Source organism: Nelumbo nucifera, chromosome 6, assembly GCF_055504915.1.
Source record: "Nelumbo nucifera cultivar China Antique chromosome 6, China Antique-T2T, whole genome shotgun sequence".
Lineage (NCBI taxonomy): Eukaryota > Viridiplantae > Streptophyta > Magnoliopsida > Proteales > Nelumbonaceae > Nelumbo > Nelumbo nucifera.
Window position 1 is genome coordinate 58,466,811 of NC_142654.1, and position 70,882 is coordinate 58,537,692.

Sequence of the window (70,882 nt, forward strand, 5' to 3'; positions counted from 1 at the left end):
AGGAATCTTCCCAAAGTGCCATTCTGAGCTCAACTTAGGTTGCAACGAGATCAACCAACTGAAGAACGATGTGCGAGCCAAGAAGGAACTATTGACTATGCTGATAGCGGAGAAGAAGGAGCTAGAGGAGCGCGAGGTGACTCTGAAGAGGGAGAATGAGAACCTCGAGGCGCTGGTGAAGGAGTGGACTGAAATCCTACTCCAGGTGATGGAGGATGCCAAGGTCAAGGCCGTCGAGTACAAGTCTTCGACGGAATATCGCGAGAAGTTGGTCGAGGCTAGGATAGCGGGCTACCCGACGTGAATTTCCCCACCTCGACCTCAGTGCCATCACAACATCCAAAATCAACAAGGAGATGGCCGTCGAAGCCGCTAAGGACCCAAACTCCGAGGAGGAGAGCGATGAGACAGCGGGAGAGGGAAAGGGAGCTAATGCCGCCGAAGACCATATGGAGACAGATCTGCCCGCTGACGCCTTTGCTGATGAGGAGCCTTGAACTGACCGATGTGCTTTATCAATGGAATACAACTATTTTGCAAAACTCCTTGTGTGCAAAAAATTTTTCTAGGTATAGATTACTCCCGAACTGGCAAGCTAAACCAAATAGGAGCAAAATTTTTCTAAGTGTAGATTACTCCCGAGCTGGCGAGCTCGTCTCGAATAGGAATAATCTAATTGACATTGTACGTAGGGGTGAACAGACACTGTAGGGTACATGCCCGACCTGTCTGTGCCCGGGCTACTTTGCCTTGCCCATGCCAAAGCGGTTGGGTTTTAATGAGCCCGTGCCGAAGAGGCAACCGAGTCTTAGACTGCTTATGCCGAAGAGGCGACTAGGACTTCTCTGCCCATGTCGGAGAGGCGACTGGGTCTTATATCATGCCGAGGTCTCTTGTCAGCTCGGCACCATAGCCCTTAGGCTTCGAGGAGTGACTTAAGGTCCTCTCTCTAGTTCATGTCTTTAGGATCAGCTCGGTGATCCTATGGACTTAGTCATTTCTGTTTGCGTTGAGGTTTATAGATAGTATCTCCTTAGGTTGTCAACATTCCAAGCTTGAGGTACTTGTTTCCCTTCCATGGTCTTGAGATCATCGGTTCCTTCTCCGAACACCTGTCTCACTCGGTAAAGACCTTACGAATTCAGATTGAGCTTACCCCCACTGGGCCCAGGTACCATTACCTTACGGAGGACCAGGTCGCTGACTCGAAATACTCGCTTCCTGACCTGGGTGTTATAATACCGAGCTATTCGCTACTGGTAAGCTGCAGTTCGAATGTGGTCCAGATTGCGTACCTCCTCAACGAGGTACAAGTTAGTTCGGAGCTCGTCTTCGTTTGCCTCTTCGTTGTAAGCTTCGAGCCGTAACGTTGTACTTCAATCTCTGTCGGGATCACGGATTCTATCCTGTATGTGAGGTTGAAGGGTGTCTCACCGGTCGCGGTCTTGATGGTAGTCCGGTAGGCCCAAAGTACACTAGGTAGCTCGTCCACCCACAACCCTTTAGCTCGCACGAGGCAAGCTTTTAGTCCACGGAGGATAGCCCTGTTTGTCACTTCGGCCTGTCCGTTTGCTTGTGGATGCGCTACCGAAGTGAAATTTTGTTGAATCCCCATCTCGGTGCACCAGTTCTGGAATTTGATGTCCTCGAATTGCTTACCGATTATCTGAAATCAAGACTTTGGGCAGTTTGAAACGGCACACGATGCTTTTCCAGAAGAAATTTTGCACATTCCGGGCTGTAATGCTTACCAATGATTCGGCTTCCACCCACTTCGTGAAGTAGTCCACTGCCACGACCAAGAACTTCCTCTGCTTGGTTGCTGGCGGAAATGGACCAAGGTTGTCAATTCCCCACTATGCAAAGGGCCACGGGATAGTGAGATAATTCAAATCGGCAGCAGGTTAATGGAGGATGTTGGCATGACTCTGACATCTATCGCATTTCTTGACAAGCTCGAGTGCGTCTACCTTCATAGTGGGCCAATAGTAGCTTTGCCTTAATGCTTTTTGGGCAAGGGCTCTGCCCCCCAAGTGTCCTCTGCATAATCCTTCATGGATATCGTGAAGTACGAACTCAGCTTCTGAGGGTCGCAGGCAACGTAGGTAGGGGAGCGTGAAGGATCTCCTATACAACCGTCTGTCTACGAGGACATACCGGGCTGATTGACGCTCTACCCTCCGAGTTGCATTGGGTTCTGCAGGTAGGGTCCCGTGGAGCAGATAATCAATGAGTGGGTCAATCCAGCTCGGTTCCGTTTGCAACATGGGAGCGACCTCTTTTGGCCCCCGAGAATGCTGGGCCGAGGCAGGTCCTCTATGTACACAGTTCACATGGTGTTGTCGTTGGTACTTGCTAGTCATGACAAGGTGTCGGCCTTACCATTCTTGGACCTCAGAATCTGCCTGATGAAACCAAGAGTTGAAACTCGGTAGGATTTTCAAGACTTTGACTAAGTAGGCTGCCATAGTTAAGTCACATGCTCCGTAGTCACCATTGACTTGGGTTAACTACTAGCCGTGTGTCGTTGCACACGATGAGATGTTTTGTACCCATTTCCTTCGCTAAGTTTAGCTTGGCAATTAGTGCTTCATACTCTACCTCATTGTTCGATGCCTCGAATCCGAACTAGAGAGCGTACTCCAACTTCACCTCGCTCGGGTTGTACAATATCAGTCCAACACCGCTTCCTCGCTGGTTGGGAGCCGGTGGAGGATTTAGGGCTCCTTGTCCCAAGTCGGTACTGCTTTGACCGAGACTGGTGCCGCGCTGATTGATGCCTCCGACGTGTTAGCAGGCTCAGTCTGTTCAGGGGCCGTTGTGTTGAACGTGCATTCCCCTACAAAGTCCACCAAGAATTTGGCTTTGATTGCTGGTCGTGGCTTGAACCGGATGTTGTACTCACTATGTTCGATGGACCACTTTGCCAATCTCCCCGAAACCTCGGGCTTAAGTAGGATGTGCCTCAGAGGTCTATCGGTAAGGAGATGATGGTATGGGCTTGGAAGTATGGACGCAATTTCCGAGCTGCTACTACTAGCGCGTACACCAACTTCTCGATGTTGGGCTATCTGGTTTCCGCGTCCTACAATACTTTACTTATGTAGTAGACTGGTTGTTGGACCCGACCTACTTCTCTAGTCAGTACCGACTACGAGCTGCTCCTCGAAGACCACGACCTCGTCATGATCATGATCCTTAGGAAAGTTGCCTAAAGGAATACTGTATACTAAGTTATTAGGGAGTTTGTACCGAACTACTAAAGACAAGAGCCTATCCGCTGTCATTGTAGACAGACCGAAGCTGTCCGGCAAGCAACCTAGATGTGAGTTGGAGGCCGACTTGCCAGAGGCCTCTCGCTCTCGCCGAGGTGAGTCCATCTCGGATGGGCTGGAGTCCACATCCTGTGCCAAAGTGCCCACCTCGGCAGGACGAGGCTCCGCGGTTTGTGCCGAGGTACCCACCTCGGCCCCAATGGATTCACCGCTCTCATCTAAAAGGCTATCTAAGCTAAGATTAGACATGCTAAAGGAATGGACAACGGAATCGAAAACATAGGAAGACGAACTCACCAAAGAAGACCGAAGAAAGAAAGATGACCTTAGACTCGGGAATAGCTAACACCAAGTTGGGAAACTTGAACGCGACCTCAAGGACTTCGGATTCGCAGTTTGTGGCAAAGAAAATAGGCCCTTCAGCCCCTACTTATAGCCATTATGTCCAAGGATCAATGGCCGAGATCTACATGATCCAATGGCTCCTAGGAAAACTGTCTACACACTTCCCAAGGTTGAAATCAGTTGAGTGCACATTTTAACGTCTACGCATACCGGATACGCGATCTGGGTCACTTCCTAGTTGAGCCAAAAGGTCGAACAGGTCCAACCAAAGGTCCACCCTCCGTACCACCTAGACATCGTGCCAAATCCACCTGGGCTCGTCATGAACTCCCCGCACCGGGTCAGGACCCCTGGCACAAGGAGTGGGGGGCAATTGATGAAGGGGAATTTGGCATGACCTAGTAAGTAAAGGTCACATGGACGTGATCTGCCAGCAGGATGACAAATCGACAAGAGGAGCCTAGTCAGCAGTTTTGGGAGCTCGGGTGTTCGGGCACCTCGGCATAAAGCCACCTCAGCATAAAGTCACCTCGGCATCTAAGCCAGTTCGAGGTCCAGGAACAGAAGTGACACGTAATCAACTCTAGAAGCTTCTTAGCGGACTCCGAATCTCCAGGGATCACGCCGCGTAACGGTAGGCCTTATCCTCTCCCCGCCCAGATTGGGCAGTAACGATAAATTTCATTGAGCGATACGTTACTCTCCGTCTAAAGCGGAAATGAATCTCATCTACTCAGGCCGATGGTCCCGGAATCGTTTCCTGAGACCCATGGCAGCTCAACTATATAAGGGCATCAACCCCTCCAGGGCCCAGGTACGCGCAATTATTTACATTCAACATCTCTAGCAGTCAAGCTTTTAGCTCGCAACCACAGTAAGAATACTAACTTAAGCATCGGGGCAACCTCACCGGGTCATCCATCCCGGTCTCTCTGATCTCTATTTTGTAGTTTGATCCAACTCACCACGTGAACAACGTCCAGGCACCCTTCCAACTAGGAGCTTTTAGATCACGCATCATTAGACTCTATTCATTTACACTAATGCAAATAAAATTTAGGGAAAATTTCTGATTAGTACCCGATACTTTGGGCCTAGTGCCACTTTGGTCTCCAAACTTTAAAATGCGACAATTCACTACCCGAACTTTCAAAACGTGAAAATCTAGTATCTACCATAAATTAGGTGTTAACCCTCCGTTAAGTGACATTTGAAAAAGACACATATGACCTTCAAGTGTCATTTAATTTTCTTTATCAATCATCTAAACGTTGACAAAAAAATTAACAGCCACAAATCCTTGCCTCTTCCATTTAAAAAGTTGGGGTCACATTTGGATGGTTGACCCCAACTTTCTTAAATAGAAGAGGTAAGGATTTGAAACTGTTAATTTTTGTCAATATTTGGATGATTGACAAAGAAAATTAGATGACATTTGAAGGGCATTTGTGTCTTTTTCAAGTAACACTTAATGGCTGGTTAACAACTAGTTAACGGTAGGTACTGGATTGTCACGTTTTAAAAGTTTGGATACTAAATTATTACATTTTAAAATTTGAAGACTAAAGCAACACTAAACCCAAATTAGAGGGTACTAATCTAGAATTTTCCCTAAAATTTACTGAGACCAATGTACAAAAGATGGGTAGACGGATTCTTAGCATTTGACCAAAATACAAAGGGAGATATAACCAATTCATTAAAAAATGATTTTGATCATCAATATCCAATTATTCTGGGAAGGGAGTCCAAGCTCGAATCTGGTTAGCGTAATTGCTAAGCACACCAATGAACAAGCACATGTTAAGCCACGAGCAGCTTCGGGCTTCAAGGCCGGTGGTGGGTATTGGTGATTTGGTGCTTACTTAGAGAGAAAGAGTGAGAGAGAGATTTGGTGCTTGCTGGTTTGTTCTAACCTTAGATGCGGAATCAAGTCCCACAATCGACACACCTAATAACAAAAAAAAAAAAAAAAAAAAAAAAATTCAAAAATATATATATTTAAGTCTAACTCTATTAAATTGATGTTATAATGAGGGTGAAAATTGTTAAAATATGTTCACATTCTTCTGTTTTTACTATTCCTCTTATGCTATGTTCAGGTTCATAGAACAACAAAATAAAAGCATCCAAAAACAAGCAATAACATTTGAGTTCTCTAATGAAACCTCCAAACGGTGAGGATGGATGAATACTAAGAAATGCTTACATGTTGGTTTTTGTATCCGTACAAATGCACTGCCCATTATAATGTTTTGCCACCACTGTTTGTGTTGGAGGTTAGAAGAAGTTGAAAAAAGAGAATGTGAATGTGAGCATTTTTGTAGTTTTATTCTTATAGCTTAACGTTAGTTTTAATAGAATTGGACTTAAATGTATATTTCTGAATGTTCACGGTAATAAATTGTTACAATTGAAAATTTAAGCCCTCAAGTGTCACTACCCCTAAAGTATAGGTTACCTGTCCTAATTTATCCTTATAAAATTTTGGGATAAGTAGACTGCACTCCACCTTAGAAATCTGAAATTACAGCCCCCTCTTATTCTACTAGTAACCCCCCCACCCCTATAAACCGCATCCGGTCTGTGGATTTGACATTGATCCACTGTCAGGATTCATCCCATTTGTACGGTGGAGTTAAGATTTTTAGGAGTGGACTGAACAGTAAAAACCCCTATAATTTTCAAGCTGATAACTAGCAATCAATGATGGTGTTGTTAATGAAACCACCACAATATAACCACAAATCCAAGAAATCCATAGATTAGAACATATTTAGTCTTTATAGGTAGAGAAAAAATTACATTTTCAAATTTGTTGTTAATTTATATTTCCTCAAATATTTTCATGAAATTTCCATAAATCTACTGATAACACAAAAAAAAATGTGATTTTGAATATAAGAAATGTAAATCAACATAAATTTAAACATTAAAGAAAAAAAAAGAAATCACAAGATATTATAACAAATTAAAAGAATTTACCTATTTTTGCCATATTTTTTCAAAATTTGAAAAATCTTCAAAAAAATTAATGATTCACACTTGTTTCTTGCAAATTTTTGCAAATTTAGCACTCTAGGAATGAAATTTGGAGTTTGAGTCATTTGAGGGTAAAAGAAGGCTTATTTCAGGGAAAAGAAGCTTGCTTTCCCCCTTTTTTCAGTTTTTTGCCGTATCTATTTCATTAATACGCTACTGATACGCCTTGATACACCTCTGATACGGTCTAACACAGGTCTGATATGTATGACAAAAGACGAGATGCCTGATTTTCATGCTTATCCCATATCTGTTTTTCAAAGATACGATGCGATACACCCGATATGCCCCATATCGGGCGTATCTTATCGAAATTCTAAACCTTGGCTAGGATGTGCTGTGATATTGGTGTGAGGAGCATTTTGTGAGGAACAGATCTGGACTCAGAGCAAGACTGGGAGCATCATCCATGTGACCTGATTAAATTCTAAATTATTGACAAATTAAAGGGTCCATTTCCTTTGTAATTGGAATTGAAATCGGAATCAAAATCCCTCTAAATTACAACCAAAATGGTCTATTCCCCTCACCTGTTTGGTTCAAATCAAAATCAAAATCAGTTGAAATGGGATTCTCATTCCCAAGAGAGGGAGAGGGAATGGCCATTCCACGAGAAATGAGAATCAGATTCCAATCCCGTCCATTGGTTGGTTCTAATTCCAATTCCAAACCCTTATTCTTGGAAAACAAATGGACCCAAAGTTTCAACTAGTTATTAATTTTTTTTTATTTTTGCAGCAATTATGAATGTATGGTATATCTTGTTATGGTACTGTAAAGGTGAAAAGATGCGCTACCTTAGAAATCCACAAGCCATAAAAGGGTATTTTCACTTAAAACTCACTTGAGTAGTTAGTGTTTCCTTTAAGCATGCATGGAGCATGGTACCTTTTTCAGTACCATAGATATTACCCTAATGCCAAAGACTCTTGAAACACTTAGAACATATAGCAATAGTGAATTTGTGCCTATAAATTACACTTCCTTAAAATTAAAGAGGGTTGCAGTAGAAGCAAATTTAACTTTTCTTTCTAGAAATTCCAAACTTGAATATGCATTTTTTAGATGACGAAAAAAAAAAAGTCTTGGTAATAAAGTAAAATATCTCTAGTTTTAGACATGAGTACTGATTACAATGTCAACTCCCTCCCCTTAGATAAACACATAGCTAGTACTCTTCTACAGTCATATACCTATGTAAACCCAATCAAATATTGATCTAAAGTTAGCTCATGACCCAAAAGAAAAGTCTGATCCTTTGAATCAAGGACTTGAACTGAAAAGCACATGAATTTGCAGAGAGATTTGCTGCACTATTGGTAACCCTGGGTACTATGCACATAAATGAGACAAAATTAGGAGGAAGCTTGTTGTTGGCATACAACTATGCAAGTGACCGTATCATTCCAATGAGTCTGATGATCTGATCATAGTAGTCAATTGGATTTAATAATCTTGATACAGTTGCCTCCTGAGTGACAGAATTAAGTTATCCTCTCAAGTGTAGACTGGGCAGAATCCATTTGAGAGCTGATGAGGGGTGATTTGGTCCAATCTGATAAACAAAGGACACATGGATGCATGCGACCTATCAGTCAAATAATGACTTAGCATTTCTTACCACCACGACAAACAGGACATCTCGGGTACTTCAGTCGCTTTGGATAGTACCGAAGCCAGGGGACCTCAGTGACTGCATGCGCCAAGGTGATACGTAATGGATTTTAGAAGATCGCCAACTGTCCCCGAGCCTTTCGGGATCATACCGCATAATCGTAGGCCTTATCCTCATTTTGTTCGAATCAGATGGACACGATAAGTCTTATTAGCTAACATGTTGGCCACCTTCCAAAAAGGAACGGACTCCTACCACTCGGTCCAAAGATCCCGGAGAGGCTCCTTGGGGCTCACGACAGCTCAGCTATATAAGGGCGTTAACCCCCATAGCAAAAGGTACGCGTGATTACTTGCTCACTAGCTATTTGCATTCAAGCTTTTAGCTTGCTACCAGAGTACAATACTAACTTAAGCATTGGAGCGACATTGCCGGGTTCTTTGATCCGTCTTCTTGCAGTTTAAGCCAGCTTGCGAAGCGACCAGCATCCAGGTAATCTTCCAGCTAGGAGCTTCTAGATCGCGCACCATCAATTGGCGCCATCTGTGGGAATTACGATCGAGAAGCCAACCTTCCTACTCTACTGTTTCACTCATTCAATGGCTTCCACAAGCAACACCGTGAAGAGTGTTGAGATGATCGTCTCTGGGGGATAGGAGAAGACTACAGCTAGCCAGGAGTCCCCCACGGTCTGCATTGGCCAGTTCACTATTCTCCTCACTGTCTCGGGGGTCCCCACTATCTCAACACAGTAGACTCAAAACCAAATCTAGTCGTTGAATGTTCCCCTGCCCTAGGTAAGCGCTACTTTCTCCATGTCGGAGCCCTCTGTGGTCCCTCCTGGGGTCGGGCACTAGTAGTTCGACGAGCTGGTGCAGAGTGTCTGAACCATGCAATTATAGATGCAACAAATGCATTAGTTCCAACAGTTCCAGTAGTACTACTTCTATCAACAGTACCAGCAACAGTTTCTACCACTACAGCCGAACCAACAACAAAATCAGCACCAAAACCAGTACCAGAACTAGAACTAGAACCGGGCCCATAATCAGTAGTAGCAGAAGCAGGGTGTACATCGATCTCCTCCTCAGAGTGTGGGAAACTCACAGGTTCCAATCCCTCCCCGGGACCAGGCCCCACCTCGGGGTATAGTTGACGGTCAGTGTACACCCCCACCTTCTCAGAGAGGAAACCCTAAAGACAGGCCCAAAGTCAGTCAGCATATGAGGACCAATCAGCAACAACACTCGTAGCCTAAGAATCGCGAGTCACAAGTCAATGACCGCTAGTTCAGAGCACGAGGCACGAACTCACGACAAGACCCCTCGGCTCCCTGTAATAGTCAGCAGCGAGTTCGTGACTGAGAAGATGTCGGAGGTAAAAACCCGCTCCCACCTCGCAACAGTGTTCGGGAGCGAGAACGAACCAAGGTCGAAGTGCCAGACAACTCTGAGGTTAACAGCACCAATGTGAAGGCAGGTAAGAAGTGACAACGTCGTAAGACGCACCAATCATTAGCCAAGAACAGCCCACCATCGAGGAGTAGTCAGCCACTAGAACCAAGCAGGGTGAGGGAGGAAGTGCGCTCAGTAGTTGCACAGAGACGTACGATGGGAGGTTCAACCCTAATGACCACGTTGATGCATTTCAGTCTCAGATGCACCTTCCTGGAGCAGACGAGGTATGCATGTGTGTGGCCTTTCCCACCACTTTCAGAGGATTAGCCAGGTAGTGGTACATGAACATCGCACTAGGTTTGATCAAAAGTTGGGCTCAGTTCGCCGACATGTTCACTGCCCACTTCGTCACTAGTAAGAAGTGCCCAAAATCACAAGAGAGCCTTTTGAACGTGGTCCAGAGGGAGAACGAGTCAATTTGAAATTACATCAAGAGCTTCAATGAGGAGTGTTTGCAGAAACTAGACCTCGATCCGGCTGTGCACCTCACTACGGCACGAAAGGGAGTTAAGCACAAGGAGTTTGCATGGTACCTTGGAGTACATCGCCCAAGGACGATCATGGAGTTTCTTAACTATGCCGAGAGCTTCATGAGCACAGAAGAAGCTCTTGGATCAAAGGCAGAAGTCCAACAAGGCGAGAAAAGGAAGAGAGAAGATGAAGGAGCAAGTAGCAGAAAATGTCGGCGAAAGAACAATAAGTCACCACGGAGAAGCAAGTCTCCCTGTTAGAGAAGTAAGTCACCGTTTCGGGGTTCTAGGTTAGGTCGGCGATCCAGGACCCCTCTTGTTGAAAGAACATCTTACACCCCCACTCAATGCGAAGCGAGGTGAGATTTTGATGGCGATCAAGGATTCTTCTTTTCTCAAGTGGCCACCCAGGCTGCGGGGAGATCCGACGACTAGGAACCCGAATGTCTATTGTCACTTTCATTGTGACACCAGGCACAACACTGAGAACTGTCGAAACCTCCGCGATGAGATCGATGAGCTCATCCGCTGTGGGTATCTGAGGAAGTACATTTTGCACGAGGGTAGGGAATCAACAGACCGTCAAACCGACCAAAGAAGAGAAGCTCCGGAGTCGAGCAGGCGAAATGATCAGCCACCCCGGTAGCAGCAGCCACCTGAAGACAGATCGATCCGCAGGGTGATCAACATGATCACCGGTGGGTCCATTGTGGTGGGGTGTACCATAGCAGTAGGGAAGACCTCGGTCTGAGAGTTAGAGCAAGAAGCAGAGAACCCACCGAAGTAACCTCGGGTGGAAGAGCCAATCTACTTCATCGAGGATGATGCACATGGGGTCGAATATTTGAATGATGACACCCTCGTCGTCAAGCTTGTAATTAACAACTTCGAGGTAAAGTGGATACTGGTGGATTCAGGGAGTTCGGCTGACATCCTGTTCAAGGAAGCTTTTGACAAGTTGCAGTTGGAGCAGAGTGACATGAAGTCAACAGATTCACCCCCTGGTGGGGTTCAATGGTGAAGTGATTAGACTTCTCGACCAAGTCACAGTACCAGTTGCAGCAGGGACGTGGCCCAATCTAGTGCACTTCGAGCAGACGTTCTTGGTGGTCGCGGCTCCGTCCCCCTACAACGCGATCTTAGGTAGGCCCATCTTGCATGCCTTACGTGCAGTAGTGTCGACCTACTATATGGCCATGAAGTTTCAAATGATTTGCGGAGTAGGGATAGTACGAGGTGATCAACTTGAATCTCATAAGTGCTACATGGCCGCGCTAAGGGGTAAGGCAAAGTTGGCAGACGGTGTCGAACTAGAGCTACCATCAGAGTACATAGAGGAGCGAGCTTCCCTGATGGAGGAGACAGTCCATGTACCAGTTTCTGAAGCCGAGCCGACAAAGACCCTCTAGATCGGCACTCTGCTAAGCGAAGCACTTCGGTTGCAACTATTAAGTTTCTTACTCAATAACTTAGATTTTTTGCTTGGTTCGCACCAGAAATGCCCGACATTGACCCTAGCATAATTACTCACAAACTTAATGTGGACCCTTTAATCAGGCCAGTTAGACAAAGAAAACCAAAGCTCGCCCCAGAGTGGTGGAGGGTAATTGACGAGGGGGTCGGGAAGCTCCTCACAACAGACTTCGTTTGGAAGGTCCATTACTTGAGCTAGGTGGCCAATCCCATGCTAGTGAAGAAGGCCAATGGAAAGTGGCGCATGTGCATCAACTACACCAACCTCAACAAAGCTTGCCCAAAGGACTGCTTCCCCTTTCCTAGAATAAACCGCCTGGTAGACGCGACCTTGGGGCATGAGTTGCTGAGCTTCATGGATGCCTACTCCAGCTACAACTAGATTAGGATGGATGTAGCCGACTGGGACAAGACCGCATTTGTAACCGAGCTAGGGCTATACTATTATAAAGTCATGCCCTTCGGATTAAAAAAACATTGGAGTGACCTTCTAGCGCCCTGTAAATAAAGTTTTTGAACCCCTTATTGGAAATAAAGTAGAGTGTTATGTTGATGAAATGGTCGTGAAGACCCAATTTTGACCCGACCTGAGGAAGGTGACAAACTGAAATTGTACCTCTCCGCTAGTGATGAGGTGGTCACCTCTGTACTGATCAGAGAGGTAGACTGAGTCCAACGGCCCATCTACTATGTGAGTAAGGTCTTGCAGACTACAAAAACCAGATATCCCGATATCAAAAAGCTAGCATACGTGTTGGTAATTGCAGCTCAAAAATTGTGCCTGTACTTCCAAGCCCACACGATCGTCGTCCTCACCGACAAACCACTGAGGCACGTTCTACTAAAGCCAGAGGTGTCAGGGAGATTGACGAAGTGGGCTATTGAGTTGAGTGAGTACGACATCCGGTTTAAGCCACGTCCAACGATTAAAGCTCAAGTCTTGGCGGACTTCGTAGCAGAATGTACATTTAGCACGCCGGCCCCTGAAGTGACTGAGTTGGTTGGCACATCGGAGGTCTTGACCAGCATGGCATTGATCCCGGTCAAAGGAAGTCCGACCTGGGACGAGGAGCCCTGGATCCTACATGTAGTAGACAGCTCATCTAAAAAGTGATGAAGCGGTGCTGGATTGATACTGTATGGGCCGAGCGAGGTGAAGCTGGAGTATGCTCTTTGGTTCGGATTCGAGGCATTGAACAACGAAGCAGAGTATGAGGCATTGATTGTCGGGCTAAGCCTGGCGAAGGAAATCGAGTAAAGCACCTCGTAATGTGCAGCGACTCCCAATTGGTTGTGAACCTGATAAATGGTGACTACGAGGCCTTAGACCCAACCATGGCAGCTTACCTAGCTAAAGTAAGAGAACTCTTGCCATACTTACTCTCCTGGTTTGTTCAGCAAATACCGAGGTCTGAAAACGTTGAGGCTAATTCCATATCACGAGTAGCAAGCACTAGTGACAATACAATGCGAACGATATACATAGAAGACCTGCCTCGGCCCAGTATTCTCGGGGGGAGGGGGCAGAAGAGGTCGCTCCCGTATTGCAAGCGGAGCCGAGCTGGATCAATTAGCTCGTCGATTATTTGCTCCACGGGACCCTACTAACAGATCATAATGCAGCTCAGAGGGCAGAGCATCAGTCAGCTTGGTACGTTATTATCGACGGGCGGCTAATTAGGAGGTCCTTCTTGCTCCCCTACCAACGTTGCTTGCGACCTTCAGAAGCAGATCGGGTGCTCCATGACATCCACGAAGAACTTTGCAGAGGACACTTGGGGGGCAGAGCGCAAGCCCAAAAGGCTCTAAGACAAGGGTACTACCGGCCCACCATGAAGGCAGACGCACTCGAGCTCATCAAGAAATGCGATAACTATCAAAGGCACGCCAACATCCTTCTTCAACCCGCTACTGATCTGAAGTACCTGACCAGCTCATATCCATTTGCGCAATGATGGATAGATATCCTCGGACCATTCCCGCCAGCAACCGGGCAGAGAAGATTCTTGGTCGTGGCGGTTGACTACTTTACAAAATGGGTGGAGGCTGAGCCACTAGTAACAATTACAACCCGAAACGTGCAGAATTTCTTTTAGAAATACATAGTGTGCTGCTTCGGACTACCCAAGGTGTTGATTTCGGACAACAGGAAGCAGTTCGAAGACATCAAGTTCCAAAACTGGTGCGCCAAAATGGGGATCCAATAGAATTTCACTTCGGTTGCACACCCTCAAGCGAAAACGGACAGGCCAAGGTGATGAATAGGGCAATCATCCGCAGACTAAAAGCTTGCTTGGCGCAAGCTAAGGGGCTGTGGGTGGACGAGCTAGCCAATGTCCTCTGTGCCTACCAAACTACCATCAAGACTACAACCAGGGAAACGCCTTTCAAATTGACATACGGAACGGAGGTTGTGATCCCTGCCGAGATTGAAGTATCGACTCTGAGGCTTGAAGCATACGATGAGGGTGCTAATGACGATGAGCTCCAAACTAACATGGACCTGATTGAAGAAGTACGCGACCTGGCCTATATTTGGACTGTGGCCTACCAGCAGTGAGTAACTCGGTAATATAATGCCCATGTCAAGAAATGGCAGTTTCGAGTTGGCGACCTGGTGCTCCGTAAGGTGATGGTACCTATGCTCAGCGTAGGTAAGCTAGGTCTGAACTGGGAGGGTCCATACAAGGTGAGACGAGTGTTCAAAGAAGGCATGTATGAGCTAGAGACGATGGAAGAGAGGTTGGTACCCCGAGCATGGAATGTTGGCAACTTTAAGAAGTACTACCTATGAGCTCGAAAGTTAGATATCCGCCAAAAGTTAACTAAGTTTAAAAGATCACCGAGCTAGCCAAATTACAAATCAAGGAGTGAACTATGAGTCACTCCCACAGCCTAAGGGCCACGATGGCCGAGCTAATGACCTCGGCGTAACCCAAGACCTAGTTGCTTCGGCATGGGCAACCTAAGACCTAGTCGCTTCAACATGGGCAACCTAAGACCTAGTCGCTTCGGCATGGGCAAAATAAGACCCAGTCGCCTCTTTGGCATGTGCAAGCGAGAAGTAGTTCGTGTGGAGGTAGGTCGGGCATATACCCTACCTTGTCTGCTCACTTTGGCGTACATTGATATCGGATTATTCTTACTTACGCCGAGCTCACCAGCTCGGCACTTTGGAATAATCTACACTTAGAAAAAAATTTTGTAACATCAAGAATTTTACACAGGGAGGAAAACAAAAAGATTTGATTCATTCAAGGTGTAGTTTCAGTACATTCAAAAAAGAAAGGGAAGTTACAGCTAGTTAATCGACCTTGGAGGCTTGGGACATCAAGTATTTATGGGAGGTCCAAGAGAAGAGGCAAGTAAAGTCAGTCCTTCTGGGGCTCCTCGCCCCCACCAGCAACATCCCTGGGCAGATCGATCTCCATAGCATCCCCAACAGCGGTATCTCTAGCTATCTCTTCCGTTGTCTCTTCACCGAAGTCGTCGTTGTCACTCCCCTCTTTGGAGTCAGGGTCCTTTGCCGCCTTGTCAGCCATTTCCTTAGTGACCTCGATCGTGGTAATAGCCTTGAGGTCGAGCTCGGGAAACTCACGCCACATCAGCCACTTGCTAAGTTTGAATCCCTTCCGGTAAGCAGTCGTGCCGGTCTTTATCGTTAGCTCACGTAATTCTTGTGAACTCTTGTAGGCCTCAACGGCTTTATTGACGGCCTCCTTGATCGCATCACTGAAGATAGCTTCGCGCTCCTGTAGAAGAGCTTGAAGATCCTCCTTCTCTTTTTCCAAATCCTTCTTTTCCCCCATCAGCTGCTTCATCAGTTCCTTCTGAGCCCGCATGTCTTTCTCCAGCTTATGGATTTGACCAAGGGCCTTGTTCAGTTCGTGTTGAGTGCTCATAGAGGAGTCTTCGGCTTATAGGGCTCTCTTCAGATGTACATCGGATTTCCAAACTAAAGCGTGAATCATGGAGTTCACCTACTAAAAAAGAGAATAAATCTTAAGTATTAAAAAGAATGAGGAAAAGCGCTATTCAAGGTTTAGATACGTACCACCATGCAATGGCTACGACCTTATGCCCGAGTTCACCGATCGAGAGCTCAGAAATCTGAGCGACCTCTGCCGAGTAGATTGCTTCCTTGCTCTTGAAGAGGCTACATTTCGGGTCCATGATGCTTGGAAGCACTTCGAAGCTTTCTCCTGATGAGCTGGCTTCGTGGGCAGCTTGGAGCTCAGACGTTGGGATCTCCTCAGGCAGGCAAGGCGGGGAATTCTTACTGCGATCTTCCTCGACCAAGTCGATCACCAGAGGGTCCTCGGTGACAACAGCATCAGCGGCAGGCGGGGTGGCGGTCTCTTGAGAGCTGGCCTTCTTGGATGCCCTCCTCTTCTTCCCTTTCTTCATGCTCCTGAAGAGTTCACCTGTGGGGATATCCTCCATAGCTCCTGTAGAAAGTAATAGTGAAATTAGCCAAGGCAGTTAAGGGTGAATTCAAAACAAAAGATAAGTGTGTGCACCGAGGTGGTGATCTACCAGGAGGACTCAGCCCGGATTTTATGAGATTTTCTTTGGACAAGAAGTCTTCTAGCTTCATTCCAATCTTCGCCCAAGAGCGGACTTCCGCCCTTGTCTCCTTGTCTAACTTGATGTCGGGGTCCTGAATGGCAGGCCTCCAGTGAGTTGAAAATGGCCACCCCATGGTATTACGAACCACGAAGTAGCGCTTCTTCCAGGCCAGGACTTTATTGGGGAAGTCGTTCAAGATCTTGTAACCAGGTCGGGGAGAGATGTAGTAGCTACGCCTGTGCTCTGGGAGGACACAGGCAAAATTCTTTTTGATGGAGCAAATCGAACTAAAGATGTCGAGGGTCAAAGGCATATTATAGTCATGGAAGAGGGAGATGGTACTTACAATGTTGCGGATCGAGTTGGGGTGGAGCTAATCTATGGTAATGTCAAAAAACTTGACGACCTCAATGATAAAGGGGTGAAGTGGGAAACGTAGGCCGGCCGCGAGCTACTCCTCAAATACCACAATCTTGTTGTGATCATGGTCCCAAGGATACCTTCCTAGGGGAATGCTATACACTAGGTCGTCAGGGAGCTTGTAGCGAGCAATCAAGGCTAGGTGCCTATCAGCCATCATTGTCGAAGGACTGAAGCTATCTGGGCCCCGAGTGCAGCGCGAGGTGGAGGCTCCCTTCCTAGAAGCCTCGCATTCTTGCCGATGTGCGTCCGCCTTGGACGGGTTGGAGTCCGAACCACATACCGAAGCGCTCGCCTTGGCAGGGTTCGACTCTTTAGCCTGTGTCGAGGTCCCCACCTCGACTTCAGCGGACTCCTCACTCAAGTCATAAAGGCTACCCGTGCTAACACTAGACATATCGAACTAATTGGAAAAAGACAAGCAGGGAACGAAAACAAAGACAAGACAAACTCACCAAAAAGCCAAAGAGAATGGATGACCTCGGACACAAGGTTAATTGGCACCGACCTAGAGATAGATGCGCGACCTCAAGGACTTGAATACGCGATATGTGGCGAGAAAAATGGGCCCCCTAGGCCCCTATTTATAACCACCATGCCCAAGGTTAGATGGTCGAGATCTGTACAATCGATGGCTCTCATGGAAACCGGTTGAGCACGCGCTTTGGCATTTGTGGAACCTATAAACTACGTGACGTCTGTACGTCCCCGGTACACGATTTGGGTTATCCTGATTGAGCCAATCGAGTTAATGTGGTCCGACCGAAGGATTTCCCTCCCAACCAAGAGAACTCGGGCCAAATCCTTCTAGGCTTGTCATGAACTCCCCACACTGGGTTGGGACCCCTGGCACGGGGAGTGGGGGGCAATTGATGAGGGGTGATTTGGCCCGACCTAATAAACAGAGGACATGTGGACGCGACCTGCCAGCCAGACAATGACTTAGCACTTCTCGCTACCTCGGCAAACCAGGACACCTTGGGTACTTCAGTCGCTTCGGATAGTACCGAAGCCAGGGGACCTTGGTGACCACATGCGCCAAAGTGACATGTAACGGATTCTAGAAGATCGCCAGCTATCCCCGAGCCTTTCGGGATCATACAGCATAACCGTAGGCCTTATCCTCGTTCCGCCCGAATCGGATGGACACAATAAGCCTTATCAACTAGCACATTGGCCACCTTCTGAAATGGAACAGACTCCTACCACCTGGTCAGAAGATCCCGGAGAGGCTCCTTGGGGCTCACGACAACTCAGCTATATAAGGGTGTTAACCCCCATAGCACAAGGTATGCGCGATTACTTGCTCACTAGCTATTTGCGTTCAAGCTTTCAACTCGCTACCAAAGTACAATACTAACTTAAGCATTGGAGCGACCTCGCCGGGTTAGCCACCCCAGGTTCTCTGATTCGTCTTCTTGTACTTTAACCCACCTCGCGAAGTGACCAGCATCCAAATAATCTTACAGCTTGGAGCTTCCAGATCGCGCACCATCAAGAACCAAGGAAACTAGGATGGCAGCATAGATGATTAAGACTTAAGATCAAAAGAGAATAAAGACAAGAAGCACCCTTGGGCTTTGGCTAGTTAGTCAATCACTGTATTAGACAGTACAGGATCACTATATTAGAACAATACAGCACAGAAACAACCATAAGATTCAAAAGATTACACCAGAACCCAAAGAGAATGGGCCACAGATTGCACGAGAGTGAACTGTTCTCAAGAAAAGATCATGAAGTGCACATCTCCATAATGAACAAGGTGAAATACAAATGATGCAGTAGGGTAATGGACCGGAACTACTGACTTGTTACTAGTGGATTCAAAATACAAATGGCATCAAATAGAAATATAATTCCTATCAATGCATGCATTCATAATCCAAGAGACATGCAAATGAACAAAAAAGATAAAAATAAACAAATTATTATTACTGCTTTTGCTATAAGACATTAGGAGATGGGGTTACATTCTGGATGCTTTCCTTTCTTCTCTGCATTTTTTTTTTCTGGCAGTCATACCCTTGTGACTGAAAATGAAAAGGTTACATAAATAGGCAATTGGGTAAATTGTCAATTATCTTAAGCATGCAATCCCCTAGCTCTGCCACAAAGGAGGGCATTTGGTGGAATGTCATATTCATTGGCCGGGGTTTTGTCTGGGCTCCAGACCCTTAGATAGAATTCCTGCCCCAAATACTGCCTTGCCCATATTGCAGACCGCAAGTTCCACATACCTTGGTTATCCAAGGAGATCAATATGGTGGTCCATGAATATGGATACACCTGCATGACAATGTAATTTGCATTAGGAAAGTAGAAATGATACCCAAGACCTTTCCAATGAAAATCACAACCACCTACTAAATTATTATTATTGCCTGTTAAAGAAAAAAGAATCAGCCCTTGAAATTGCAAAACAACCACATAGACCCTCAGTTTGTTCTGGTTTTAGTTACCTGAGCAGTGTGTCTAGTAAGCGCATCAACTAGATTGTAGTGTTTTCTGCTGGCTGGTGTCCACTGCCCACGACCATAGCTGCATTTATCCCAATTGGGTTGGTTAGAAACTAACACCATACTGAATACCACCTGCAAATAAATAAACTTAAAGCCTTACCCAACAACCCAGAAATCATAACCATCAAGATGCCAAGATTGGATGGTATTTTCATTGTTTTGGAAGACAACTTCAATAAATTCATGGAGAAAAGCTGGCATCACAGCGGTAGCAAGGTATGCAGGACCTCCACCAGGTGCTGTTTGGATGGAGTTCAGACTGAAGACTCCAGGGATATTGAAATAGTCAGCAAGCTTGAGTGGGGTATCTGAGTTAATGTAGGAGACCCTATTAATAGCATAGCGTTGCTTGCCATTTACCAGAGGAGCTGAGTTAGCCAAGAAAATTGTCCTTGATGTTGTTATCTTCCCATAATGATATGAGCCTTGAGGGTTTGGTCTGGCTGCACTTGCCGTCAGGTTCCACCTTTGAAACAAAAGCAAAGAAATAGGTCAGAATGGAGCCACTATTTACTATTAACTAGATTTTGATATTTGATGTCACATTAGAATTCTATTAGAGAAGTGATACACCTAGCATATTGTTTCAAATGGTAAGAGAACATCTAAAATGCAACAGCTGTAGAATTTGAAAGGCTTCAAGCATTAATTCTATATTGTTTTGAGTAATGAAATTTCAGCATATAATAGCACTCATGCTCCCTTTTCGGGATCTACCTCAACAACTCAGTGTGAAATACCTGAAAGTTCTGGCCTGCTGCATTGACCAGTGAATTTGGTAAGTAGGACCAGGAGGCACTGGACCAGAAACTGGGGTTTGAGAATTAGTATAATGTAACACTGCAGTTGCTGTGAGAACAGTTCTCGTAAATCGTGTGGAGGCAACAATATAATAGTCTTTTGGAGCCTGATTTAGTGTGACTAGGACAGCCACAGATTGGCCCACATGTACATCAAGAGAATCATAGATGTTCTGAATGGTGTGAGACCCTTCGACTTCAACTAGCATAATTGTATGACCCTGAATCCTGAAGTTGATTGAGGTTGACAAGCCCATATTGGAGATCCTGAACATGTAGGTTTTACCTGAAAATAGAAAACCATAAATGAATTTGATCTAAAAATATGATGAAAACATCTAAAGATCAAATACATCTTTAGGCTATGTTTGGTTTGACAGAAACAGGAAGTTGAAGGAAAAGTTGAACTTTCTGTTCCTCTCTTATTTTATGTCAATCAAACACAGCCTTAAGAACTTAAAAGAATTACATAAATGTTTTCAGAGATGAAGCTTACCTTGATCACCACTAAAAGAAGCATGAGCTTGGCCATTTATTAGAAGGCCATCAGGGAAAGGAAGAGGTCTCCCTAAGTCCAAATAGTGCTGTAAAGTCTAAAACAACCAGAAAGATGAAAGAAGTCAAATATTGAAAGAAACTTTGCAATCATTGTATATATTATGAAAACCTATTTTTCAAGCACGAAATGCCCCTTTATTTTTAAATCTGGATCCAATTACTAGTAAAGATATAAGGATTCATAAATGCTGGCTCAACAAAACAAAATCATATCCGGTTGACTGATGGAAAAGAAGTTCACTAACCAATACTGAAATTTCAAAGGGTTGTCTGGACTCTGGACTGGTCCTTGGACAAGTTGCCTGGACCTACTCAATTGGACAATCCCAGACTTTCTAAAAACAATGTCTCCTTAATATATGAAAAAAAAAAGTTGCTGAAAACAGTTGCCATCTTACACATAAATCTAGACTACAATTTTAGGCATGAAGATGAAAAACAGCAAATTTGTATGCATATATAACTGCAGAAACAATTTTTCCAGAAATCATCGGTTGGATACTCTAGAGATATCAACCAACTTTAGAAGTTAAGGGAGAAAGAAAAGAAAGGAAAAAATATATATACCTTACCTTATGGTTGGTCTTGTACCAATCACCAACAAGTAATGTGAAATCACCAGCAGGGTTAGGAAATGGGATTGGTATCTGGGGCCTCTCATAGACATTCAGACCTCCATACCCACCAGCAGCTTTGTGCAGCTGAGTGGATGGGAAATAAGTGTAGGTTCCAATCTGATCTTTTGCCTGGAACTTGTATGTGTAGTTTGAGTTTGGTGGGATTGGGCAATTGGTTCCCAGTACTCCATCTTGCCAAGAGTTCTTCCTTTGTTTAATGCCATTCCTAGTAAAAATAATGTACATAAGCATTTCAAAAGGACGAGCTTAAGCCATTTATTAAAGAAAAAGGGATATCAAAGGCCTATAACATTGGGGGAAAACTGTGAGAATTGACAGGGCATCCAGTTTCCAAGTTACAGAAACATGTAATGAAAAGAGAGACATTTAACAACTTAAAAATATTCAGAAAAAGAGGGAAAAAAAAACAAGAAAGAATGAAGCAAATATCTTTGTTGCAGAGTATTTGGATAGGCTCTCCAGTATCAATCACAGCTGAAAACCACAGTAGGAAAAGTATGGACTAACAGAAGACAATGAACATCCTTAAGCTACTTACAACTGAAGAAATTAATAGACAGGAAGAGATGGATCAAAGAAAAGACTCACCATGTCAATAGAAAAGGCTGGTCTAGCTTGTTAATGAGGTTCAAGATAATGTTGTCGTTGGTTACAACATCAAGTATAGGACCAGGAAATTGGCCATTAATAAGAATAGCCTTCAAAACCGAGAAAACACAGAAAAATTGATTATGAGCTGAGATACAAAATCGTATACGGTAGTTGTCCAGTAAAACTAATTCAATCATATAACTGAGCTAATAATAAAATGTTTATCTCAGAGGCTGGAAAACTAACCTGTTGAGGGACGCCCAGAGGAGCAATCGTCCCATAGGTTACAGTCCACGTATAATATTTGTACGGGTCCTCTGCATTCACCAGAGAGACACTCAAACATGCCAAAACTCCTAAGATCAGACGCAGCAACATTGCTACTCTCATTTTATCAGCGAAAAAAAGCTTCTCGATCGGCCTTCAATTACTGCAAAAGAAAGGGTCCAAACAAGATTAAGCAAATACTAGATTCGCTCTAACTTCTAAGCCTAATAGATTAAATTGAAGAAAAATACATAAAAAGAGGAAATGTGGCTTCAAGGATTAAAAGAAAGAACTCGTACAGCCACAGAGAAATTTGCCGAAAAGACCAAAACTAGAATTAGAAAAAGCCCAGTACATACAAATGATGGTAAAGGATGAAGAAAAGAAGCTATATACCCTTGTTAAAAGGACCTGCATCAATATTATTACAATCAAAGAATTGGGTATAGAAATGAGGCATTTATCGTCAGGCATTTCAAAAATTACTCAGTAAGCACTAGGTACAGAAGTCTGGGCGAATCAAACACTAGAGAGATTTTACAAGTCAGAGTCTCAGAGTTAATTAACAGAAAGACAGAAAGATAGATAGAAATATATGTCTGTTACCTGAAGTGGGACTTGAGAAGTGTCGTTCGATGGGCAGGGGAGGAACAGAGGAGATAGGACTCTGCTCTGTTCACAGAATCACAGCTTAGCGTACAGAAGAGTAAAGCAATGGGTTTGCTTAAATAGAGAAGAAGAGAGGGAAGAAGCCTGAAAATGAGCAACATGCATGGGTTCTCAGGCTTTATCTGAGAGTTCTGAGTATATAATTAAAATAAATGAAACAACTTTTTAATGATTAAAAAAATAAAAAGAAATCAAGAGCAAGGAACTAGGAAGAACCCATTTTCGGCGCACATCACGCGTTTACGCGTTATGATGGGTTGCAGCCTTGCAGGCATTGCGAGCTTCCATTAACGCAAAGCTGTCGTTAGTAAAAAAGAAAAGAAAAAGAAAGAGCAGTTGACTGAAACTCAACTAACCACGCTAGCTAGAAAGTTCATAGTTAAATGGATCCTGCTCTGGTTCAACCTCGTCCATGTATTTTAGCTTTTCTGGTTGTCCTGTGTAGGAGATTGAATTCATTAATGAACGTGATAATGTATTTTGGAACTGGGTGGGCGAATCAGGGGAAGAGAGCTTTGAATCTGAACGTGGGATCATCGTCGTCTGAGGCTGTAAGTGTAAACACTAAGCAATAAACTGGAGGAACCGAGGAAGTAATAGGTGGGACCGTGGGACTAATGTCAATGGTGACTTCACATCCGGGAAGCGACCAGCAGAAGGCCAGAAGCCATGTCCCCAATCCCAATGTCGGTCAGACAGGAGACCACCATCATCGTACTTCTTCAGACATATGCGTTTTACGTTCAGTTTCATTCCTTCAGGCTTCAGGCCTTCGGGGTGGTAAAGTGGTAGTCGGTACTCGGTAGAACCATAGAGGTCTCCTCCCATCCTCCCTCCCGTCCACGTCCAATAAACACCTGAGATGTAAATTGGTAATACTACGTGTCTCTCATTGGGATCGAGTGTTTGGTTATAATCAGTAAAATGTCAATAAATTGCCACGCGTGATAAAACCGTTTATGACGCTTGTGATGAAGTCGTTTCTTCTTTACCTATTTTGCAACAATCTATTGCCACGTGTCATCAGAACCAATGATCATAATTGTGATGACGCCGTTTCTTCTTTACCTATTTTGCAGCAATCTATGATTTTTGAAATCGGTTTTTTTCGAAAAAAAAAAAAACGGTGAATTTTGGCAGTGTTTGGAACCAATGCCGTTGCCTGATGAGTATTTTTTGAGGAAACGGTTCTGCATTGGCATGTGGTTTTCTCAAAAAATGTTTTTTATTTAATACCATTGTTGAGGTCGGATTTCCTGCATTCGTTTGGTGTGTGCCGTGGTGCACTCCTAATAAGATCGTTTAAAGACTGTTCAATCAGTTTAAAGACTGTTCAATCAGTTTGAGGTCGGAAATCCTGCATTCGGATTTCCTGCATAAACCATCAGTTTAGTTGAAACTTGACGTGTTACAATCTTATTGGGAATGCACCACGACACACACCAAACAAGTGCAAGAAATCCGGATTCACCATTGTTGTTGTCACATAGGTGTTGCAAGCCGGTGCTGACACCGTTCCAACAGCCTCTTTGAACCTTGTATTAAAAATCTCTCCACGAAATGAAATAAAGCATATAATTACGGAGATATTCTCAATGTAAGGCTGTAAAGACTGTTCAATCAGGCCTTGCTCTTGTGTATTTCAATGCTAATATCATCCTATCATTGCTAGTAACAGTTGAAAAAAATGAGAAAACATTAAAAGGGTGTTTTCCTCGGACCACACCCTTCCTGATTTTCAATGGTATGAGAAAATGTTTTTTGAAAAAAAAAAACGCATAACCAAACATTAGGCATTATCTAAAAACCGGATTTCAAATGTGTCGCCGATGTAACGCTATTTTTGAAGGAAGAATAATCGGTTTCAAAAACCAGTTCAGATCTGCTCCTCTAGAGTGCACCTCACACCATCCCCTTAGTGCATTGTAGACGTTGGGAACATCTTCCCATGAATGATAACATCACGTACGGGAGGTGTTCTCAATGCATGACTCCAATGCGCTGTGAGGTTGGCATGAGGCCAATTTCTTGATAATCATCAAAGAGAAATCATCGTCAATATCAAACATCACCCAGAATAAGCTGAAAATTAAGGAATCACCAAAGGGCCAATTTCAAGAATCAAATTTAGTTCATTTTCCAAAATCACCAAAATTAGCTTAACCAAACAAAAATTTCAGCGTTGGTTGCTCTAGTGTCTGTTTGGCATCATTGTCGTTGCTCCAAGCCACGCCTTAGAAATCGGGAAGGCATGGCTTGGAGCAACGCCAAATCTGGCGTTTCCTAGAGCTGCAGCTCGTTGTTGCCAACAGGGATGTGAGGTGGCAATGATGTGGCACTGTATAATGAGTACCAGTGCTGAAAACATTTCTTGGAGCATTGGTACCAAATAGAAAAAGTTACTATTGCTCTAGAAAATATCCTATCTAGCAGCAACGATTCCAAACAAAAAAAAAAGACACTATTTTCTCAAAAAACGGTGCTTCCAACCCACACACCAGTAGTGTTGCATCTGCAACATTGATGCCAAACATATACCTATTGCTGATATGGCTCTGGCATTGTATGGGTGTAATTAGATTTGTAAACGGATCGAATTCGAATCAAATCAGACTACATTCAAATTTGAAACCAATTAGAAATACTGATATTCGAATTCAATTCGATATCCGACGGATATCAAATCTATCAATTCAAATTTGATTTTGATTATTAAATCCAATATTCAATTCAATTCAAATTTGATTGATTGGCTAAAAAATTGGTATTGATTGCAAAAAAGGGGAAAATTTGAAAAATCTAGCTCATAACCAGAAACCAAAAAACCAATAAATCATCTAAATCACTATTAGAAATTTGTAATCTATTCTATTTCATTAAAAATTTAGCATACGAAAATGAACTGAAAAATCTAGCTCATAAATAAATCAATAAACCAATCTATTTAAATCTAATTACCTTGAGAAAAGATGCAGGGGATTGATGGCAACAGGCGTTTGTTCCCAGCTGTGCGAATGCGATGGGTTCCCAGCGGCAGTCGTGGGTTGCAACACAAGGCCGGTGATGCTAGATGGTTGAGGGTTGCTTGAGCTTGAGGAGTGGCGAAGGAGACAACGCTTTGAGCTTGAGCTATTCGACCGCTATCACTGATGTTGTCATTGGTGATGGTGGTTGCTTGGGTGGCGGATCACTATCTCATTGAGACTCTGAGAGAAGGGAGATAGAAGTAAGAGGAAAGATGACTAGATACGTGACGATAGTGTTCGATGAAGGGCTGGTGGTTGCTTGGACAATGAGGGGCGGTGATTGGTGATGGACTGATGGTGGTTGCTTGGGCGGCGTCCATTGATGATGAAGGAAGTGATGAAGGATTAGGGTTTTAGGGTTTTGAAAGTTGAAACTTGAGAGAAAGAGAGAGAGAGAGGTAAGGACGTAAGGTTCGAACTTCGAACTCAAAAGACTGAAATGAGTATTCGAACTCATTTCTCATTTTCTTGTTTTTTCTTTTTTTTTCTTTTTTTAATAATTATATATACGATTAAATATTTATCGGATCGAATCAATATATATCTAAATTTAACCGAATATTTAATTTGAATATCCGAATTTAATTTGATTATAACGAATCTCGAATTCGAATTCAGATTTTCGAATACTGTTTGTGTGATTTTTGATTAATCGGCATCGATGCCAAACATCTTATAATTGTTATTAGCCACTTGCGTTACGAGTTACCATCTCCACATTTGAAGGGGTTTGGCGGGGCCCGCTTAATTCTTTCTTTTGTGAGTTGTGAAGAAAGTGTGAAACCCACCGAAACTTGAATCTTGGAAATTGGAATGAACGCGCGCGTAAACTCAACATGGAGCTGGGCCAGCTCCAGCTGGCATCCAATCCGATCTCCCTCGGTCACTCATCTCACCGGTCACCATTTCCGTTCCGCGTGACTCGATAGCGAAAATTACGTTGAAATAGGAGTTGTGAGGCAGATCAAGCGCCGTGGCGCTCGCTTGATCTTGGACTTTCGGTGTGCAAAGCAGAAAAAGTGGAATAAGAAAACTTTAGGAAAATACATTACGTAAATTACAAAGACCTCTCCTAGTATGGGTATGTGACAAAGACACCTTATACTTTGTTTTGCGATAAAGACCCCTTATATTATGATTATGAGACAAAGACCCTTTTACCGTTAAGTTAGATGATGAAATGCATTAAATTATTAAAGTATTTCACTAAATTTTTTCTATTTTCATTTTTTTTGTCATTTTTCTCTTAAAATCTATTTAACCTATTGTTTTTCCTTTCTTTTATTCTTTTTCCCTCTCTCGCAGTACTCTCTCATTCTTTTTCTCTCCCAACTGTTCCAGAAATAAAAGGACAGAGGAAACCCATTTCTCATCTTCCCTTTCTTCTCTTCTTTATTTTCAATCTCGTCTCCCTAGCTGTTGCCTGATGATGCCGCAATCATAAAAAACTGCAATGCTTGATAGCGCAGCAACAGATATCTGCCTATATCACAGAAGATCGTCCAACTTCAAGTTCTTAAAAAGCTTAACCTGCACAAGAACATTATCACAGGGGCGAGAGGGAATGGGGATAGCATTCCAAGTGAGGGAGCACACTTGTGTAAAACGAATCGGAGGTTTTCTCATTTAGTTCGAACGTTAGAACAAAAATAGTATTTGCTTCTTGAACATATAAATTGTAAGAAATTTTTATTGGTAAACAAATTGGGGACGTTGAAAAATAATTCTTGAAAGCTTGTTACTGAGTTACGGCTTTCTGACTCGATGAATCCTCTGCCCGGCAGAAACAGGTTATTTTTGTATTGTTTTTCAGTCTTGTTGGATTGATACTAGCTTGGAAATCGATTGGCGCTTGGCCAAGTGGTTAAGGCGTGTGCCTGCGGGGTTTCCCCGCGAGAGTTGGAATCTCTTAGGCGACGTTTGGAATTTTTGCTGCTCTGTTCGCCGGTTGGAAATGAAACCATTGGCTACCGTTTTCTGATTTCCCCTCTCTCGACAAAGCTTGCTACTGTTTCCAATTTCCCCTCTCTCGGAAAAGCTTGCTACCGTTTTCGATGACTAGTTTCAGCCGGAAGTTGCAGCAGCACCGTCTCTGCTTCATCTCAATCCACCTCTTTACCTTTGCAATGACTGCCTGCCATTGGCAAAGGTTAGTTATACAGCAGGGGCATGAAACTGCCATCGACAAAGAAGGAAGTTGCAGGTCAGTTATACAACAGGGGCATGAAAATGGTTTTAGTCGGAAGTTGCAGCAGCACCGTCTCTGCTTCATCTCAATCCACCTCTTTACCTTTGCTGATGGCTGCCTACCAATTGGTTTGGCTAGAACGATTCCACCAGCGACACAGATGGCACCGCTTGCAGGGGGTTTGGGTGCATGATGCCACCGATGATTGCCTACCAACTAGTTTCGCCCAGGTTGGTTCCACCAGTGATACAGGCGCCACTGCTTGCAGGGGTTTGGGCGCGTGATGCCTATGATGCAACGGAAAGCTAATGGAAGGGGGTTTTCATCTCACGAGCATAATAAGGGGTCTTGGGTCTTTATCACAGACCCCATAGTAAGGGGGTGTTTATAATATCAAAATTATCCTTTCATCAATTAAATTTATATGGATTGATTAATAATTACCTATTTATTAGTATTCTGTCAGTTATATAATGCCAAAATTTAATAACTTATACAGTATTAATCAAATTGTATAAGTTTAATTGATGAAAGGATAATTTTGGCATTATATAATGTTTAACTGATGGAATACTAGTGGATGGACCTAAGTGTCTATTTTTGAGAGTTTAGAGTACTTAAGTGTTATAATTGAAAGTTTATGATACTTATTTATCACTACTTTCCGATTTGTAATTTACCCCAATTGGTATCATAAACATGATAACCAATCCGGTGATATTTATCCAAATTCATGGGTAGGTTTTGATTGGTCAAATGTGGGGGTGCTCATAAAAAATCGAAAAACTGAGAAACCAAAACGAAAATGCGGTAAAACAAATTGATCAGTTTAGTATTTCTAAAAAATTGAAGGATTGGTTCTGTTTTCAGTTAACCTAGAAAAAAAAGCCGGCGGTTAATTGAACCGGCCGATATATGTATATACATATACATACATACATATATATATAATATCTCACATATTACCTATATATAATATATAAATATATTATATATTTATTTATAATATATGTTATGAATATAAAAATCCCGATGGTTCGGTTAACCAAACCGTGAGCACCCCTAGTCAAATCTCTTCTGATATCACTTTCTGACATCATAGATTTTCCTATGTTTGTTAATTGCTTAACTTTGGGCGCGATAGTCAAAAAATAAAAGAGAAAATTAAAAAATAAAAGAAATTAGCTGATAATAAAAATAGAAAAAGAAAGAAAATTGTATGATACCAAAAAAACATGGTAGCAGAAGAGAACAGATATGCAATAATGAACCATTTCATCTCTCATTGGCAATTTAGAAGACCACCCTTCTCTCAAATCTCAATTGCTCTCTTTGTAAAAGATTAGATGAGCTTTTACTGCTATGCATGGAGCCATGGCCCCTGGGTTGGCTCAAGTTATTTAGTCCATCTTGTATTCACCAATTAAGTATAAAATAATAATAATAATGATAATAATAATAATAATAATAATAATGTGCATGTATTTGTTGGATCCCAATTGAAATATATTTAATTAAGCAAAGTTTAGCTAAACGTTTTATTTGTTCAGTGGGCTGTGGAACTAATAATAAAGTTTCATGCTGGTATTTAAATATATGAAACTCGCATCTTTTATGGTGAGACCCATAAATTTATTCCTGGTGAGGAATCTCATCATTGGTTCCACAGCCTATTGAACAATTAATGCATTCAGCTAATCCGAATTCTATTTAATTATGGTGATGATGTATAATGTCAAATTGTAATTTAAGGGAACCAATTGGGCTACACCGATGTTCCCCTAATACCAATTAACTCAATAATATTAATAAATAATTATTTTAGCAATTTTATATTATTCATTATTTGGATACAAATCTCTCTTTACATACTTTTCATCAACATATACAAATCAAACATATTGGGCAGGCCTGTAATTGTATATAGTACAAGTTGACCGGCCTAAAAGCTCCTGATCTTTCCTTCAAAAAAATATTAGTTATGTTCGAAGGCCTCCCTATTTATTATTTATTTTTTGAATGCTTATAGTCGTGATATGGGCTTTGCAAGCTGCATACCATCTCTTACTATGACACCCAATGCATAGTTATGTCTTCACTCCTTGAGTTCTCTCTCGTTAATAGCTCTTTACATGAAGTATTTAACTTTTGGGAGACTTCAAAGTTTCCAAAGTTTTGGGTATAGGAAATTAGAGCCTGAGTCTTTATTCTATCTTGTAGGTAGATCTTATTGAGAAACAGCCTTTTGGATCTTATCTCTATATCATCTCATCACCATTTGTTTCTAAAGAAATGAGAATGGCTTTAATTTTGTTCCATAGGTCATTTGGTACATATTTATCCAGTTTTTTCTTTGGCCCAACAGTTATTTTCTTTGTCTATGAAATCACTTGCCCTCTGATCTTGGGTATGGTCCTCTGGGTTTGCAATGTGAGACAAAGGGAATGACCCAATCCAATTATTACTCCAAAACTTGATAGACTTTCCATCATAATCATTTTTTTAGTAATTCTCTATGTTTCAGGATAAATCCCATGATTAGTTGCTCTTGGGTGCTACATCCCACAAACTCTTATCTTAATTATTTAAATTTAATGACTTGGACCCATAGGTTGTTTAGTTAGACTAGGATTTTACACCCTATATTTGCAATGCAAGCCACATTCATCCAATTTAAATTTTGGGAAAATTTCTTAAAACACCCCTATGGTTTAAGAAACTAACTCTATTCTTACTATTTACAGTCTTAAAGTACTCTTAAATTTTCTGACAATATTGAAAACATCCCTTATTGTTAATTTTCCGTCATATTCCATTCATGTGATGTCATATGATATATATAAATTTTGAAAATTTCTAAAATACTTGGATTTTACACCCTATATTTGCAATGCAAGCCACATTCATCCAATTTAAATTTTCGAAAAATTTCTTAAAACACCCCTATGATTTAAGAAACTAATTCTATTCTTACTATTTACATAATCTTAAAGTACTCTTAAATTTTTTGACAATGTTGAAAACCTCCCTTATTGTTAATTTTCCTGTCATATTTCATTCATGTGATGTCATATGATTAATATATATATATATATATATATATTGAAAATTCCTAAAATGCCCTTTCTTAACATCTTGCACAACAAAAGGGTGGCGTTGTCATCCATTGGATCATTTAATAGCAGCAAAAGTCTCTGTGACAGCTGTAGTTTCCATTAAAACAACCAACCCATCACCCACAACAGCTGTCATTAAAACAACCAATCCATCACCCACAACAGCTGTGGGCCGGTCAGGTTTGGAGTTAACTTTTCTCGATTGATATTTTCATCAAAGACCACAAATCATGCTTAAGATTGTGAACTAGAAAAAGATGGCATTTGATTGGACAACAAACAGGAACTAAATGTTGTAGTTTTGAGTTTTCTACTATTTACTGAAGTATGCCATGACAAGACCTTAAAATCAAATACATCATCATCATCAACAAGACCCACTTCGCAACCAAACCATATGAACACCTGCAAAGAAGAAGAAGTTGTAGAGTAAGAGAGAGAGAGAGAGGTTGGAGAAAGAGCTTAATGCCTTTTTAGGCGGTAAGGTACGTATTTGCCCTTCTTCCACTCCTGATGATGAACCCTCAGCTACGAAAAGGGGTATGCAATCTCATCTATAGTGTTGGAGAAGTAGCTGTAGTACAGAGGACCTTTTATACGGGTTATCCTTTTGACCCACCAGCCATCGCTGTGGAAGGCGTCAACTTCATCAACATAGAGAAATTAGAGACTTGAACGTCAGGAGGGGAAGTCTCACTTGGATTGCACGGATGATTTCTCTTAGGCTCCATTTGGTTTGTGAGAAGATTTAGGTGGGATGGGATGGGGCCAGAATCCAACCCTTTTTCAGAAGCTCTTGGGTCCTTTTTATAGAGAAGGGATGATACAATTAGGATTAGAGAGAAAAAATGGGGCGACAACTGGGTTTTAGCAAAGATATGGGTGCCCTAGGGTTTCTAATGGAGGGTTAGGATGGTTTCGAGGTGATCCTAAGGCTAAAAATAGAAGGGGAGGGTGCCCAATATTATGTAGGGCTGAGATTTGGGCACCCAGAAATAGATGGTGGAGATTGAGGCACCTAGGGCTGAAAGGTGGAGATTAAGAGAGGTGGGGGGTGCCCTAGAGTGGATGACTGAGATAGAAGATGGAATGGAGGGCTGAGATCTGGTGGTTAGGGGCTGAATGGTGAGGATTAGTAGTTAGGTGGCGCCCTAGGGTTTAAAAGCTACAGAAAGAGTGCCCTCGAATGAGTGGTGGAGATTAGAAGGAGTGGAGGGTGGAGATTAAATAGTTGGGGGCGGCTAGGGTTTGCTAAGGAAAAGAATAGGTTAAAAGGCGCCCTAGGGTTTGCTAAGGAGAGGACAGCATGCTAATACAGCAGGGGGGTGCCAAACTGGGTTTAGTAGATAGGAGGTGCCCTCATGTTCTTAATTTTTCACAAAAACACCCATCTCTCAACTGGACTTCACACCAGCTTTCCAAAAACTGCATTTCAGCCATGTAACTTCCCCAGTTTTCCATAGAATTTGCACAGAGACCTTAGAGGTCACAACATTGAATTTAACTAGGAAAAAGGCATACTTTGACTATTCTAGGGCCGAAAATACCCCTAAAATGATGCCCTTAAGGCATCAAAATGTAGAGTTATCACGTCCTCCTCTCGACTGAACAGAGCGACGACTAGGAAGAGAAGCGGCAGATTTGAACGTCTTCCTCGCTTGTTTTGACTGGTATATTTTAGCCTTTCCTCTAGCAATATAGAAATCTTCTCTTGACAAACTTCAACTTCGTTCTGAAGATCCAAATTCCCATTCCATTCCTCATCCTGTTTTCTCATCAATTCATCTTGATGTTCTCTCATAGAGACCTCTAATAAATGAAGTTCGCTCTAGAGAGTGTCTTTTTCGCTCGAGGTTTGCTCGAGAGAACTAACGAGATCGAAGTTGTGTTTTAGAGCTTCCTCTTTCTATTGCTGAAGGAGGATCAAGTTATCCTCCATAACCACGGATCTTGATTGAAGATCACGATATGAAATCTAAAGAGCTTCCAATTCATTGAGAAGAGCATCATTTCGGATCTACGATTCTCGAAGCTGGTCACAAAGATCCTGTTCATCATCATTCGAGCAAATTTCCTCTTTTCAATCATCAGGAACATTAAACAGTTGGGGGCGGCTAGGGTTTGCTGACGAAAAGAATAAGTTAAAAGGTGCCCTAGGGTTTGCTAAGGAGAGGGGAGCATGCTAATACAGTAGGGGAGCGCCAAACTGGGTTTAGCAGATAGGAGGTGCCCTCTTGTTCTTAGTTTTTCACAGAAACACCCCCTCTCTCAACTGGACTTCACACCAGCTTCCCAAAAACTGCATTTTAGCCATGTAACTTCCCTAGTTTTCCACAGAATTTGCATAGAGACCTCAGAGGTCACAACATTGAATTTAACTGGAAAAATGGCACACTTTGACTATTCTAAGGCTGAAAATACCCATGAAATGATGCCCTTAAGGCATCAAAATGTAGAGTTATCACGTCCTCCTCTCAACCGAACAGAGCAGTGACTAGGAAGAGAAGCGACGGATTTGAACATCTTCGTCGCTTGTTTTGATTGGTAGATTTTAGCCTTTCCTCTAGCAATACAGAAATCTTCTCTTGACAAACTTCAACTTCGTTCCAAAGATCCAAATTCCCCTTCAATTCCTTGTCCTGTTTTCACATCAATTCATCTTGATGTTCTCTCATAGAGACCTCTAATAAACGAAGTTTGCTCTGGAGAGTGCCTTTTTCGCTTAAGGTTTGCTCGAGAGAATTAACGAGATCGAAGTTGTGTTTTAGAGCTTCCTCTTTCTGCTGCTGAAGGAGGATCAAGTTATCCTCCATAACCATGGATCTTGATTGAAGATCATGATATGAAATCCGAAGAGCTTCCAATTCATTGAGAAGAGCATCATTTCGGATATGCGATTCTCGAAGCTGGTCACGAAGATCTTGTTCATCGTCATTCGAGCAAATTTCCTCTTTTCAATCATTAGGATCATTTTCCATGGTATAGAAGATAATCCATTTAAGAAGAAAGCTTCATACGTTTTCATCTATGTAAACTGAAAGAAAGACGGAAGGCTAAAATCTACCAGTCAAAACAAGCGAGGAAGATGTTTAGGTGGGAGAATGAAATAATAATCTACGAGAATTGTTTTTGGCGGGATAACAATTTAGCAAGTGGAAATGTCTGGTTCACCGTAGATCTGGTGAAGACGGGAAGAAGGTGAGAGAGAAGAGAGAAGAGAAAGACGGTGGTTCTTTGACTTCTTTCAGTTGTTACAGTGTTTTACCAAAATTTTCTACCGGGATCTCACAGTTTTGGTGCGACCCCAAATCCATGATTTTCGGAATCTAAAGTCCCACACTTTTCTCATCCCATCCCTCTCTTTCCCTCAAAACAAATGAGAGAAAAGGAAATATTTTCAGAATATTCCCTTTTTCCCATCCCCATCCCACAAACCAAACGGAGCCTTAACAACATCGATTCACCGCTTTTAGTAGAGTTTGATACTACACCAAGTAAGGTTGCAACTTGGGCCGGGTTAGCTCGAACCCAACCCAAAAAACCGGGTTGGGTTAGGTCAGGTTGATGCTTGGGTTAGGGTTAGAGTTGAAATTTATGAACCCAATTTTACTTTGGGTTGGATTAGGGTTGACCCCTTGGGCAACCCGACACAACCCGAACCCGACTCTATAGTACATATCATATATAAATATATGTTATATATATGATCATACATTGATTTGTTTAGATGCATGATAGTTGTATAGCCACTACGACATACTATCATTTATTTCATTTAAGATAATCACTTCACTTAATCCTAATTGGAAATACTAAAACCTTCATAACATATTTTATATTTTCTGAATATTTTATTCTTTATCTCGTCTCTGTTGTTTGCCACCCATAGCTTGCTTCCCATAAAAGATCTATTATAAGTCATCATAATAAACTATAGTCATTTCAAATACTTTTTTTTTTTTGAATTTTGTACTTAAGGCTCAATTTGGAAAGAGTACAAACGCAAATATGTACAATACAAATACATACAAAATAATACAAAATATAAGGTTTTGCACTCTACATATTTGCATTTGCACTCCTTCCAAACTGAGCCTAACTAAGCCTAAGGCTCAGTTTGGAAAGAGTACAAATGAAAATATGTGCAGTAAAAATATATATAAAATAATACGAAATACAAGGTCTTGTCCTCTACATATTTGTATTTGTACTCCTTCCAAATTTAGCCTAAAGAACCAATAAAAATATCAACAAACAAATACTAATAAAATATAGGATTAATATATGTAATGAAAGTTGAGTTAAGATCTAAGATTAAGAAGTTATACAAGATTTTAAGGGATGGGAAGAAGGTTGGGTTGGGCCCAACCCGAAGTTGACTTTGGATTGTGTTGGGTTAGGGTTGAAGGAATTTAGTTAGGGTTAGGGTTAGGGTTGGATAGTTCTGGTTGAAGGTAGGATTGGGTTCGGTTAAGGGTTGGGGGTTTAGAACTTAGGATTGGACTAGGGTTGGCCTCAACCCGACCTAACCTGACCCGACTTACAGCCCTAGCACCAAGACTCGAGACTTCCCCACTAGCGAAATGACGGTTGCAACGTAGTGGGAACCTAGAAAACCCTCTTCTATGCTGCAAATCTCAACCGCATCACCTTTGTGAAACGTCATTTTCTTCAGTGGAATGGCTTCAGTTCAGGGTCTTGACCCTTGAGAAGTAACGATTTGGGAAACCTAGTTGACTGGTTCTTTGCACGGAAGGTTAATAAATGAGACCATTTATTAACCCAGGGTCGAGGGTAAGATAGAGGTGTTATTAGTTGTTGGATTCTTGTAGTAAGTGCCTGAACCAATGGCTATATCTATTTATCAAAATGCAAGCTCCATAGAGAAACCGATTGAAAAATGTCAAGCTTCATCAACAAGCTAAAATGCAATAAGTTAAAAGTATTATAGTGCATAATGATGACTAAAAATTTTCACCAGTTGGGGTTTAGTGCCTGAAAAGCCATTGTTGCACTTGCACCTAAACTTGAAAATTTTCATTAGATGAGTTTTATTTTAAAAATTTGAGGAATAGTGGAGAGAAAATTCAACATTTCATTTTACTGTTAGTGTTTACTGATGATGTCAATTGTCATAAAATTTGTGGGTACTTTAAGACAATATGTTGTTCCATTTGGTTAGGTTGATGGATTTATTTTTTCATTTTTTCCATAGAAATTTTCTTTGTTTTTTCTTTTATCTATGGTTGGTAGAGGGTGATTTGGCCCGACCTCGTAGCACGGGGACACGTGGACACAACCTAGCATAAGTGACAACTCAGCATGACAGCCTGGCCATAACTCGGCGTAACGGACTGGAGCCCGGCCAGACAACTCGGCGGACGTGGCAACTCGCCGAGAAATAATATCCAGCTTACTCTGAATTCTCCCTAAGGGAGGAGTGCTCCGAGCTCCCTCCAAGCGAGGAGTCCCGAGCTCCTCCCAGTGAGCCCCAAACTCTTCCTTCCTGAGAAGGGAACACCCCGATCTACGGATAAGTATCCCGAAGTGGAAACTTTTTGGGTCAGCCCCATTAGCACTCTTGCCCATATTTGGCTAAGCCTCGCCTCAAGCATAAGCACCTCGGCGTAAGGCAGCTCGGCCCAAGGTAGCTCGGTGCAAAGTAGCTCGGCAACCTGCAAGAAAGATCTGCCTAATAATAGTACCTGCCGAATCTAGAGGCTGCGCCTACGTCTCTCGTCAAGTGGCGTCGTGCCTGCCATTTCTGCCTGATGGTGCACGTTTGACAGGTCCGTACCCTACAACGGCTACCTGCATCCGCCACCTCGGCTCTGGCAGTAACGGCTGTAGCAGAGGCGGTTACGCCTGATTTGACAGATCTCTGATATAAAAGGACCCCGGTCCCCAAGGAGCAAAGATACTGAACTTGCGCATTCTGCACTCTTAGCTCTCTCTTTGCATTATCAACAGTTCTCTCAGAGATCTAATTTAGGCATCGGAGTGTTCCCGTCGGGCAAGCTCCCCAGGAATTCTTCACTTTCCTCTTCGTCTCAGGTACCATCCATCACTAGCTAGGAACCAGGAAGGTTTCCGCCAGCTAGGAGTGTCCGGATCGCGCTGCATCAATGGTGTTTAGAGTTTCCTTTGGAAAGTCAAAGGATCTCATCAAAGATTGGAGTACCATGCCAATGGTTGAGTTGAGAAGTGTAACACTACTAGCTAATGACAACATTTTTTTTTTCAATTTTCATTCAATTCTATCCTCTACCTTCTTGAAATGTTTCTCTATTTGATCTACCCATGATGATAAGAGCCCTTAGTTAATTCTATCCTCTACCTTCTTGAATTGGAATTTTAAGGGTATTTGATATCACTCTTTGAATCTCTTATGAATATTGTTAGAGAAATAGATCGAGGATTTGTTAAAATTAGGCTTTTGAGTTTGGGGTTAGGAATGGGGAATGCAAAACCCGACCCGACCCCACCCTGTTGCCATTCCTATGATTTATAATAGTGGAATGAACATGTATAAAAATTACATTGCAACTTATATGAGAAGTTTAAATATTTTAATTTGAAAAAAATCTTTTTCTCAAAAAGAAATTAAACTGAAAAAATCCTCAAAGAAAATTATTGCTGCCATGCGGCAAGAGTTTTAGCTAAAATTTTCTTTCCCAATAAATGGTGATAAGAACACTGGAACCCTTTTTGGTCCCGAACGATATCACCTTGTAAAAGATTCCAATTGCACATGTGAGATCTACATGCACACACCATGTTTATCATTTCAACACAAGTCCACTCATTATCTCTTCCCCCACAAGACCGTTGGGGTGTTCACGGGTCGGGTTTGGTCGGTTTGAGTTTTTTTTTTCAACCGATCTGACCTAGTCGGTTTACTCATTGACTAAATCGAATCCAACTGACCCTGAAGCAAAACCGACCCAAACATGAAGGGTCGGTTTATTGGTTTAGTCAGTTTATATATATATATTTTAAACTAAAATATCTATTTATATTTAAGTTTATTTCTTTTTAGTTTTTATGAAAAATCAAAATATATATTTAAATCGATTAGTTTTTTTGTGCAAAACTAATTTTTTTGTCAATATATTTAAATTTATACAAAACTGAATTAGATATTGTACCATTAAATTATATTTGTATTGGTTTTACGTTTTTAGTTTTTATCATAAATAACCAATTTTTTTAAAGTTCAAACAAAACACAAATAAAATATATCAACATTTAACATATAGGGTAGGGACTAATTAATAATTACTTAAAAATATAGGATCAGTTCGGTTTGATTTGCCTTCGGTTTTCATACATGAAAACCAAAACTGAACTGAGTTGTTAGTTTATTTTTTCATACAAATCGAAACCGACCAATGATTTTGAAAAATCGACCAACTCGGGTTGGATTGGGCCGGTTTTATCGGTTTAGTCGGTTTGACATTTAATGTGAACACCCCTACAAGACCCAACTTCTGATAAGGCATGGAACTGTATCACTGATAGGCTGGGTTCATGCCATGTTAGAGCTGCAAGACTCAACTTCATGTTTTATTTGAGCATAAAACTTAGGCTTAAACTATAAATTTTTAGGCTGCACCAGACTACATTATGATCTTAGTTCGGCTCTCACCTCGCAATTTAACGCTCGGATGACGAGGTCTCATCCTTGTAATAGCCACATTCATGACTTTAATCTTTGGGACCATTACTTTGTCAATGTTTTAAAAATCAATACGAAGCCTGAACCATTTATGCCTCCAAGTCGCATGTTACTGGTTCGACCGGCCAAGTTGAATGGTTCAGACCATGCCACATTAGCGCAACTATGTATTATTTATATATATATCCTTTAGCAATAAATAATGTATAAATATATTTTAGATATGTTATATGTATTATAAATGTTTCTTAATTCAGTTTTAATCTTTTATTTATAAAAATATAAAAATTGTAATTTAAGGCCAAAAAAGGGGTTTTTCACGAAAGTAACAGGGCAAGGCACCTACGTCACCTTGGGATGCATAGATCTCGAAAAGTTACCCAAAATCAAAAAAAGAAAATCACCCTAATCGGACACTGAAGTGAAAAGTTAAGACTTCTGAAAGTTTGCATTAATTGAGTGTGCAACCCGCGACTTAGTCACTAGGTTGAATGGATCAATGGTCAAACCAGTTAGGTCAAACGGTTTTTGACCAAGTCAATGGTTTTTGACCATTTGGCAGGTCTTGACTGAACCGGACCCAGAATCTTGGTCGGGTGATAGCTCAAATGGTTTGACTGGTCAGGTAAATGGCAGGTTGAAAACATTGATCTTCGTCCATTATTGGACTCTTGGGCAACTCGGGCTATAAAAGCTCACCATAGCCAAAAGTACACTCTCTTATGCACACTTAAGTTCTCTCTTTGCTCTCTTGTTGTGATCTCGGCTAACTTGATTGTTGAAGTCCTTGCCCCTGGGAACATTCCCAGGGCCTCTGACATCTTTTAACTCCTTGCAGGTGGGACCCTCAATCACTTGACCTCGAAAGTTACCAAGCTGCCCTTGGCTCCAAATTTGGTAGCGACAAGTAGCGCTATTTGTGGGAATGATTTACTAAACAAGTCTTCCCTTTAATACTTTACTTTCCATACTTCCAACAATGGTTGATCATTTGGAAAATGTCTCAGAACTTGGTCACCCTTGAGCAATTCAACGATTAGACTATTTGGCTAATCAGCTTGACAACTTGCAACCCTCAATAGGAGGTCTTCCACAGAGCGGCTGACCCACTGACACACAGGATCACCACGATGGGAGATCTTCCCACCATTCCATCAGCCAGTAGTTAGGAGGACATGTTAGAGATGAGCCCTCAGAGTCAGAATGTAGCAGTCGTCGAGCAAGTTGGCATTGCTCCAACTCCTCCTAGCGCCCCCAAAGTCGAGGCATTGACTGCCCGACCTCCCATCGTCGTGGTGTCCCAGATGACCACCAAGAGTGCCTTGCAAATCGAGCCACCTCCAACCGCAATAAGGACAACGGTGAGTGTGCAAGCCACAATAGTCCTCAACAACTTGGTGTTGGCCGATGTCGTGCCTCTCCCCCTTAAGTTTCTGAGCTTCGTGATCATCTGAACGATCACTGCGTGTGTAGAGCTCAAGACCCAACTAATTCAAAACACTCTCGAAGCCATCAAGATCTCTCTCGGGTAAGGGAGGCACCTAGTCAAGCTGAGGTCCCACTACCTCACGTCGATCCTCGTCTCATGGATCTCCAGGCACAGATTGGTGCCATCCAGGCTGAGATCAATCACCTTGGAGCCACTTCCATAGAACTTCAAGGCACCAACCTCGGAAACTTATGATGACACGACAGATCCAAAGGACCATTTGGAAAGTTTTTGAGATATCATGATCCTCCATGGATACTCTGATAACCTAATGTGTAAGGCATTCCAGGCCATGTTTAAGGGTGTTTCCCGTAGGTGGTTTTCAATTCTCACCCCACGGTCCATTAGTTCTAGGGACCAATTTATAGAGCTCTTCCTAGCACACTTTATTAACAGTCGACGGTGTCAAAAAGACCGTGATAGCCCTCATTGCTATTAAGCAAAAACTCAGAGGATCCCTTCGTAATTATATGAAACTCTTTAACCAAGAGGAGTTTGAAGTCAAAGACCTCGACTACGTTCATGGTTGCTGCCATCAACGGCCTTCACCCGGGTCCTCTCAGCTAGTCTATCTCTAAGAAACCGCTTCACAACAAGGCTGAGTTTTTGTAGAGAGTGCAAAAGGACATTAACACTGAGGAGATTGAGGCCAGTAAATGTCTGCCTAACTTAGAGGCTATCAATCACCTGTAAACTCTTTTTTTTTTTTATTTTTTTGATAATTATTAAAATATTAAAAACTCCTCAGGGAGATTCTACCCATCTACTAATTGCTAAATAGACATAAGCTAGCTAGGCTGTCACATCTAAATTCCTGTGAGGTTATGGTGAGCGAGTGAACCTTCTTAACCAATCTACAACATAATTTGCTTCTCTAAGGATATGTCTGTATTCGATATTTCGATCGTCACTTTGTTCCTTTGACAGACTATAGCAATCCTCGATGAGAGTGCTGATGTTTGATAGAGGGTTCATTATTCTTCCTCATAGGCTATCAATCACCAACTGCGAGTCTCCCTACACTTATAGTTCCTAAACTTTATGGCCATGACATGGGCTTTGCAAGCTGCATATCATCTCTTATTATAACACCCAATGCATTGTTATCGTCTCCATTCCTTGAGTTCTCTCATCCTTGGCGGCTTCTAATTGATAATGGACAAGTTAGGCAGCAAACTTGTTTTGTTCTCTGGCTTGAGGTTTGCTCGTGCGAATGACGTGAAGCAATCTATAGGATCAACTCCAGAGTAATCGATTTTTACTTAAATATTTATGTGTTACGGTTTTTCCATTTGTGCCACGGTATTAGAATTGTCCAAAAGATTAAATTGATGGGGTCATGGCATGCAAATTGACATGAAAAAAAGCCTATCATAGACTTGAGTTGGAATTCATTAAGAAAACCCTACAAAAAAATTTGGGTTCCATGATATTGGATCCAATGGATAATGCAACACCTAACAATGATATCTTACCAAATATTAAGTAATGGATCCCCTACTTAGATTTTCAAACCTACTAGGGGATCGGGAGACCCACTTTCCCCATATGTTTTTGTATCGTGTAGTGAAGCCCTCAAAACTCTTATCAATGGGGAGAAAGAGAGCAAGAAAGATTGTTTGTGGTTTAGAGCCTCGAGAAATGGGCTAAGAATTCCTTGGCTCCAATTTGTTGACGATTGTCTTATCTTTGCCAAGACAAACCTTAAAAATGCCAACAAAATAAAGGATTTAATGGAGTTATTTGTAAGGGCATTTGGTCAAAAGCCTAATGTTAACAAATCCTCAATCTATTTCTCTAACAATATTCACAAGATATTCAAAATAATGGTATCGAATATCCTTAAAATCACAATTGAGGTAAAAAAGGATTATTACTTAGGGGATCCTATCATCAAGGGTAGAGCAAATAGAGAAACACTTCAAGAAGGTAAAGCTTGAGCGTTAGCAAATGGCTCACTTGGGTTGAATTGGAATTGCTACCCATCATTTGAGGGAAATAGAGGTGATGGTACCTCTAAGAATGGCAACAAAAATCATTTTCGTTTGTAGTGACTCCAAGACCCAAGGCACTAACTACACCAGTCTGAGTAAGACTTGGATGGGAGAGGGAAGGGGTTAAGCACCCCTCTCCCGGGTCCAATAGGTAGGGCCCACATGGGATTCCCAAACAAACACTTAAACAAAGTAATAATAATAGCAACAAACCACGAGAGCGAGCTAATACAAAAGAAGATGATTCCTAAATATTTTTATGTATTTTTATTTTCTTAATTATATTTCTTTTTTTGCTTTATTTATCATCATTTTATTATTATTATTATTATTATTTTTCCTCTTTTTAATCATGTATTATTTATTTATTTACTTACTTATCTTTCATCATCATTATTATTGTTATTTATTTTTATTACTTTTTAATTTTTATTATTTAATATTTTGTATTCTTTATTTTCTTTTTTTATTTTATCAATTATTTACTTGTTTTTGTTATTTTATCATGGAATCCTAACTTTTTGTTATTTTATCAATTATTTATCCTAGATTATTATTATTATTATTATTATTATTATTATTTAGTGTAATCATTTACTGTTTATTATATATATATATATATATTTTTGTTTCAAAATTATGCTACTCCCTATAACTGGCATGCCTATCCTTTTCTTTCTGTTCTACAAAAATATTGAATCACCTTTGATCTATATCTCTCTCCTCATCAACCCCTTTTTCCCCATTTTTCTTTCATTATTTATTTTAGGGAAATTCCACTTTAGTACTTTGAACTTTGGGGGTAGTGTCAAGTTAGTACCTGAACTATCAAATGTGTCACTATAGTACCTAAACTTTCAAAAAGTGTCAAGTTGGTCCCTACCGTTAACTGTTGAAAATGTTAAAACTACCATTCAAAAGAAGACATTGTTCGTTGTCTTCTACCTTGAGATTAAACCGGTTATCTTCAAAGAAAAAGAGAGAAGAAAAATGAAATATGATATAGAAAAACAACAATTGAAAGCAAAGAAATAACTAGACAAGAATGTGTTTCAGATCTAAAGGTAGAAGACAATGACTTCATTAATTTAGAATCTCAAACACCTCAACCGGTTCAATCTCAAGATAGAAGACAATGAACAATGTCTTCTTTTGAAGGGTAGTTTTAACATTTTCAACAGATAACTAATGATCAGTTAATGACAGGGACCAACTTGACACTTTTTGAAAGTTTAGGCACTACAATGACACATTTGAAAGTTTGGATACTAACTTGACACTACCCCCAAAGTTCAGAGCATTAAAGTGAAAATTTCCTTTTCTTTTATTGATTTCAATTGTCTATATGTATCATATTCACGATGAATTACCTCAGGTGATCAAGAATCTTGCACGGACGATCACAGTTCTTTGTCTCCCAACAATCAGATAACCTAGTATTTCTTATTTCGGTCATAAAAGATTAGACCAATCGATTATTTAACCTGATTCACAAAGCCAACACAAACGCGATAACTATGAAATAGAGTAAATGGGATGCTAATATAAGTATTAATCATGACGAATATTACAACTAATAGATCAATCCAACGACTAGGAGAAGAGGAACGATATACAAAGGATTCAAAGGGGATTTCAGTTGGATTTTGGCTTGTGCTTGATTAATGGAACAAAGGGGATTTCAGTTGGTTCCGGTCATGGTTTACCTATCTTCGAACAACCACAAAACTTGGGGATGGACCCGGAGCTTGATAGGAAGGAAATGATGCTTTAGGTAAGGATCAAACTCAGATGAAAGAAGCAGATAACACAACTGAGTCTTCTTTTCCGTGACGATTCTGAAGGTAATGAACAACTGATTGGAAGGTGGTGCTTCTTTACTACTATGTCAAGAGGGAGACGATGAACAATATATTTTGGGTCCTTTTCGGGCAATCAAGGAGAATGATAGAGTCTGTGAGAGTGATGGGAGATTTGGAGAACGACAACTTTTGCGGGTCTGTTTAGGGTAAATCTGAAACTTAGGCTATTATAGGGTTAGGGGTAATTTTGTAATTTTGGATAAGTTTAGGGTCATTTTTTTTGTAATTTTGGGTTTGAAAAGGTCAAACCCGGAAACCAGGTGGTATATGGTTAAGATTTGGGATTCTATCAGATAACGACAACTTTTTACCCTTAATATCAATAAAAATAACCCTGTTAATAGAAATTCAAAAACACGATAACTTTTTTTTTTGAAAAATATCAAGTAAGGGCACCAACGCTATTCATCTCCTTCCTCTTCTGGAAGTACCAAACAGCGGGTCAAACCTCCTCCACCTCTAGTCTCAGATCTTGCCACCAAGTTCTAAATAAGCTAAATGAATGTAAAGGTTCACTCTGCCAGTAGATAATTTCTGCAAATCTATCAAACTTTTGCTCCAAGACATACACCTTATGTTGTCATCAAAAGCGTAAGCTATACAATAGTAGTTGTTTAAACACTACCCTTTACACTACTTCTCATGATCATCGACAAACCAAGAATCCATCTGCTCTCTCTTTTTCACTATTGCTACTATTTCTCTCACATTGTAATCGAGTCCTTTCACACCCACTGGACCAAGTTCCCATACTCCACTCCTCTGTAGACTTGGGTGTAAATCCATTCAAACAATTACAAATTGGTGAATCTACTACATTACAACTTCCGAACATCACACTTTTGCACTTACCTATTTGGGCAGACCAATGAATAAACCAATCGTTTTTGGTTTTATTCCAATGATATTCTACCATTGAGAATTTGCATCTAAATTGAATCCATCGAGGTATATTAGTGCATATCCGACACCCTTATAAAGACAAAACACTCCCTCCCTCTCTTTCTCTCTCTCTCAATTCTTGTCGCCACACCACCACCACCACACCACCCTCCTCTCTTTCTCTTTGTGCCGCTTAGATCTTCCATTTGAAGGTCTCTGCCGTATAATTTACGGGTTAAAAGAGGGACTATATTACAGTGCCCTTATTTGATATTTTTTTCATAAAAGTTATCTACTTTAGTTTTTATATTAAAAGTATTATTTTTATTGATATTAGGGGTGAAAAATTGCCCTTATCTGCTAGAACCCCTTAAGATTTTGAGTCAAAGATCAGAGGATGGAGACAAGTCTAAAGGTGTATGGAGGTCTTGTGTGTATGGGGTGACTAAAATTGACTGAAAAGGAATCTTTTTAATTAAATGGGCAAACATGGGTATTTTTAGCTGAAATTTGGAAGGGTAGTTATTTTAGGCACTTTGGACTAGTTGGTAGGGCCAGATTGGCTTAGTTGGGGCCAAATCAGGTAGATCTGGATGAAGGGGGTGCGATTTGGTTAATCTAAATCTTTGAAATGAAATCTGTGTAATGGAAGGGTAAACAAGGATGGTTTTGGGTGAAATTTGGTAGGGTGTGATTTTCAAGCATTCTGCGTTGATTGGTAGTGTTAGATTGGCCCTAATGGGTCCAAATCGGGCATATTTGGAAGGAACTTGATTTAGTCAATCCAAAGCCTCAAAATTGAATCTTTATGCGATGGAGGGGCAAACAAATGTATTTTGGGCTGAAATTTTGTGGGTAAGGTTTTTAGAGAGTCTTGGATTCAATGATATGGTATGTTTGGTTCAAAGGAATTAGGATCAAGGAGATCTGGATTGCGGGTGTTTTAGGTAACAAGAGGACTTGAAAGGAATTCTTGGTTTAATGGAAAGGTAAACGGAGGAATCCTGGGTTGAAATTTCATGGATGGGTGTTTTAGTATGTTTAAGGTTTGATGGTGGTACCTAATCTAAGGGTTGAGGTGTAAATGGGGGTTAATCACATCCATCGGATTGGGCTAAATTTTGGGTTCTTTAGGTTTCTTGGTGTTCTAAAGGGATCAGAAAGGTCTGATTGGGTGTTCGAGGTGAATTAGGGTTCAAGCAGTGGACCAAGCAATAATCAAGTGTTAACATAGAGGAAAAAATTGAGAGAAAATTGGAAAAAATGTTATCATTGGTTAGTAGGGTAAAACTTCTCAAGTCAACCATTAGCATGGTACCCCCAATCTTTTATGAGAGCCTTTTACTTTCCAAAGGAGACTTTAAACTCCATAAATCAAAAACAAAGAAAATTTATATGGAAAATAATGAAAAAAAAATCCACCTACCTAGTTAAATGGAACAACCTATGTAAAGCTAGACAAAGTAGAGGATGAAGAGTAAAAAATTTAAATTGGATGAGTGTGGCTCGCATTGCAAATCTAGGGTGGAAAATCCTAATTCAACTAAACAACCTATGGGTCCAAGTCATTAAATGTAAATATTTGAAAGGTAAGAGTTTGTGAGATATAACACCCAAGGCCATGTTTGGGAGTGCTTATGTTAAAAATAAGTGCTTATTCGGATAAGCAGTTATTTACATTTAGCACCCAGCTTTTTTAAGTGCTTATTTTAAAAAATAAGCACTTATTTTATATTGGACGTTTGGTGGTCTTTTTTTCCAATAAGCATTTAAATAAGCATTTGTGACTCTTTTTTCCTTCATTTTCTTTCAAATTTTCAAAATATCCAATCCAAAGTGAATAAATAAAAGTACTTTGATAGAATTGCTTTCATAAAAGTACTTTGATAAAAGTACTTTCGTAAAAGTGCTTTTATAAAAGAACATTCATAAAAGTGCTTTTATAAAAAGTACTTTCATAAAAGTTTTTTGTAAAAGTGTTTTTATAAAAGTACTTTCATAAAAGTACTTTGACAAAAGCACTTCCGTAAAGTTCTCTTATAAAAATACTTTTGTATAAGTGCTTTCATGTAAAAGTACTTTTATAAAAGTGCTTTCATAAAAATACTTTCGTAAAGTTACTTTTATAAAAGTGTTTTCATAAAAGCATTTCCGTAAAAGTAATTTTATAAAAGTATTTTCATAAAAGTGTTTTTGTAAAATTAACAATATTGTTGCTAAAAGTAACAATATTGAAAGGTTATAATAGGTATTCTAAAAATTTACTGAGGATAATTTTGGGAGAAAAATTTTGAATAAGTGCTTATTATATTATATGAGCACTTAAAAAAAGGTGGAAATTTGGGCTTAAAAGTAAGCCCTTATTTTTAAAATATGCACTTATTTCGGCTTATTTTCCAAACACCAATAAATGTTTAATGGTGTGGTCTCAACCCAAATAAACACTTATTTTTAAGCACTCCCAAACATGGCATAAGAGCAACCGCTCATGGGATTGGAGAGGTATCCTAAAATACAAAGAACTATTAAAAAAAGACTAGGATGGAAAGGGGATGATGGAAAGCCTATCAAGTTATGGAGTGATAATTGGATTAGGTCCTTCCCTTTGTCTCACATTGCAAACCTAGAGGACTATACCTGAGATCAAAGGGTAAGTGATTTCATAAACAAAGAAAAATAACTATTGGGCCAAGGAAAAAAGTGGATAAATATGTACCAAATGACCTATAGAACAAAATTAAAGCCATTCTCACTTCTTTAGAAACAAAGGGTGATGAGATGATATGGAGACAAGATCCAAAAGGTTGTTTCTCTATAAGATCTACCTATAAGATAAACTCTAAAGACTCTAGCTCTGATTTTCTATACCCAGAACTTTGGAAACTTTGAAGTTCCCCAAAAGTTAAATGCTTCATGTATTTATTGCTAAGCAAAGAACTATTAATGAGAGAGAAACTTAAGATATAGGGTGTGAGAATGGAAAAACTTCGTCATCTTTGACTTTGATGATTTTATTCCTATTCTTTCCAACAAGGGTAGATGTTTGAAAAAACTTGTTAATTTTATCTCCCAATTTTAATCAATTTATTCTCGATTTTTTGGCCCAATACATTTTTTCTATAAGAAGAATTTTGTTTAGTTGTTTTTGGAGGGTAATTTCTTTATGGAGGAGGTCTCTTTTATTTGATTTTGAGCAAAAAGATTTTGAGTTTCTTTTAAGGCTTCCAAATTTTGTTTTTTCTTTTTAAGTTCCATTAGGTTACATGCTTCAATCATTTCATTAAAGGCCTTTGTTTGGCTTGGCGTCACTCTCCTTCCTCTCAATTTTTCCCCTTGTGATCTTATTGCATTAACGTCTCCGAAGACAATCCATAGGGCGTAATCAACTTGGCAATATCTTTTAAACATTGCCAAATAGGTCCTTTATGTTCCCTTTTCTTCGTAGAGGAAGAAAAGAAATTTTGTTGTTTTACACTTTTGGTATTGGTGTTATCTGTAATAGCTAGGGATGACAATGGGGCAGGTTTGGGGAGGGTTTTGTAAATTCTAGGCCCTACCTGCCCCCCTAAATTTTCCAACCTGTACCTGCCCCAAAACTCATAACAGGTTAGATTTTGAGAATCCAAACCCTATCCACACATGAAAATGCAAAGCCCTCCCAACGCTACCCTCCCCACATTCAAGGGTAGGGCGGGTTGGATTTAGAACTCATATCTAATTTTCTATTATTTCTTGTCATATATAAACAATAAATAAGTAAAACAATACAAATAAACAACAAATTTTCCAATTATTTGATTAAGACATGTAGAAAACACAAAATATCAATTATCTTTCACATAAAATTCAGAATATTATTAAATTCAAAACTTGGTACATAAAGTTTATATACTTTCCAACAGTATGCGGGTCGGGGAGGGTCGGGTTTAGCCTAATAAAATACCCTACTCGTACCTATATGCGCTATAGAATTCTAAAACCCGTCCCCGCCCCAAAACCCGCCCTTCAAGCAAAAAACCCGCTCCATCGGGAAAGTTGGGATGGGTACCCATCGGGTAGGGTAGAAATTGCCATCCCTAGTAATAGCTTACAAGAAGCAAAGTCTACTAGATGGATGTATGTATTTGCCTTTGTATTACGCAAATGAAAATGTGACACTTGGTTGTTATCTTTCTTCTTGGTGTCTTCCAATTTATGGGCTAGGCCAAGCTTCAGCCCTATAGGAAGCATGGTCTAGGTGGTAAGTCATGTGTCAAAATATATACAATTTCACAATTAAGATTCCATGACCATGTGCAAAATAGCCTATGACACATCTTCTATTGTTTACACATGCGCAACAAATATATGATTGAAAACATTTAGGCCCCGTTCGACTTTCGGTAAGTTACTTAGGTAAGTTTTTCTTGAAAAACACTTACCCGGGTAAGTGCATACCCACGTTCTTTTATTTCCCAGGTAAATAAGGCAATGATCATTTTAGCCATAAAAATCCATTATTAAAAGGGGCATTCATGTCTCATTCAAGTGCTGGACAATTTTCCCCCTATGTGGAAAAGTTATTTACCCACGTAGGAGATAAGTATCACTTACCTGGGTAAGTGGTACCCAGGAAAATAAACTTTCCCTGATCCCCACATAAATCTGAAAAACAAACATGGAATTCTTGGTCAATGGTAACCAAAATCCCATTGACCAACTTTCCCTCCTCTCAAAATCCAAAAAAAGAACGCCCCCTTATAGTAAACCAAGACCAAGGGATGCTCATCAATATGTATGGTAAAAAATTTCCTGGTAAATGAAGATAAGAATGCAACTTGGGAAGCCAACCAAAACCAAGCCCATTCTAAGATTCAGCCCAAGCTTTTTACAAGGGTTGAACTTACATTTTTGATCTTTGGGCCAAGCCTACATGTCTAGCCTCACTATATCCCACCTTTTTTAATTGTAAAATTCTTTCCTAATCTATCCATTAAGGAAAAAAAATACTCTTTCCTACTATGTAGGTTGTATAGGCAACCTGCGCTATTGCTGCCAAGTGGATATTGATGTTCCATTAAAATAGGACACTCTAGGTTGTCCACCTATTCACTCCAGCAGTTTACATCATCCATACACCCATCCTTGTATTGACTTCTCCAGAGTTTTTCATTAAAAAGAAAGAAAAAGACTATATTAATGATCATAAAAGAGAGGGGCATAAAATTTGACCCTCAAAACTATACAAGTAGCAATCAGCCCTACAAACAAGCAAAAACCAAGAAGAAAACAAAATAAAAAATAATGGGAATGATAACTTTTCTTTATTCTTGATGATCTTCGAATTGCTTCTAACTGAGATGTCTTATGGATCTCCTCACACGAATCACTCGCTTAAAACATAGTAGTGGTATGATCAGTCGAAACTGCAACCTCATGTACTAGGGTGTTTGTCTCTAGCACCTCATCTTCGAATCCAAAGCCACTTGAACCTTATTAGAGTCTCGGGTTTCCTCTTTAACCCTAAAGTTTTCAGATGTAACCTAATCAAGAGGAGCAGTCACAAGACCAGACAAAGGGCAATCCAAAACCTATGTCATCTATGTATTATTTTCATCTTCAAGGTTAACACTAGGATTTTCAGAAGAAACCTCAGGGGTTGAGACTGCATTCTGACTTCTATCATTCAACACAAGCACTTCTTTTGAAATGGGAACATATTGCTTTGCTACCTTCTTGCCTCTATCAACAATATACTTCTCTTTATTACCTTCATCCAAACCCTTGTTATCTCCAAAACGTCTATTATCTTTATTGTGTTTACAAGTTTTCGCTAAATGGCTGACCTTGTAGCAATTGTCATAATATTCTTAGAGGTTTTCATACATGATCTCTTGCTAGAACCCATCACAGCCAGTACTAATTCATAACCTGCTTGGATGATGCTTGAGAAAATCAAGTTCCACACAAACACAAGTCGCTCTAGTTCTGATTAAAGTTATAGTTACCCGATCAATCTTGAGAACTAGTCTGATTGCCAAAGCCATCAAACGAAGCAACCTTTTAACAAAGAAATTAATTAGTAAAAACGGAAAAATGATCTAGACAAGAACATAAAGGGTTCCCAATCATTTTGAATTTAGACATCCATTTGAATAAACGGAAAAAGAAAGGATTTAATTTTAAAAGCCTCTGACGCAGCGTGGAAGCAATGAGAACCGGGGCTGGCTATGCAAGCACTGGGCGTTCGCTAGCACCTAGCGAAAAACACCGATTTCTCTAGGAGAGAGAAAAGGTGGCGAAAATAGGAAGAAGAGAACTTGAAGAAATTCTGAAAATCTGAAGTATGAATTGATGAATAACTTTGGGAAAATAGCAGTATTTATAATACATTTGGGAATTGTAAAAGAACTAGGAAAGAACATGAGTCTTGATCTTGATCTTGATCCTCTTGGGCTGTCTTGATAAGGTCGAACCCTCTTGGAATTCTTGGGCTTGATCTTCCACCGTCCGATCTCCCTAGCTCTCCTTATGCATGAATTTGGGAGTCTTGGATTTCTTGATGCTTCTTGGAGTCTTTGTTGGATCTTTATTGGAGTCTTGAATTCTTGCTAATCTTGGAAGAGTCTTGATAATCTTGGATTCTTGATAAGTCTTGGAGTCTTAAAAGAGCCTTAATGGATCTTGAATTATCCTATTATCCTTTCTTGACTTATCTTGGACTCTTGACCTTATCCTAGGAGCTGCCGCCCCTAGGGGTGAGATGGGCCTTGGGATGGGCCTCCATCATTCTCCCCCACTTGGAGAGAACTCGACCCCGAGTCGTGACAAGGATAGGCAAGTGTTATCTCTGGCAGGTACCGGTGAAGGTCAGCAACGTTGAAGGTCTTGGATATACCCATATGATCTGGTAGGTCAACTATATAGGCATTATCATTAATCTTCTTCACGATCTTGTATGGACCATACTTCCGAGGCTTCAACTTGTTGTAGGTACCTACAGGAATTCTTTCCTTCCTTAAGAAGACCATAACCTCATCACCTACATCAAACACTTGAGGTCGGCGATGTTTGTCTGCGGCCATCTTGTACTTGGCATTGGATTGCTCTAGCTTCTGCTTCACGGCGTCTTGGACGGACCGGATTTGTTCTGCCATCTATTCTGTTGAGATACTGGCGCTGGGTACCTTGGGTAGTTTCACTAAATTCAGTGCATGGTTAGGGACCTTCATGTACACGATGGAGAATGGGGATCTGCCTGTAGAACTATGCACCGCATTGTTATAGGCGAACTCAGCCTGGGCTATGGCGAAGTCCCACTATTTCGGCCGTTCCCAGCATATGCTACGAATTAAATTCCCTAAGGTTCGATTTACCACTTCTGTTTGTCCATCTGTCTGCGGATGGGCTGTACTATTGAAATTAAGTGATGAATCAAACAACCTCCACAGGGTCATCCAAAAGTGACTGAGGAACCGTGTGTCACGATCTGAAGTGATGGTCTTGGGTACCCCATGTAAGCGAACAATCTCCCTGAAAAATAATTTGGCTGTTGCGAATGCATCTGCTGTTTTCTTGCATGGGAGGAAGTGAGCCATTTTTGAGAACCTATCAACCACCACGAAAACGGAGTCCATGTTCCTCTGGGTCTTTGGCAAGCCTAGCACAAAATCCATGGACAAGTCTTCCCATATAGCAGTAGGAACGGGTAGGGGCATGTAGAGACCTGTGCTATGGGTTTGTCCCTTCGTTGTCTGACAAACACAGCACCTTCTTACGATGGTAGACACATCCCTTCTCAATTTCGGCCAGTAATATCGCCCCTTAACAGCTTCTATTGTTTTGTCCCTTCCCAAGTGTCCGGCTAGTCCACCCCCGTGCAAATCCCTAATGATCTTTTCGCGGAGGGAGGTGCAAGGGATACACAGCTGCTCCCCTTTCATGAGGAACCCATCATAAATAAATAAGTCTTCTGCTGACTGCTTATTCACACATTTCTCCCATACCTGTTGGAAGTCTTCATCTTGGGCATATAAGTCTTTTATGCACTCAAAACCCATAATCTCAACGCTGAGGGTCTTGATGAGAGCTACACGCCTACTAAGTGCATCAGCCACTTTATTTTGCTATCATGTCTTATACACAATTTTATATGGGAACTTGTCTACGAAAGCAGACCATCTGGCATGTAAATCACTCCTTAATTGCCTTTGTCCACTAAGATATTTTAGGGCCTGGTGGTCAGTATAAAGAACAAATTCTTTTGCAATTAAATAGTGTTCCCATGTTTTCAAGGCTCTTATCACAACATAAAATTCCTTGTCATAAATAGACCACTTTCTCTTGGCTTCACATAATTTTTCACTAAAGAAAGCAATGGGTCTTTTCTCTTGAGACAATACAGCCCCTATGCCAACTCCACTGGCATCACATTCAACTTCAAATAATTTATTGAAATCTGGTAAGGCAAGAACAGGAGCAGTACATAACTTTTCTTTTATGAGAGCAAAACTTTGCTCTTGTTCTTCTCCCCATTGAAATTTCCCATTTTTCAAGCATTCAGTAATGGGAGCCATGATACTACTAAAATTCTTAATAAAACGCCTATAGAAGGTTGCCAACCCATGAAATTGCCTGACATCTGTGACAATGGATGGGGTCGGCCACTCCCTAATGACTTTCACCTTTTCCTCATCTAATTTCACACCATCCCTACTTATAATAAATCCCATGAATAATAAATTATCATTCATAAAGATGCATTTCTTCAAATTAGCATATAATTTATTTTCCCTCAATGTTTTCAGGACCTCTCTAATATGTCCCACATGCTTAGTGATAGACTTTTTGTATATCAAAATATCATCAAAATAGACTACCACAAATTTACCAATGAAGGGGCGCAATACCTGGTTCATCAGCCTCATGAAAGTGCTGGGTGCGTTGGTTAGTCCAAAGGGCATGACCAACCACTCGAACAAGCCATCTCTAGTCTTGAAGGCTGTCTTCCATTCATCTCCGGGACGGATCCTGATTTGATGATATCCACTCCTGAGATCTATTTTTGAAAAAACTACAGCTCCGCTTAGTTGATCCAACATGTCGTCCAGCCTAGGAATGGGAAATTTGTACCCAATGGTGATCTTGTTAATGGCCCTGCTGTCGACACACATTCTCCAACTGCCATCCTTCTTAGGTGTTAATAAGGCAGGTACTGCACAAGGACTCATGCTGATTTGAATGTGTCCCTTTTTCAATAATTCTTCTACCTTTTCTCGTAAAATTTCATTCTCCTTAGGACTCATCCTGTAATGTGGGAGGTTAGGTAGACTAGCACCTGGAACAAAATCAATATGGTGTTGTATATCTCTCATGGGAGGGAGTTCATTTGGTAACTCCTCTGGAACTACATCATTAAATTCGTCCAGTAGTCCCTGTATTTCAGCTGGAATTGTATTTTCTCCATTAACATCTTCTCTTTTTACTACTAACAAATGTATCTCATGAGTATCCTTACATTCTTTAACAAATTCAGCAAGATGATGGGTGATGGTAAGGAAATTTTTCTCATGTGCCTTTGGAGTATTTGTAATATTTTTTTCTGCTATGGGTAACAAAGTATAACGTGTACCTTCTTTTTCAAGTTGGTAGGTATTTTTCCTACCCATGTGCCTTGCATCTGTATCAAATTGCCAAGGCCTCCCTAACAAAATATGGCAAGCATCCATATCTACAATATTACAATATGCTTCATCATGGTACTTACCAATTGAAAAAGGTACCTTGCAGCGTTCTTCCACTCGTACGCTGCCTCCTTCCTTGATCCACCCAATTGTGTATGGGTTGGGATGTTTTTCAGGAATCAGCTATAATTGTTGGATGACATCCCTGCAAATAATATTTTCCTGACTACCACTGTCAATAATTAAATTAAATAATTTTCCCTTGACAGTACATCTGGTACGAAATTTTCTATGCCTTTGAGAAGTATCCTTATTTTTTTGGGACAACATCAATTTTCTTACCACACAAGTATACTCCTCATGCTCATATGGACCCTCTTCATCCTCCCCATCAGGTCCACAATATACTTCCTCCTCAATATCTTCTTCCTCCTCCCTTTCTACCATATTAACTGCCTTCCTCCTGGGACAGTCACTGGATCTATGTCCAACCTCATTACATTTAAAACATTTAATAGGAGCAGGCATTGCATAAGGGTTACTGGGTTTAGGAGGGTTGGAAGGATTACCTCGAGTATGTCCTCCTGTAGTAGCCTTACTGGCGTTACTTGTACTTGCCGAGTGAGAAGGTTGCACTACCGGAACTGATTTGTTCTTATCGACAGTTGCCAGTCTGTTGTCGCTCCCGCTGTACCGACGATAATTATCACTGCGTGCCTTGTCATGGAACATTAATTTTGCTTTCAAGGCTAGGTTCCTTGCTTCCTGCACACTAAGAACCATCTGTACACCAATTTTATCTCTGATAGACGGTCTTAAACCGCTTAGATAACGGGCTGCATGCTGGTTATCACTTTCAGATAATTGATTTCTTTCAGCTAATCTCAAAAATTCAGATGTATATTCATTAACACTACGAGAACCCTACGCACACCTCTGATAAGATTCGAACATATATTGTTCATAGTCAGGAGGTAAAAATCTACCTCTGATTAATTGTTTCATGTGCCTCCAGGTTCGAACAGGACCCCTTCCTTCTCTCATTCGGGTCTCTCTCATCCGTTCCCACCAAACAGATGCGCTTCCCTTTAATCGGAAAGCTACTAATTTTACCCTTCGTTCCTCTGGTATTTCCATGTAATCAAAGAACCTATCGACTTTTGTGATCCAATCCAGAAGTCCCTCTATACCAAGATCTCCACTAAAAGTAGGAATATCTACCTTGAGTTTAAATTCATCATTATTCCTACGGGGGTTGAAATTACCTTGATTGTGCCAATTTCCACCGTTTCTGTCGTTGCCGGGAAGAACTGGAGCACCACCAAATTCGAAATCGTCATCACTGTCGTCGTCAAGAACTGGGCGTCGGGACGCAGTAGCGACGGGTGGTCTGTCGTGGTCGTCTCCTGCGATCTGCTGTGGATTTTCCCGGATTCGTGGGACAACCTCCCGTAACAAGGTTTGTAGTTGTTCAGTCACCTCTGCCAACTGTCGTTCGATGTTACGTGTGGCTGTACGCTGCTCTTCGATTGCTCTCCAAACAGCTGGGAACCCCTGATCTCCGTCACGGGGTGGGTTGCGACTGCTACCGTCTGGGTTGGACATGACTGGGCGAATTCCCTGCTCTGATACCACCTGACGCAGGGTGGAAGCAATGAGAACCGGGGCTGGCTATGCAAGCACCGGGCGTTCGCTAGCACCCAGCGAAAAACACCGATTTCTCTAGGAGAGAGAAAAGGTGGCGAAAATAGGAAGAAGAGAACTTGAAGAAATTCTGAAAATCTGAAGTATGAATTGATGAATAACTTTGGGAAAATAGCAATATTTATAATACATTTGGGAATTGTAAAAGAACTAGGAAAGAACATGAGTCTTGATCTTGACCTTGATCCTCTTGGGTTGACTTGATAAGGTCGAACCATCTTGGAATTCTTGGGCTTGATCTTCCACCGTCCGATCTCCCTAGCTCTCCTTATGCATGAATCTAGGAGTCTTGGATTTCTTGATGCTTCTTGGAGTCTTTGTTGGATCTTGATTGGAGTCTTGAATTCTTGCTAATCTTGGAAGAGTCTTGATAATCTTGGATTCTTGATAAGTCTTGGAGTCTTGGAAGAGTCTTAATGGATCTTGAATTATCCTATTATCCTTTCTTGACTTATCTTGGACTCTTGACCTTATCCTAGGAGCTACCGCCCCTAGGGGTGAGATGGGCCTTGGGATGGGCCTCCATCAGCCTCTCTCATCCATACCTTCAGAAAACCATCATCCTCAACTAATTGAATCAAGATGTGTTCAGAGTTAGGAGCAATTACCCACACTTGGTTCTACAAACAGAAAGTTTTAGAAATGAACTCCTTGATCTCTAGTAGAGGTGGGTGACCATGCATACACTTACCAACCAATGCCCAATGAACTAGGTCATAAGATTTTTCAAGCACTTCTTTAGGTAAGAAGTGCTTGGGGCAATGATATCACTAACACCCCCTAGAGGTTGAAGGTGGGGGTGCCAACTTTCAACTTGCCACGAATCCATGCAAAATGTGGACTGGGAAGGGATTTTGGATATATATGATTGTAGACATAAAACAAATAACAAAACTGTTGTGTTGGACCTGATGCCGAACAAAATGCATGTCAACTTCAATGTGTTTAGAGTGGGAGTAAAAAACTAGGTTCAAAGAGAGGAATATGAAGCTTCATGAGCAAGGAGCGAAGCCAACCGAGTTCAGAGGCGACAAGAACAATAGTTTGGTATTCAGCCTCCATGCTAGACTTTGAAACAATAGGATGTGAGGACCAAGAAATAATATTAGGGCCCATGGAAACACAAAAACTGCCATGAGACTTTCTATAATCGGGGAAACCTACCCTAACATGGTGAGAGAAAAATCTCTAGAACTATTAATGGTAAGGCCAAATGTAAGAGTGTGATTGAGATAACGTAGCAAGTGCTTAACTTGGGCCCAATGGGCTGAAGTTGGATAGTGCATGAATTGGAATCATTTAGTAACAACAAAGGATAAGTTAGGCCTGGTGAGTAAGATATACTGCATCTATATTCACGTGGGTCTGAAAGAGGAGAGTGCCTGTAGATTTAGAGAGATGAACACCGGACTATAAGGGAGTGGCGACTAGCTTCGAACCACCCATGTGTCTTTACAACAAGAGATTTCAGATATAGTTCTTTGTAATAAGAACAGGCCTATTTTAGTGAGTAGAACTTCCACACCCAAAAAAATAATGCATGGGGCCTAGGTCTCTAACAGCTAATTGAGAATCCAACATGTAAATGGGGTCAGAGGCACCCTTGGAATTAGAGCCCATGACAACAATGTCATCTACGTAAATGAGAACAAAAAGAGAGGAAGGCCCATCATGTTTTAAAAAGAGAGAATTGTCAGATTGAGAGACAGTAAATCCACAAGAGAGCAAGAAGTTGGTAAACTTATGATACCACGCTTGTAGGCACACATGATGAGGATGGTGCGGGTTCTTGAATCCTGGTGGCTAGGACATATACATAGGTCCCTACAAAGAAACGCATTTTGAACATCCAACTGTTGGAGTGACCAACCTATAGAAATAGAAAGACCCAAAATGACACGTATAGTACTGGGCTTAATAATGGGGCTAAAAGTTTCTATGTAATCACTGCCAACCCATTGAGTAAAACCTCTATCATTGAATTGTGCCTTGTAACGTTCAATTGTTCCATCAAGATGTCACTTTAGCTTGAAGACCCACTTACAACTGATGGACTCAACATTAGGAGGCTTAGAAACAAGGGTCCATGTCCCATTTTTTACCAAGGCATTAAACTCAAAGTCCATGGTGAATAGCAGATGAAGACAGAGCATGATAAGTAACAATCCTCATTAAAACCCACATCACGGGAAATATATGTGGCCCATGGCAACATCAAGAAAAACATAGCTTTGGGACTAAAACTTAAGTTTATGTTTGTTGTAGGGCTAAACTAAGGGAAAACATTGACACCCAAAGGTGCATAGAAAATTGTAATTGGGCTTCTTGGCAAACAATTTTTCAAATGGGCTCACATAACCAAGTAGTACAAAGGGTAGGCGGTTGACTAGATGCACTGCTGTATGGAAAGCACCATACTAGTAATGAAGAGAAATAGAGGAACAAGCATGCAAGGTTAATCCTGTCTCCACAGTGTGTCGATGGCATGAAACCCGATGTAAGATGCCATGGCTAGCGAGAATACCATTAAATTTGACAAATTCGAGGAAGAACTTTTATTTTACATTCAAGTAAATTCTTAACCATAGATTGAACTATAAAAATACTACAAGTCCATCAAATGTGTGAAACAATGGATATATCCATGTAAAACAAGTAAAACTATCTACAAACCGATAACCATCAACAGAGTTAACTAGGAGGGACCCCACAAATCTGAATAAATAATGTTTAATGAAGCATTAACAACTGAATCATTAGGAAGAAATGGAAGGCCATGTCCCTTGCCATGCCGACATGGTGTATAGAAGGCAGGTTTATGATGAGAAGAAAAAGGTAATTGATAATTTGCCAACACATGTTGCGAGACCTTTATTAAAGGGTGTCCAAGGCGATCATGCCAATGGTCAATGGTTGTGCGTTCACCTATGCAAGAAAACTTCGAACTAGGAAATGATAAATCAAGTTGATAGAGCTCACACTTACTCACTCTAGCAGAGTCTTCCTCGAGGAGTGATCCTTTACATAACACACATGAGGATGGAATTCGAAGAAGACATTATTATCAGCAGTGGATTGAAGAACATGCAAAATATTACAAAGTAGTTATGGACGATCAGTAGATGAAATAGTAAGACCTAGTGTGAAGAATGCTCAAACCTGTGCCATTGCCCACCACTATTTGATCTGGCCTTTTGTATTCAGAATGAAGCCCTAAATTCTGTAGGTTGGCTATAAGGTGGTTGGTAGCTCTGGAGTTTGGTTACCAGCTAGAATCTCCAGGTTGGGACAAGGATGAAGTAGTAGGAGTCTATGGTTTTGCAAGAAACTGAATGTTGTTGAATATACTATAACACTTAGCAGAATGATAGAATCTCCCACAGATTTGACACTTAACTAGATGTGTATTAGAATTCGTAGACTATGGCTTTGGTCATTGAGTATCAGTGATTAGAGTTTTCACTTTATTCTTGTCAGTTTATGGATACGAAGGAGGAGGGTGAGGTCCTTTTCTATCCTTCATTGCAATATTAACCGTCATAACATATTGGATCATGTTAAACCATTATCTGGCCCATTAAAAGAAGATAGACATTAAATTAGACCGGTCCAAAATGGTCTAAAGTATGAATTGAATTGGACCTGATCCATTGGTCCATCTGTAATGAACTCATATTGGCATTAGACGAAATCCATTCCAATTGACATCCCTACTACTGACTTGCTTCTGAAACAAATGCCGGCACAATAGAGATATTGAACTCTGGCATGGCCCTGCATATGCAGCATCAGGGTCAAAATGCATTTTTTTTTTATTAATTGGCTCTCTGAAAGCAATCCATCTGAGCGTTGCTTGCAGCTCAATGACATATGAAATACAATTTTCTCATCACCTCCAACTGTGGCAATGGTAGTCGGGACGCTTCTTGATAACACACTTGAAGCCAGGAACACAGCTGAGGAGTGAGGACAGAGGACTACCTTGGTGGGTGCTCTTCCAGAAAAGAAAAGGAGATATCAGAAATGAAGAATTCTAGTCTCCCTCTCAGAATACATGAGCTCGTTCCAACCAGATTCCTGTAGAAATTTTCGCGTGTTTGTACAATTTTACTTTAGGTGGAGTTGAAATCTTATGTTCTAACAATATGAAAAGTTAATTTATTACAAATAGGAACTAAGGAATTAGGCAAATTACTAATGTCAATATGAATAAAACCAGCAGCCGCTTGGTTTCTTTCTTAGTTTGGTTTTCGGTCGAGTGCTGCCAATTTATCTCTCGGCTCGTGCAGCTTGTCAATGCTGTTGAGGCAAAACCTTTTGTTTTGTTTTCTAACCTCCAAAGCTGTTACGTCACAACGCACATACTAGCAGTCAATGTGTCTGCCAAGGCAAACCCCTTACCAAATCGTGGCAAATAGATTCTCTTTTTTCTCCACGTTTCAAAGTTGTTGGGGCCACTTGTAACAAGTATAGGTTATTCTTATTTTACATAAAATTGAGAGAAAAACTTCCATCCAACCTTCACAAAGAAAGATAGATCATAGAAACACAAAAATCACAGTAGAAGCAACAGAGCCTTGGCTCCTACACCTCCCTCTTCATCTTTAGAGTATGTCAACAACAGTGCAATCTCCATCCACCTCAGGTATGCTCCATGGTCTTAGCACTCTCTTTGTCTCTGTCTCTGAGTCTTGGCACTGGTCTGTAGCAGGTGTTATCAAAGACACTTTCCTATGGAGGAGGAAGAAGTTGAGCTTATCAGTCCTGGCTACTGCAACAGCGACATGGGTACTGCTAGAAGTGTATCAATTCAACTTCCTTACTGTCGCCTCGTGGCTGGGCATATCGATTGTCGCCTCAATGTTTCTTTGGGGAAACCTTCTCAGAATTCTCCGCAAGTAAGCTACACATTAGTCCTCTATGCTCAACATCATCCTTTTCCTTTGTTTTTTCTCTCTTCAATGCTTGTTTTGGCCTCCTGGTTTTCAGAAAAGAGCCGGACATGTCCGGTTTGGAAGTTTCAGAGCAGTGGGCAACGGAAGCAGCAAACACCTTTCGAGGATGGATGGAAGAAGGGGTACGATGGGTATTTCGGGTAGGTGCGGAGAGACAATGGTATGTATCTGTTGCAGTGGTTTCTGGTTTGTGGGTTCTCTCTTTGCTGGGTAGTTTGGCCGATTTCCTTACTCTCCTCTATATTGGTATGTCGACAGACTACAACTACAAAACAGAACCTCTCTCTCTCTCTCTCTCTCCTGCTAAATTTTTTGTTTCTGGGTTTACAGGTATTGTTGCAGGGATGACAGCTCCAGTCATTTATGTGAGGTACGAGTATAAGATAAAAGAGTGTGGGGAGAAGGCGATGGTGCAGGGGAGAAAATTATATGACATGGTTGATGACAAGGTATTCAGAAAAATGAAGCACAATGTTTTCCAAAGTAAAGAAAAGAAGGTTGAGTAGTTTGTTGGGAAGAATATAGACTGTCTCCACACACAATTCTTGGTAAAGCCAAGTATAGATAGATAATCAGTTTGCATTGCTTCTATTCTTTTCTTTCTCCCTACCTTTCATGGATGTATGGATCATGGATGGACCACCTATAGTAAAGAGAATTCTATTACAGCTTGCATTGCTTCTAATCTTTGATGAATTCTATTTCATTCCTATCTTTTTGGACTTTCCTCTGCAAAAGGATCATTTAATTCATTTTTAAGTCAAATTCTCTCTACCTACTGATTATGCTTATTAAAGGGAGTGACCTTTTTGCAAATCTTATTAAAAGAAAATGTTTTTTTAATAAGATCTGAATCTTTATACTTAATATAAAACTAATGTATATGTATTAGAAAAGTTGGTTTGAATGGTCTCCAAGGTCTGCTCTTCAAATGCAAGGGCATGTGTAGGACCTTTTTAACTTTTGAAAACTTTAAGTTAAATTATAATTGTTTTTCATGAAGGTAAAATAAGAGGGAAAGCCAAGCTATGAAGTATCTAATTTTCTGTTTAATTTAAGGGTGAAATTATAATACAGATTTATTCTCAGAACTAATTTATTGCATCACATTTGTTTGTGCGACCTGGATTAAAATGAAAGCAGATGGAACTGGGAGAGCCAAATTTATTTTACAGTACATCAGCTGTACATGTGGAAATACAGCATCCTCACTCTGTTAGCCAGTCTAAACTATAACATGTTTGTGGCACCTGAACCCTAAGATCTGGCAATGCTTCCAGTTCCACTTCTTTCCACAGCACAGCAACCTCTTCATCACAGATGACACGGCGCAGAGACCTCAATGACCCAGTGGACCCTGGTAGACTTCTGATCTGCATACAGTCCCTCATGTCAATCTTCTCCAACCTAACCAACCTACCAATCCTATCAGGGAGGCTCCTCAGGCCTACACACTGAGAGATGTCAAGATAGCTCAAAGACCCCAATTCACATATCCCTGGAGGAAACCTCTTCAATCCTGGGCAAGCATAGATCCTCAGAATCTCTAGAGATTTCAGAGCCCCCAGTTCAATTGGCAGTTCTTGCAAACTGTGGCAGTTAGTGATACTCAAACTCTTCAGTGAGCAGACCCTGCATATGCTTGATGGCAATTCAATTAGATCAACACAATGATCCATGGTGAACTCAGACAGCCGAGGGAATAACATTGGAAAGTCTGTTCCATTTAGGCCTTCGTTAACCTTGCAGAGGACCAGGGTGGTTTTGCATAAGTTTTGCAGAGGGAAGGTTGTATTGTCTAGTCGAGGGAGAATGATCTTTTCTAACCAGAGGCTACGTAAATTTCCCAGAGAGGAAAATATACGAGTGTTGTGAAGGACTGCATTCTCGATGCCATTGTTTACTACTATTAAAGCTCGAAGCTCTGACATTCTCTCAATGAATGGTGGCAGAAAGTACTCGTTTGAGGAGAAGTTCAGGATAAGAACTTCGGCCTTGGGGAAGTCCATATGGAACCAATCCATCTCTCCCATTTGACCTATATTGATAAACCATATTTTGATCAAACAAGGCATAAACTAAGGAAGTTGAGAAATTGATCATAGATTCTAAATATACAAAAGCTGAAAGCTGTTGGCATAAATTTCATTTGGGTATCTTAAGAAGGGAAGAAACAATACCTGTATGATTGAGACAATCTGGGCTTCAAATGGTTTATCTCTATTCCTCTTCCATTCTTTTGGAAGCCCTTCTTCTCTTCTTGGCATTAGTAGCCGCTTTCGCTCATTTAAGCTATTATAATTGCTTAAGTGAAGAGACAAGTCTCTCAACACATCATGCTGGGTAACAGATGTCTCAAAGTAACTGCTATATATGTCTCCAGCACTGATCCAGAGTAACAGACAACACAGTTTAATTTACCACAGAACAGAAATCTCTATAAATCCTGTGTCTTGATTTTATTGAAAATAAGAGAAACAGGAACTCCAATATACGTACCGCCCATCTTTGACCAAAGTTATAAGATATTTTTCTGAAAGCTCAATAAGAATGGCAAAAATTTCTGCTTCATCAATGTCACGGATCTCCTCCCACATGTTGATAAGAACATTGACAGGAATTTTCTTATCCTCAGGGAAGGAACCCAAGTCCAGGAAGCACTCCCTACCTTTATCAGACAGGCTTTCTGTGCTAATTTCCATTCGTTTAAGCAGATCAATCTCGTGGGAATCACATATTGGTTCACTTCGCGATAGCCTGTTATTGGCACTTTTCCAAAATATTTCAGGCTGATCCCTTAATGAAGCTCCAATCACTTTAAGAGCCAGCGGAAGCCCTTTACACTCTCTCACCACCTGTTAAATCCAGAGTCAGACATCCATAATCAGAGTTCCCAGATACCCAACTTAAAAACAGATCAACAAAATCCTCACTGTTTTGAAAATGGGATCAAATACTTGAAACAAATTATGACTACTTCTCAATCCTACCTGTTCCACCAGTTTTTCGTTAGCATCCAAAGGAAAGCTCTTTTGTCCAAAAGCAGAGTAACAGAACAAAGACATGGCCTCTGTTTCTCTAAGCAATTCTAGTTCATAACTGCAATCAATCACTGTTGCTGGGAACTTAGATCTCGAAACAACAAGGGTTTTGTATCCAGGAATTCGAAAAATTAGATGTTTGAGCGTTGAGAGAGACCACACATCATCCAGAACCACAAGGGTTCTTTCAGTAAGCATCCAGTTATATTGAACGTTCAGTTGTGGAACTGGAACGTCTGGAGCACCAAAACCAGACCTATGATTTCCCGTTATTTTTTTCCAAAGCTGTAGCTTTAACTCCTCCAAATTTGGAGAGTTTGTGACTGTTATGAAGAAAATTCTATTGTTGAAGTAACCTGAAAAAGGCAACCCAGAGAGACGAATGATGAAACAAATATTCTGAAGCACTAACTTGAGTTATTAACATCAAAGAAGAAAACATTCAAGTTTCAAGTTTCAACAATGGCATTTATAGAATTAATTACAGAAGAGAGAACGAAACTGCTCACAGAAAAAGTGAAGTATTACAAAATCCAGAGAACAGATTCTTCAAAGCTATCGTGAAAAGCAAAACTGAAGAACTAGGACTTACTTCGAACTTGTTCGTCTCTGTAAATCTCTCGGGCCAAAGTGGTCTTGCCGCTTCCCCCAATACCACATATCCCAACCACCCTCAAATCATCTCTCCCGATAAGCATCTCCTTGACCTTCTTCTTCCCCAAAACCATCCCAACTCCCCAATTTATGGAGCAGTCCACGTCCATCTCGTTCTCTTCAACTTTGCTCACCGCATTCTCCGACCACCCGTCGCCACTCACCCCTAGCTTCATTGCGGCCAGTTGACCTTCAAGCCGATCGAACCTCTCAGCGGACTCGAACCTCACATGGTGGACGTCAGCCAATATATGGGCCTGCATGGAACCGTTGATGAAGACGGCGACCATTTTCTCGAGCTTCTCCATCTTCTTCGCCAGCTTCAAGTTCTTGTAAACGTTCCACCGGCTGCAAGCCAAGACTTTCTTGGAGAGATCCAATCCCTGGCACAGAATTTCGGAGAATCGGTCTAGCTGAGACTGTCGTATCTGTGTCAATTCCACGCCGGAGTATTTGATCTCCTGAATTATGGGGAGCAATTCCTCTAAGGTTCTCCTTAGCTGCTCTGCATTGGGTTTACAAAGGGTATATCGCTTGCATGTCCCTAGGAGCTGTTTTATGAGCTCTACAGCGATTTCTCCGGCGAAGAAGTCGTTCACCGCCATAGACAGCGACCGAGTTACAGGACTATACAGTGTCTACCTATCCAGTTTTTGCAAAACGGAAAGGGTTTTATTGACACAACCCCTGGTCTATTATATTTCTGTGCATTGACATTTGATGTAAAAGCCAAAAAGCGGAACCAAAACTGAGAGGGAGAATGACCAATCAGCCCAGATGAGAATTTTATAGCCCCAAAGTAGGGGAATGCATTTAAATTGATGTTAAATTCACGGGCATCCAATTCACGGTCAGGATGTGATTTATATGTGAGAGAGGGCTAGTTGTAGGGGTTTGGAATTCAGCATCGGATGTATTCGTACTTCTTCGAAACTGAGATGCGTCATCCATTAATCTTCGTCGCTGATAGATGGGTTAATTATAAAGTGTCTAATCGTGAAAGTTTGTCGTGTAGTTGACCGTTGAAACCTGGGAGACTTGTTAACATCCGTTATTACTCTTTTACCCTTTATTTTCTTTTAAATTTTTAAAATAAATCAAAAAATTCTCTTGACACTGGGGTAGGCATGGGTCGAGAACCCGGAAACTAATTCTGTAGGGGTTAATTACAAGTTTTTGGAATTGGAATTTACCTATGAAGGTTGGTTCTAAGGTCGATTTTGGTCGATTTTGAATTTGGTAATTCCGAGGTCAATTGGAAGGTGTTTTTTCTTTATTCTCCCCTTAAAAGAATAAAAAGAAAAAAATTTTGATTTTTAATAATGAATAATATATAGTTTAAGATTTATTATTATTTTTATTGATTAAATTGAGTAATCTAATATATAGATTATTATAATATAATTGGTCATTATAATTAAATTTTGTAATATTACCTTTTACATTATTTATTATATACATCTAAGTATTAAAATGAAAACAAATGATCATAGTGAAACCATAGCATTTGTAGCGATGAGTGGTTGGATTAAAATCTTCGCATCCTTAAAAATATTTTGGGGTTTATTTCAAGGCAATTTCGATTTCAAGGCTAGTTCCACCAAGGCCGGTTCTTTGGATTAGTTCGGGTAGGGTAATTCCTTAGACTCTAGGAAGCTAGGACCAACCTAGGTGGGGATCGGTTCCAGGAATTTGAAACCAAATCCTACCCTGTAATAAATTGAGTAGGATTGGTTCAAGGCCAATTTGAGGTTGATTCCATCCAGTTCTGAGTAGAACCCACCTATATGCTCACCCCTACTACCCAACGTGCCTGCCACTATCACACTTTGCATTGATGGAGGATATCGCATGCTTTATTAATTTACACTATGCATGCACCCATGCACAAAGAGGAAAGCCCAACCTTTTCGGCTTAGTTTGGAAGGAGTACAAATACAAATATGTAGAGTGCAAAATCTTACATTATGTATGTATTTATACTGTACATATTTGTATTTGTACTCCTTCCAAACTGAGCCTAGGAACAAACTATTAAGGCTGTGTTTGGTTGCAATGCAAATGCAAATATGTACACTACATATTTACCCATTTTTCGGTTTATGAATGCAAATGCAGTTCACAATTTAAACCGTTTTTGCATTCATCTTGTTTGTTTAAAATGGGTGCAAAAGTGTGGGCCCATCATTAAATGCTCCAACTATCTTATGCTCCAATGCATTAACTTTGTTCAAAAAGTTAATTATCAAAAGAATACAAAATTGTATCCAAAAAATAAGTACAGTAATGCTCTCTTTTAGAGTATAAAACTGTCATAAAATACATTTTTACTCTAATAATCAATACTTTTTACATTTCAAACAAATGCTCACAAATGCAAACCGGAGTACATAAATACCCCGGTCCGACGCTTGGGTCGCAAACAAACAGAGCCTAAGGAAATAAGGCTCTCAATCAATGCAATTGAATCTAAGACTGTTTGGTTGCAATGCAAATAAATTTGCAATGATACAAGACTTTGACAATATAAAGACCCCCTTGGTCAGTGACAAAGTTCCCTGTACTTTTTTTTGCTACAAAGACCTCTTTAAACTTTAGCCATTAGAGAAAGACCCCCTTCTGTTAACATTCTGTTGGTCCAAAAAATTTTCATCGACTGTTTAAAGTTTTTTAAATGTCCAAATTACCCTTTTTTTCATTGGCTTCTCGATTAAACCTCAAAACTAACCTCAAGCACTCTCACACAGTCCCAAAACCGACCATTGCTAGCCAGTAGTGGCAAGGGCAAGACATTTTCCGCCATTTTGACTGATGCTTGGGAGTTGGGAGAAGATAGACAGTACGAGAGTGCTCTTTGGTTGGGACAAGCACTCTCATCAGATAGACCTTTACCATCTCATGTGTTGGTTTCGAGAACTCCTCCAAGTCCAATGGATCTGGCATTCAACGATAACCAGCCAGAGAAAGAGAGAGCTTTCTTCGGTAAAGGTCCAAGCTCGGTTTCTCAGGCGCTGTCAGAGTGGAGCAAAAGTCGAAAGTAAACCAACTGAGACCAACTATGGTGTGCAGTTCAGTCAGCATTTTTGGTTCTGGGATTGCCAGCATGACAAAAGACATGCCCAGAGAACAGTCTTCGGCCGTCCCATTCCGGCAAAGACCTGTGCGACCATCTGGTGTTCTCTGGGAGTGAACTGAGAGGCCCTGATATGGATGGATTGGTGGTGGGCCATGACTGGGTCTGGGTGTCCTGATGGTTGAAGCAAGTCCTGATGGGTGGGAAGAGGATGCATCGTTTCTTCCCAAAGTGATACAGAGACTTGGCTCTCAACACATCATTCACTGAGCTTCGCTTTATGGGAACCGTTCCCTTGGGACATCTCTTCCCACCTAGATGCCATGTTTGCCATGCACCTCCTGTTCCTTAACTACCACTAATCTTATTTCTCATCCCTTCTCCTTCCTTGTTCATTCTCATTCTTGGCATTTCTAGTGGTGCTCTCTGTTACAGACATATAAGCAAACTCATGAGATAGATAGATAGATAGAACTAGCTTAAATTAATTCTGTGTACGTACCTGGGTCTTGTGATTCTTCAGAAGAGGATGGTCTAAAGCTGGTTGTTTATGTCTGAACACAGTCAATTATATCTCTACCTAGGTTCTGAACAAATGAATGAGAAAATGTTGGAACTTCAAAATAAGGTCTACCCAGGAGTCAATAAATCAGAATGAAGGATACCAAAGAACATGAGAGCAATGGAACGGTGATGATGAGAAAACTAACCTCTATGGTTTTAATGGCGGGCTTGTTGATTTGTCCAAGTGTCTCTGAATTCTTGCGAGTCTCAAACTTGATACATGTCTAAAATTTGTGTAGTTCAAAGCCAAAACGTCAACTGTAGATCTTTGGAAGAAAACAATGAGGAAGAGAGCCAAAATAAGAGGTGGGGTTCACCTCTTCCTTCTGGTTACGTTATCCATTTCATTCAGTGCCACCAAGAAACTGAGAAGCCTAGATCGCCATTACTGGTAAAACAAATAGCACAAACAAATCAGAGCCCTAGCTCTTAAATTCCTAATAATGCACCAACCCAACAATGGGAAATGGGACGAACTTGGAAAACGACTGTAATTGAAACAAGGGAGCCCCTCTCTCTCTCTCTCTCTCTCTCTCTCTTATTGTTCAGATGAGTAGTGGATGCACGTTAATTAACCTGCGCATTTGCATTTGCACCAGCAAGAACAGTAGCTTCAACGCACTATAAAAGCTTGACCTACCCATCTCTACACACCCTTAATTACACCTCTACTCCTTGAATATGCATCTGTCACCAAACAATACACCATAAATACTTTTGAAACTGCACACACTCTTTCTTTCTCTGCTCACTGCTGAACTCTTCTCTGTGGGTTTCTTTTATTTATTTCTTAACTTCTTTCTGAAATCTCTATTTGATACTTCCTTCAAGATATTCATTTCCTAGATTAAATAGGTTTTAAGAGAAAAGGGCAAGAAAAAGAAAATATAAAAATTAAGTTTAGTGGGGTATTTTGATAATTTAACACTTTTTGTCATCTGACTTAACGGTCAAAGGAGTCTTTATGTAACGGCTAAAATTCAGGAGGTCTTTGTTACAAAAAAAAATACAAGAAAAACTTTATCACTGACTCCATAATATAAGGGGGTCTTTGTAATTTACCTTTAGCTTCTTCACTTTTTGTTTTTTTTTTTTTATTTTTAATTCATTCTCTCTCATCTAGTTCTCTAGATCACCGAGCATAATTAGTTTAGTTTGATTCATTAGTCTATATTGGTTCCGCCCACTCTTTCATTGTTTCATAAAATTAAATTGTGGTCAGCACTCTCTCCTCTTCACCTTAATTCATATTTTCTTTATTATTTTATATCTTTTCAGTTAATTCTATTAGTTTTTTCTTTGTTCTTTTTGTTGCGTGTGCATAGAACCACGCCCTAATCTTTAAAAGGCCAAAGTGGGATTTTAAAAATTTTAAATGAACTCACATGTGATGTTTTACTATAGAAAATATATTCAAGTCCAATTGGATCAGTCCCCAAGATATGCTTAAGTCTTTTATCCTTGTTAATTAAAAAATTGTTATATATAAGATTTTAAAAATTGACGTAAAAACAAACGCGGCCAAAATCATTTTGACCTCTAATTTCTTGGCCAATCACCTGTTCAATCGTGATCCATTTGGCTGGTTATAGACCGAAAAGTGAAAACCCATCGAAAGATGATGAACTTCTAGTCATATCAAGACTGAAACGCCTCTGTTACAGACTTTCAGTAACCCAGTAAGTATACCTGGCAATTGGGTTGGGTGGATCGGGTTTGGGTTGGGTCAAGTTATTTTGGGTTGATTTCAGGTTGAGTTGTCAAATGTTAGACCCTAACCCTAAATATTCTGATTAGGGTTGACCCATGGGTCAATTTGGGTCATCCCAAAAAATAAAGAAAAATTACATGAAAAATGTCAAAATTAAAAGAATTAACCTTAAAATTCTAAATATAAAATTAAAAATTTGAACATTTAACAATTTAAAGAGTAAACAATAAAAAATAAAGACTAAATAGAAAAAATTAAAGAATAAAAACTTCTAACAATCATAAATAATCCCAATTAGACTTAATAATCGAGTCAACGAATTGACCCATGACCCAACCCAACCCAATTTAAACTTTTTTGAATTGGATCGAGTCATTTTCGCATTTGGATGACCAAATATGTGACCCTAACCCTATTTTTTTGGGTTGGGTTCGATCGGGTTCGCGGATTGCGTCAGAAATAAGAACATTCTAAGATCTGAACAAAAATTGGGAGAAGATGAGAGAGGCAAAGAAATACCTCTTTTCAAGTGTAACGAGTCTGTGCTGCGATCAAATCTCGGCTCCCAGATG

At 40.7% G+C, this 70,882-nt stretch overlaps 5 protein-coding genes across 8 annotated transcripts; 1 reads left to right on the top strand and 4 right to left on the bottom strand.

Moving 5' to 3' along the window:
• Positions 1 to 14,908: 14,908 nt before the first annotated feature.
• On the bottom strand, positions 14,909 to 18,415 carry LOC104601945 (uncharacterized). 2 transcript variants are annotated; one of them, XM_010265461.3, is made up of 3 exons: positions 16,214 to 18,415; positions 15,732 to 16,125; positions 14,909 to 15,657 (listed from the first exon to the last, which is right to left on the bottom strand). In XM_010265461.3, the coding sequence occupies exons 1-3, from the start codon at positions 16,557 to 16,559 to the stop codon at positions 15,654 to 15,656; spliced, it is 744 nt and encodes a 247-aa protein (XP_010263763.1). In that variant the 5' UTR covers positions 16,560 to 18,415; the 3' UTR covers positions 14,909 to 15,653. The 2 variants fall into 2 exon arrangements, with proteins under 2 accessions (XP_010263763.1, XP_010263762.1); XM_010265460.3 differs by having other exon boundaries at positions 14,909 to 15,660.
• Positions 18,416 to 18,567: 152 nt separating this feature from the next.
• On the bottom strand, positions 18,568 to 23,608 carry LOC104601944 (L-ascorbate oxidase homolog). 2 transcript variants are annotated; one of them, XM_088890667.1, is made up of 11 exons: positions 23,068 to 23,608; positions 22,928 to 22,992; positions 22,649 to 22,795; positions 22,022 to 22,205; positions 21,773 to 21,882; positions 21,119 to 21,389; positions 20,485 to 20,581; positions 19,929 to 20,274; positions 19,289 to 19,654; positions 19,129 to 19,207; positions 18,568 to 18,955 (listed from the first exon to the last, which is right to left on the bottom strand). In XM_088890667.1, exons 4-11 carry the CDS (start codon positions 22,163 to 22,165, stop codon positions 18,752 to 18,754), a joined length of 1,617 nt encoding a protein of 538 aa, XP_088746793.1. In that variant the 5' UTR covers positions 22,166 to 22,205; positions 22,649 to 22,795; positions 22,928 to 22,992; positions 23,068 to 23,608; the 3' UTR covers positions 18,568 to 18,751. The 2 variants fall into 2 exon arrangements, with proteins under 2 accessions (XP_088746793.1, XP_010263761.1); XM_010265459.3 differs by having other exon boundaries at positions 22,928 to 23,605.
• A 7,614-nt stretch (positions 23,609 to 31,222) lies between these two features.
• Positions 31,223 to 35,707, bottom strand: LOC104602069 (uncharacterized). Its single transcript, XM_010265638.2, has 2 exons — positions 35,586 to 35,707; positions 31,223 to 31,699 (listed from the first exon to the last, which is right to left on the bottom strand). Exons 1-2 carry the CDS (start codon positions 35,705 to 35,707, stop codon positions 31,570 to 31,572), a joined length of 252 nt encoding a protein of 83 aa, XP_010263940.1. The 3' UTR covers positions 31,223 to 31,569.
• A 25,093-nt stretch (positions 35,708 to 60,800) lies between these two features.
• On the top strand, positions 60,801 to 61,952 carry RTNLB13 (Reticulan like protein B13). 2 transcript variants are annotated; one of them, XM_019198560.2, is made up of 4 exons: positions 60,801 to 60,957; positions 61,024 to 61,210; positions 61,302 to 61,513; positions 61,598 to 61,952. In XM_019198560.2, exons 1-4 carry the CDS (start codon positions 60,924 to 60,926, stop codon positions 61,771 to 61,773), a joined length of 609 nt encoding a protein of 202 aa, XP_019054105.1. In that variant the 5' UTR covers positions 60,801 to 60,923; the 3' UTR covers positions 61,774 to 61,952. The 2 variants fall into 2 exon arrangements, with proteins under 2 accessions (XP_019054105.1, XP_019054104.1); XM_019198559.2 differs by having other exon boundaries at positions 60,803 to 60,957; positions 61,021 to 61,210.
• A 344-nt stretch (positions 61,953 to 62,296) lies between these two features.
• LOC104601942 (putative disease resistance protein At4g33300) lies at positions 62,297 to 66,117 on the bottom strand. The gene is made up of 5 exons (XM_010265456.3): positions 64,901 to 66,117; positions 64,258 to 64,664; positions 63,767 to 64,122; positions 63,458 to 63,652; positions 62,297 to 63,316 (listed from the first exon to the last, which is right to left on the bottom strand). The coding sequence occupies exons 1-5, from the start codon at positions 65,565 to 65,567 to the stop codon at positions 62,476 to 62,478; spliced, it is 2,466 nt and encodes an 821-aa protein (XP_010263758.1). The 5' UTR covers positions 65,568 to 66,117; the 3' UTR covers positions 62,297 to 62,475.
• Between the last annotated feature and the right edge of the window lie 4,765 nt (positions 66,118 to 70,882).

Excerpts from the sequence above, each read along its gene's own strand:
- LOC104601944 (XM_088890667.1), bottom strand. The coding sequence starts at position 22,165 with ATGAGAGTAGCAATGTTGCTGCGTCTGATCTTAGGAGTTTTGGCATGT. Across the intron at positions 21,883-22,021 it reads CTCTGGGCGTCCCTCAACAG|GCTATTCTTATTAATGGCCA; the intron begins GTTAGTTTTCCA and ends TCGGTTTTGAAG. Across the intron at positions 18,956-19,128 it reads TTACTAGACACACTGCTCAG|GTGTATCCATATTCATGGAC; the intron begins GTAACTAAAACC and ends ATTGTCATGCAG.
- LOC104601942 (XM_010265456.3), bottom strand. The coding sequence starts at position 65,567 with ATGGCGGTGAACGACTTCTTCGCCGGAGAAATCGCTGTAGAGCTCATA. Across the intron at positions 64,665-64,900 it reads CAGAGACGAACAAGTTCGAA|GTTACTTCAACAATAGAATT; the intron begins GTAAGTCCTAGT and ends TGCCTTTTTCAG. Across the intron at positions 64,123-64,257 it reads ACGAAAAACTGGTGGAACAG|GTGGTGAGAGAGTGTAAAGG; the intron begins GTAGGATTGAGA and ends TGGATTTAACAG.
- RTNLB13 (XM_019198559.2), top strand. The coding sequence starts at position 60,924 with ATGTCAACAACAGTGCAATCTCCATCCACCTCAG. Across the intron at positions 60,958-61,020 it reads GCAATCTCCATCCACCTCAG|CAGGTGTTATCAAAGACACT; the intron begins GTATGCTCCATG and ends ACTGGTCTGTAG. Across the intron at positions 61,211-61,301 it reads CTTCTCAGAATTCTCCGCAA|AAAAGAGCCGGACATGTCCG; the intron begins GTAAGCTACACA and ends CCTGGTTTTCAG.
- LOC104601945 (XM_010265460.3), bottom strand. The coding sequence starts at position 16,559 with ATGCCTTTGACCCTCGACATCTTTAGTTCGATTTGCTCCATCAAAAAG. Across the intron at positions 16,126-16,213 it reads ATCCGGGCTGAGTCCTCCTG|GAGCTATGGAGGATATCCCC; the intron begins GTAGATCACCAC and ends TACTTTCTACAG.
- LOC104602069 (XM_010265638.2), bottom strand. The coding sequence starts at position 35,707 with ATGACGTTTCACAAAGGTGATGCGGTTGAGATTTGCAGCATAGAAGAG. Across the intron at positions 31,700-35,585 it reads CGAGTCTTGGTGCTAGGGCT|CTATGTTGATGAAGTTGACG; the intron begins GTAAGTCGGGTC and ends TCTCTAATTTCT.